The sequence below is a fragment of the Lissotriton helveticus genome, chromosome 2_1 (assembly GCF_964261635.1).
Source record: "Lissotriton helveticus chromosome 2_1, aLisHel1.1, whole genome shotgun sequence".
Classification (NCBI taxonomy): domain Eukaryota; kingdom Metazoa; phylum Chordata; class Amphibia; order Caudata; family Salamandridae; genus Lissotriton; species Lissotriton helveticus.
In genome coordinates this window covers 1,243,405,268-1,243,477,356 of record NC_136059.1, presented here as the reverse complement: position 1 = coordinate 1,243,477,356, position 72,089 = coordinate 1,243,405,268, and positions in this window count along the sequence as shown.

Here is a 72,089-nt window from a genome sequence, read left to right as displayed (position 1 = left end):
GCAAGATTTAAAAGGGCCCTTAACTTTTAGATTGATTGCACCAGGGAACATTGTGTGGACGATCTGCTTTTTGTGGCATTCACGCGAGTGAAGAAGGGCAAGGCAGTGTAGAGGAGGACCATTTCACTGTGGATCAAGCTCAGCATTAAAATCTGCTACGTATACGAAGCACTACTGTTGGAACAGCTGGGTCTGTCAAGAACTACTTGGTTTGAACCAGTTCATAGATCCACCACTCTGTACTTACTGCTTTGGTATCTATTCATAAGGTTAAGAACCTGCGGTTGGAAGTATCTATCAAAACAACGTTACTGATTTTATGCAATGCTTTTTCTGGTAGATCAACTCTATCTAACTGCAGATTCCTCACAACCATACTATCCTCTCATTTGTGCACCCTGGCTGTTTTCCACCTAAAAATATACCAATTATAGAGAGCTGCACCCTGGTCAAAGCCAATTTGCTGTTGAGTTCTGCATCTGGGAGTGCGGACAGCCTAGAAGGAAACTCATCAGTGCGTGTGAGTGGCCCCTATGTGCTGTTCTGCGTATCACTTCTGAAGCTTAACGATATTAATGTGGAGTTGCACAACGCCACCTACGAGCACACAAAGGGTACTGCTTAAAAGTTTCCTAATACAATCTTACACCTTTGGAATATTCAGTAGGTAAGGACACTTTGGTTAAATAGAGTATCACCCAGAAGGAGAGTTACCAAAAATAAGTAACTTGTTCTTCAAGGTTATGCAGATCCATAGCTAGGAAAGATAGGTTTCGTAAAGCATGCTGGGGCAGTTGAGTAGCCCATGACCAGATTCAGTAGATAATTGCAATGTGACAAATGCATCAGAACAGCATATGTAATATATCAAGTAAACTCTACAGTATATATAACATCAAAGGAGCAGTATCTTTGGCAGAAAAATGGGTGACATAAGGATAGGAGGGGCATGACTCAAGAGGTTAGACTGAATGTAAACAGGTAGTTTTCAAATGGGAATCTGATTTACATTATTGCTAGTGAGTAGTGGATTTGCCCTGAGCAGGTTGATCCAGAGGTGAGGTTCTGTCACTGAAAATTGCCAGAAGCATCTTTGCTTGTTTGGTTATCAGGTGTGAGGTCCAGTTCACAGGGCCCAAGAGCAGTCAGATGTTACTGGACTTCAGTTGTAACATTTGGAGTAATTTACAACTGGTGTTCTGTGGCCAGAGAAGCTATTGGACCCTAAACGATATCCCTCCTTAGCACCCGACTCTCTCAATAGCAAGGTAGAGCAGTCCAAGGCTTACTCAAGGAAGTGTCGTAGGTTTAGACACTCAGAATACAGTATGGCACTTCAAAAATACTCCTCAGAAATCAATTGTACAGTCTGTGTAATATGTTTTAAAGAAATAGTACTTCGATACAACTATTTATTTTTACTACACATGAAATGATGATTCTGTAGTAGGGGATCTCTGTGTATAGTCATAATCTAGTGAATAGTCCCGCCCATGTGCGTGGACCCCGGAGCAATCAAAAATAATCTCTTACAGTGTCGAAAAATGCAGAACTGCACAGACACTTAAGAGAGAATTTAAAGACAGGTAATGCAGCCTAAAAGGCTACACTGTCCAGTACTTCAACTAGAAATTCCACCACAAAAATCCACAAAACAGCAAAGCCTGTACAGATTTCCCTTGCTTTAACAGCAAAATCCCTCAGGAATGATAGAGAGAAGAACCTGGACAGACAAGCCCCATAGGCTGCCATTATGTGGCTCAGAACAGGATACTGTGCCTTTAAGAGAACTTTCCAGAACGTCACAGTATCCCAGAATGCCCTGCAGGTCCCAGTTATTTTCAGTTCTTTTTTCCCGCTCCTGCAAGCAGGACCCTGGAGCATTGAGCTCTCCCTTTTCAAGGGTTTATTTGTGTTTTTTCACTGTAAAATCGATTTGAGTACTTTCTAAGTACTTTTAGGCTTTTCTTCTTGGTTGTTTGCACTCTTTTGATGTCAAATATGCCTGCATTATTTGACAAATGCCCGGAGTGCTCCAGGAAGAAGGCAAAGTCAGACCCTCATGAGGTGTGTATCCTCTGCCTGCCCTCTTCCCATATTCCAGATGAGTGTGAGATCTGTCAAGGCTTCTCTGGCAGGACCCTGAAGGACAGAATGAAGATCAGACTTCAGGGCCTCGAGGAAAGGAGGCTGAAGGCGCAAGGTGGGTCTGGAGGGGCTTCGTCTGCCCATGCTGAGGCCTCTGGGGGGCTCCCCAGGGGCAGGAAGTCCAGCAAACATCCACATTCTCCGTCTGGGTCAGTTGCGCTGACCACGGCATCGAGAGGGAGGTCCACGGCCAGCTCCCAGTCTCCCCAGGGCTCTGGGTCGAGAAAACGTCGCCCGTCGAGGGACTTACACAGGCCGCCGTCGAACCCAGTGACGATTTCATCGTCGTCTTCAGTGTCGACGTCGAGTGATCGGCGTCGACGGGCCCGGCGTCGGCGCTCGCCTTCGAGGCGACACCGCCGATCGCCGTTGACGGACAGGACATCGTCGTCGTCGAGGGGATCCTCGTCGTCGAGGCTGCCGTCGAAACGGAAGAAGTCGCCGTCGAGGCGGTCGAGGTCGCCGTCGAGGCGTTCGAAGAGGTCGCCGTCTAGGACGTCGAGGGACCTACGTTCGACGCCTGGTCACCGTTCTTCAGCGTCGAGGGGTCGTGCTGACAGGCCTAGGACCGTGGGGGGCTCCCCTCAGTCCGGACAGGATGGCGGGTCACCGGGATCGGTGTACTCGGCGGTGTATACCCCGAAGAAGGCACCAACCCCTCCTGCGTTGCCTCCTCTGCCTCCACTTCCAACAGGACCCAGGACCCCTGTGCCAGACAAGCCGCCACCGGTTCCACCGCGGTCGGTCTCGTTGCCCAGGCTTCCGACCCCTCCCAAGAAGACTCCTAAGTCTAAGGAACCGCCCAAACCCAAGACGTCCGCCCCGGGGAAACCGGCGGAACGTCCCAGACCTAGGCGGTCCAGGTCGCGCTCCAGACGGAGAGACAGATCGAGGAGCAGACACAGGTCTTCCACCAGATCTAGACATCGCCACAGGAGGCATAGGTCCAGGTCCCGTACGACATCATCTAGGACCCGTTCCTATTCGCCTACTCTATCGGATTCTCCGGAGACTAGGGTGTCCCCGGTCGACGACATTGGCACGTTCCAGGAGGTGCTCCTGAGGGGGGCTGCGAAGTTGGGTATCACGGTGACGGCTCCTACACCTACGACGTCAGTGATATTTGAGACGCTTCACAAGAAGCATCTGTCTCGCCCTCTTCTGCCGTTGGTCCCAGGACTGGTCGAACCGGCGGAAGTGCTGTTCCTTACACCGGCGGTGGTGAAGGCTGCTCCCTCAAGACTCCTGAAAAAGTACCGAGCTCCTGACTCGGACCCGGCCTTCCTACGTGTGGACCCGGTGCCCGACTCGGTGATAGTGACGGCGGCCAGGAAGTTGCATTCTACCTCCCCGTCCTCCACAGTGCCACCGGATAAAGAGAGCCGCTGGATTGATTCGGCTGGTAGGAAAGCCTGTGGGACTTCTTCCACCACTATGAAAGCCTCCAGCGATTCGGCTTTGCTGGGGCGGTACAACCGTGCGCTATGGGACTCCGTGGAACAGTTTGCAGACCTTGTACCACGCGACAGGAAGGAGGATTTCCTGGAAATTGTCTCGGAAGGGATGCTGGTTTCCAACCAGGCCATCAGTGCCGCTGCGGACATAGCGCTGTTGCCCGCGCATGGCTACTGTCACGGGGTCAACCAGCGCCGCCATGCTTGGCTCAGGCTTACGTCACTCAAGCCTGAGGCGCAACAGCGGGTGGCCAATCTGCCGTTTTCCGGTGAAACACTCTTCGGGAAACATGCCGACGACGAAATGGCCCGGATGAAGGCCGAGGCTGAAACCCTGACGGCTGTGGGTCTGGAGAAACCCAAGGACAAGAAGCCTTACCGCCAGTTCCAACGGCGGTTCGGCTTGCAGGGGAAAGGAAGAGGACAGTCTTCTGGACAACAGCAGCAGCAACAACAGCAGCAGTTCCGAAGACCCTTCCAAAAACGTCAGAGGGGTAGAGGTGGACAGCAGTCCTCTACCGTGTCCAAAGGCCCGGCCGGGTCTCGCCCCTGAGCGGTTACTTCCCCTTCATCCGTTACCCGCTCCGGTGGGGGGAAGCGTTTTTCTGGCAGAGTGGAGAAAAATTACTCAGGACAAGTGGGTGCTGAATATTGTTTGCAATGGATACAGTCTTCGGTTCATCGGCTCTCCTCCATCGATTCCTCCGGTCAGCTCGCAGTTCCAGCTGCGCGAGCTCCAGGCGGAGGCCGACATCCTGTTAAGGAAAAGGGCGATAGAGGACGTACCTCTGTCTCAAAGAGGAAGAGGTCTGTACTCCTGGTTCTTTCTGGTTCGCAAGAAGGACAAGAACGAGTTCAGGCTTATTCTGGACTTGCGACAGGCAAACAAGTGGATTCGCAGAGAAAGGTTTTGCATGCTGTCGTTGCAGCAGATTTATCCTCAGCTGCAACAGGGGGACTGGCTTTGCGCCATAGACCTACAGGATGCATACTTCCATGTGCCCATTGCACACAAACACAGGAAGTTCCTGCGATTTCAAGTCGGCGCCAATCACTATCAGTACACGGTACTTCCGTTCGGGCTGAAGTCTGCGCCCAGGACGTTCTCGAAGTGCATGGCAGTGGTAGCGGCACACCTGAGGAAGAACAAGGTGTTTGTCTACCCGTACCTGGACGATTGGTTGATCAAGGCCTCCTCCATCTCGGAAGCTCAAGCACACTTCCAGAAGACGTGCGTTCTGTTGAACAAGCTGGGGTTGCACATCAACATGTCCAAGTCTGTCCCGACTCCGGTCCAGTGCATCCAGTACTTGGGAGCCTCCATCGATACGCTGTCAGCAAGCGTGTCTCCTTCGGAGGGGCGACGATTATCACTCCTTCGGAAGGCTCAGGCTCTCATGGCCACTCCATCTACGACAGTAAGGACGGTGTCTTCTCTACTGGGATCGATGGCCTCTTGTATCTTCCTGACGCCACATGCGCGGCTGCACATGAGACCGCTCCAGGAGTGCTTAGAAGATCAGTGGGACCAGAGGAGAGGATCTTGGGACGACAAGATACGACTGTCTCTACATGCTCTACAGTCTCTGAAGTGGTGGTGTTCAGCGGAGAATCTCCTCAGAGGGGTTCCGTTCCACAAGGACATTCCCACACAGACTATCGTGACGGATGCTTCTCTCCAGGGATGGGGAGCGCACTCCGGAGACTTACAGATTCAAGGGACGTGGTCCCCGACGGAGTCCACGTACCACATCAATTTCCTGGAACTCAGAGCTGTTCACTTAGCGCTGAAGGCTTTTCACCCGTCCTTCCGGACCAACTCTCTGCTTGTACAGACGGACAATACGACTACGATGTATTACCTCAACAAGCAGGGTGGCTCGAGATCCCGCACTCTGTCGCAGGAGGCGCAGGCGATCTGGCACTGGCTTCTGGCCCAAGGACTGTCGATAACGGCCACTCATCTGCCAGGTGTGCAGAATGTTCAGGCAGACGAGCTGAGCAGACTGATTCAGGAAAACCACGAATGGGTCATAAACGACGAAGTACTAGGAGAAGTCTTCGCAAGGTGGGGAACTCCAGACGTAGATCTGTTCGCCACCGCAGAAAACAGCAAATGCCGAGACTTCGCCTCCAGGTACTACCAGCCAGGGACGCTGGGGAACGCGTTATGGATCGACTGGTCGAACAGCTTTCTGTACGCTTTTCCACCCATTCCCCTGATCCCGACGGTTCTCATCAAGCTGTCCCAATCCGGGGCGAGGATGATTCTGATTGCCCCGGAATGGCCCAGACAGTGGTGGTTCACGGACCTGCTTCACCGGTCTCTCCTTCCTCACATGAAGCTGCCGTGCAGGCCGGACCTTCTCACGAAGTTCGGGGGGCAGATGTTGCACCCCAACCTCTCGTCTTTGAGTTTGGCGGCATGGCTCCTGAAATAGTGCAATATGGCCATCTGAATCTCCCAGAGGATTGTATGGACATACTGAAGGAGGCTAAGCGACCTTCCACTAGGACTTCTTATGCTTACAAGTGGAAGAGATTTTGCATCTGGTGCAAGACTAAGAACTATGACCCTACGGCATGCAAGGAGGATGTCATCCTTCCATATCTGCTACATCTGGCGCCGTCTGGCCTTAATGTCCATTCCATTAAGGTTCATCTGGCTGCTTTGACTGCCTACAGGAAATGCCCTTCACAGACTTCCTTCTTCCAGATCCCTGTGATCAAAGATTTTCTGGAAGGCTTGAAGAAAGTATTCCCTCCTGTCAGGCTTCCTTCGCCTTCATGGGACTTGAATGTGGTGCTGTCCAGGTTGATGAAGGAGCCTTTTGAACCTATTCATAAGGCTTCGTTGCAGTACCTGTCCTGGAAGGCGGCGTTCCTCGTGGCCATTACATCGGCCAGCAGGGTGAGTGAAATTCAGGCGTTGTGTTGCCAAGAACCTTATACTGTATTTCATGCTGCTAAGGTTGTTATGCGTACTCACCCTAAGTTTCTTCCCAAGGTTATTTCTGATTTTCATATCAACCAGACTATAACTTTACCTACGTTCTTTCAGAATCCTTCATCTCCAGCGGAAAGGTCCTTGCATTCCCTGGATGTTAGGAGGGTGCTGAAATTTTATCTGGATAAAACCAAAGATATTCGTAGGTCAGACCAATTGTTCATCAACTATGGATCAGTCAGGACGGGTCTTGCTACCTCTAAACAGTCCATCTCTAGGTGGATTGTGTCCTGCATACAATTGTGTTACCAAAAAGCTAATAAGACCTTAGGGGTCAAACCTAAGGCTCATTCCACCAGGGGTAAAGCTGCCACGACAGCTTTGCTTCGTAACGTGCCTATTGCTGAAATCTGCAAGGCAGCTACTTGGAAGTCAGTTCATACCTTTGCTAAGCATTACTGCCTGGACTCTGATGCCAGGGCAGACGCCCAGGTTGGGCAGGCTTCGCTGCGAAATCTGTTCGCACAATAGTGGTGTTATTTCTCGTTTCTCCACCGCCGCTTTGGTGTGGGGATGGGCTTGCCATTCTATTCACTAGATTATGACTATACACGGAGATCCCCTACTACAGAAGGAGTAGTTTCTGTCCTGTAACTCCAGTTCTGTAGTAGGAGTATCTCTGTTATAGTCATAAGCGCCCGCCCTCCTCCCCGGTGGAGGGAGATATTCATGTACGGAATGCTACAGGTCTGGCGTGTTACGCCTTCAAAAAGAACTGAAAGTAACTGGGACCTGCAGGGCATTCTGGGATACTGTGAAGTTCTGGAAAGTTCTCTTAAAGGCACAGTATCCTGTTCTGAGCCACATAATGGCAGCCTATGGGGCTTGTCTGTCCAGGTTCTTCTCTCTATCATTCCTGAGGGATTTTGCTGTTAAAGCAAGGGAAATCTCTACAGGCTTTGCTGTTTTGTGGATTTTTGTGGTGGAATTTCTAGTTGAAGTACTGGACAGTGTAGCCTTTTAGGCTGCATTATCTGTCTTTAAATTCTCTCTTAAGTGTCTGTGCAGTTCTGCATTTTTCGACACTGTAAGAGATTATTTTTGATTGCTCCGGGGTCCACGCACATGGGCGGGACTATTCACTAGATTATGACTATAACAGAGATACCCCTACTACAGAACTGGAGTTACAGGACAGAAACTACTCCTTAGCACACAGCACACCCCTCTTGCTCCACATTGTATACAACTCTGCTTGGATGTCAAGCAAATTCTGGAATGATATGCTGGTCACTAGACCTGGTATTTAGCATCAATGTTGCCCAGTCTGCTGTTCTGCAACCTTTGGAGTTTAGGGGATCCTCCATTCCCAGACAGTCATGGACACTGCATTCATGGATAATGAACTATATATATATATATATATATATAAATAAATCCAACCATAGCAGAGTCCAAATTGAGAAACAAGCCTCGTGAAGGTAAATTTCAACCCGCTTTATTGATAATGAACAGCCTGCCAGCAGGCTCGTTCCAGGAAGCCATGGTGTCCCAAGTTCAAACGCCAGACGCGTTTCAGGCGAACTGCCTTTCTTCAGTGGCGTTAAGTGGCAAATGCAGGCTGCAGGCGCTTACAAGAGAACACTCCGTTTTTCATCCCCTGCTGCGGTAGGCGTGGCCTCATATGAGGCATGCTGGGTGATGTAGTCTTCTCATATTAATCCACAGTGGGCGCGCCTCCATGCCTGCATGAAGGATCTGCCTAGTAAAGGTGAGTCTTCCAGGGCAGCACCTGCCCCGCTTTGTGTGCTGTTCATTGGGGTAACGGAGCTTGCCTCCTCTGCTGATTACAGCTCCGCCTTCACTCCTTCATAGACAGCACATACCGTCCAGGATCCGCTGTGGCGACAGGTTTGTTCTCGCGACCTGGGGGGCCGCTATATATCCAACCATAGCAGAGTCCAAATTGAGAAACAAGCCTCGTGAAGGTAAATTTCAACCCGCTTTATTGATAATGAACAGCCTGCCAGCAGGCTCGTTCCAGGAAGCCATGGTGTCCCAAGTTCAAACGCCAGACGCGTTTCAGGCGAACTGCCTTTCTTCAGTGGCGTTAAGTGGCAAATGCAGGCTGCAGGCGCTTACAAGAGAACACTCCGTTTTTCATCCCCTGCTGCGGTAGGCGTGGCCTCATATGAGGCATGCTGGGTGATGTAGTCTTCTCATATTAATCCACAGTGGGCGCGCCTCCATGCCTGCATGAAGGATCTGCCTAGTAAAGGTGAGTCTTCCAGGGCAGCACCTGCCCCGCTTTGTGTGCTGTTCATTGGGGTAACGGAGCTTGCCTCCTCTGCTGATTACAGCTCCGCCTTCACTCCTTCATAGACAGCACATACCGTCCAGGATCCGCTGTGGCGACAGGTTTGTTCTCGCGACCTGGGGGGCCGCTATATATCCAACCATAGCAGAGTCCAAATTGAGAAACAAGCCTCGTGAAGGTAAATTTCAACCCGCTTTATTGATAATGAACAGCCTGCCAGCAGGCTCGTTCCAGGAAGCCATGGTGTCCCAAGTTCAAACGCCAGACGCGTTTCAGGCGAACTGCCTTTCTTCAGTGGCGTTAAGTGGCAAATGCAGGCTGCAGGCGCTTACAAGAGAACACTCCGTTTTTCATCCCCTGCTGCGGTAGGCGTGGCCTCATATGAGGCATGCTGGGTGATGTAGTCTTCTCATATTAATCCACAGTGGGCGCGCCTCCATGCCTGCATGAAGGATCTGCCTAGTAAAGGTGAGTCTTCCAGGCCACGCCTACCGCAGCAGGGGATGAAAAACGGAGTGTTCTCTTGTAAGCGCCTGCAGCCTGCATTTGCCACTTAACGCCACTGAAGAAAGGCAGTTCGCCTGAAACGCGTCTGGCGTTTGAACTTGGGACACCATGGCTTCCTGGAACGAGCCTGCTGGCAGGCTGTTCATTATCAATAAAGCGGGTTGAAATTTACCTTCACGAGGCTTGTTTCTCAATTTGGACTCTGCTATGGTTGGATTTATAGCGGCCCCCCAGGTCGCGAGAACAAACCTGTCGCCACAGCGGATCCTGGACGGTATGTGCTGTCTATGAAGGAGTGAAGGCGGAGCTGTAATCAGCAGAGGAGGCAAGCTCCGTTACCCCAATGAACAGCACACAAAGCGGGGCAGGTGCTGCCCTGGAAGACTCACCTTTACTAGGCAGATCCTTCATGCAGGCATGGAGGCGCGCCCACTGTGGATTAATATGAGAAGACTACATCACCCAGCATGCCTCATATGAGGCCACGCCTACCGCAGCAGGGGATGAAAAACGGAGTGTTCTCTTGTAAGCGCCTGCAGCCTGCATTTGCCACTTAACGCCACTGAAGAAAGGCAGTTCGCCTGAAACGCGTCTGGCGTTTGAACTTGGGACACCATGGCTTCCTGGAACGAGCCTGCTGGCAGGCTGTTCATTATCAATAAAGCGGGTTGAAATTTACCTTCACGAGGCTTGTTTCTCAATTTGGACTCTGCTATGGTTGGATATATAAATAAATATATATATATATATATATATATATATATATAGTCTTCTCTAGGCTAGACACAGCTGGCCGGCTGGAAGTACTAGAAAAGGGACACATTTCTTTGTACTGGACCTGGACAACTTTTGTACAAAGGCAGCCACCATTTTGAAAGTCACAACCACGTGGACTCGACAATGCACTCAACCAGTTACACTAGCATGTCTCCCAATCACAATTGTGCAGGTACGCGTACCAGCACCTTCCAAACATGTCCCATACTTGATGGAGTCAAGGAACCTTGATTAAGGGTGAATAATTTATATAGGGGAGCCCTGTAAGGATCTTCCGCTTAAAAGAGCAAGTAAAAATACTTCTCCCTTTACTATAATTAGTCTTTCACCATAGCCAGTCTCTCAGAGCCTGGTTAGAAGAGGCCATAGGCACTCCACATCAGGGGGGAGACTTTGTTGCTCCTTTCAGACTTGGAGTATGGGTCTGCGGTATACGTTCAGTTGAACAGGACTAAATTACAGGGAAGCTCATTGAAGTTATACGTCAGTGTCAACAGAAAAGCTGGACATAGGGCAGGGCGGCATGGTTCTCTGGAACCACACACACTACTTTCTGTCCCTACAGATAGCCTTTCCAGATCAGATTGACCTGGCCCTACTCTTGTCTGGAAGAGGTTGGGTCATCTGTGTATACAGCCTTCATTCTCATGCATCAGCCTTGCCTTTTATTCGACAGCCACATCCGGTCGCTGATGAAAAATGGACTGCCGAAGCAACTTCAGGTTCTCGCCACTGATAGCTATCAACCATTTTTATGATCGATCTGGACCCCAAATGTCCTCCAAAACAAGTTGGACAGGAATTTTCTGAAGGCTATAGGATGGCTTAGCAGCTTGTTACAATTGCACCATAGTTATGCTCCAGAGAGAGACGTTTGCGACTGGTTAAAGCCACTCTAAGCTCTTTTCCTTTCTCATTGAGCTGGGCAGGAAATGCCACAACTCTTTTTTTTTTTAAGTATCCATATGGATGAAGGCAGCTGACCACAGTGATGAGTCTTTAGAGCATAACCGTGTGGTTCAGGATATTGAATGTCTTCTGACTCCAATTAGTGCAAATGACTTTCTTAGGTGTCATGGCTGTCGAAGCGGAAACAGTGGTCCCATAGGTGACCACTAAAGTCTGGTAATGGTTGGTGAGGCCCAGTCTGGGTAGGGGCAATCTCAGGTTCAACGCTGGTTCGACATTCACCCTTTAGACTTGAATCTTCCCACTGCAGACTTAGTTTCGGGTAGGAAAGGCATTTGTCATCACCATGGTGTTAATTCCCAGTTAGTCCAAACAGAATCACAGATCTATCAACTCTCGGTTGGCTAGCCATACACTGGACTGGCCAGTTGGCTCTGAGAGCGCTCTGTGCACCACCTGCATCTTGGCCACCGAAGCATTGGTGCCCTACCAGACTTTTTATGATGAAGCTGCATTTCTTCTTCACAGGCAGGATGTTCTGTGTGTCATGGACACATAAGTTAACTTGGGATGAGTGAGTAAATGAACACAGGGCAGCTTACCACTTTCTCTCACTCCTGTGAAGATGTCAGATTAGAGGTGAGCACTGAAAGAATAGCCTATGTATGCTCACTTTGGAGGTACTGTTTAAACTTAGTAACATGGAAGGCAAAATAGTACTCCCAGGTGGTACCTATGTCAACCAGATAGCTGACATTGGAAATTTGTTTGTACGGGCCTTCACCATTTGTCATCCGTAGCACAAGGGCAAATAGGCTTCGGGATCCAACTTTCCTGACTCTCTTCTTAGCCAGTAAGGGTTATCGTCTGGTCGGGCCATTCCTATATCAGTGCTCGACTGGCTGGATGGTTCTGCTTCACCTTGAGCTTTAACTGGGCCATCTTTTATTTTTTAATAAGATCGCCACACATAATACACCATATCATGAATTGGAGCTCTAAAGTTGCCCTTTAAAGAAGCAAGTAGTTCCTAGATAGGATACCCCAAAAAAGATCAAAGCGTTTGAAACCTACTCCTTTTGCACAATGTGGATGTAGGTGAAGAGAATTCGTGGCAAGATGCTGTCCCACTTCCTCTTGAGGGTCTTCAGAGTCCTCACCATGCTCTTCAGTGGGCCCATTACCATGGATAAGTGGTGAACCATACCAAAATTATCTCACATGGCTCTCAGTCAAGATGAGATGCATTTGGTCTCTGTCAGAAACCAACATCTGGTGAAATCCACCCCTGTAAAAGATGCTATGGAGAGCCCGAGCTACAACAGGTGCACTGCCGCAGGGTCACTTGTGGTATGATCCCCAACTAGACGTATGTCCTTTTTTAATTGTAGTTGAGGACTGAATCAAAGGCACCAACAACGTGGATTCCTACCTGCTTAAATAGTTCTCCCTGCACTGGTGAAAGTCACAAGGTTGCTCTAGCCTATGGATTTTCTGCTGCTTTGACAAGCCAGGCAGATCTGACCGAATTTCTCTACTTTCTGACCCCTTCTGAGAAGAGAGGTGTAAGCCAGTCTGTAATCTACTTGATGGACAGGCTTCCTACTAAGGGTACCTCATGGCCAAGCTGCATAAGGGGATTTTGTGTGCCTGTGGCACCTCTAGCCTCTTGCTGGCCGCGCTCTTGTTGGCTGGCTCAGTTAACTTTCAGACCACTCCTGTAGATGGCTGGTCCGGTGCCATCTTCCTCCAAAAGGTGCTGACACTCTGCCTTGGCCGTGCAGAATTTCTTCCAGAACCAGCATCCAGGAGCTAGCAGATTGGGTAGCACGTGTAGAAAACCAGACTCCAGCCCACGGTCTGCGTACGCATGCTTCCTCTCATCTACGTTTGGAGCAGGGGTCATGGTGCCTGGACTGGAGCCTTCCTAGAGTTGGCCTTATTTTTAGGTCTCTGCCTGCCAATGCGCTTGCACATTGCTGGCTGAGATTATAGTAAGGGCAAAAGAACAGTCTACCAACGGCGGATTAGCCACAGTTCATGTGACCTATGCGCGTGCACAAATCAGCCACGTCACAAACCACCATTTGTCTGTGCCTCCCGTCACACTTCAAAGCTGCCGCTCCCCAGCCCGCCGCATCAGACTTCAAAGCAATGCACTCCCCCCCCCCCCCCACAGCAATGCCGAGAGTTTGTTAATCATCCTTGTGATAAAACCAGCTGCTGCCACTCCCCGGGAAAGTTTGCTTGAGCTGTCTCCTTCACTAAACCCCACCTCTCTGTCTTGTTCGTCTTCACGTCTCATCCTTTCTTCTCAGCGCCTCTCTCGTTCACCCTCCGTCTTCTTCATTTCTCTCCATTCCCTTGTCATATTTTTTATTTAACTCCTTTCTCGCATTGTATTCTCTTCTCGTTTCCCTTCTCTGCGTTCCTCTCACCTCGCATCTCACCACCACCCGTACTTCTGTTCTCTTTTGCTTTCTCCTCCGTTTTCTCTTCTTACCTCACCTCATCACTAGTTCTTCCTCTTAGTCTCTTTCTTTCATGTATTACCTTGTTCTTTATCTTTCCATTGGTGGCAACAACCTGTGTAGAATTGTGGTTTCTGAGAGGCCGCACGGTGTCCTCATTCAGGATCACATGCAGTTAGGATGTGTGTGTAGTTGATAGTGTCAATTCACGTGGACAGTTGGGTTGTCTCATGATTATGGTAGCTAAGAATCTTTTGTGCTTTGCGCATGACTATAATTCACAGTTTATTGTTTTGTTTTTATTTCTACACACGCCTACAATCCTCGAGTTGGACTGATATTCATGTTTTCCACGAAACATGCCTACAGGGGTTCGAGGTTTGCTGTGGGATCCCCAACATGCTCTCCCATGCAGCATCAACTCTCTCTCTCTTTCACACACACACACACACGGGCACGCACACATACACACTCTCTCTCACTGACACACATGCATACTCACACATGCAGGTTCTCTGCTCTCTTTCTCTCGCCCCCTCACACACATGCACGCTCTCTCTCTCACAAGCACACATGCACATTCTCTCACTTACACACACGCACAAACACATGCATACTCTCTCTCTTTCTCTCACACACACCCACGAACACATGCGCGCCCTCGCTCTCTCACATGCATGAACGCACACATGCACGCTCTCGCTCCCTCTCACACACACCCATACACACGCCCACGCTCTTTCTCTCTCTCCCCATCGCGCGCACACACAGGCACTCACGCACACATGCATTCTCTCTCTTTCTTTGGTGTGCAGTGCCAAAGCACCATTGACTCCTGCTGTTTACAGTACGACCTTCACTGGTGCTTTTAGCTTGTTATCTTTGAAATCTGTGTGATGGAGTCCTGCTGACAGCTATCGCCTTGAAACTATGCACAATGATCGGATCTTATGGCACAGGCATTTTCTAACCTCTTATACTTGAAGGTGCCCAATTATGCATTGAGGACTATAGGCCAGGTGGTCTAAGTATTTCAACGAAAGTGTGACTTCTCCCCAGATACTCCGCGTTGTGGTAGCTCTTCATCAGCAGAGGGACAGCAGTACACAATTCACAATGTGACCTTTTACAATGTGCCACCTCGTTTCTTCTGCCACTTTATTACTCAGTATTCCAGCGTCTTCAACTGCTGATTTTTGCACCTTAAACTAAATGCTTTACATGTTCAGAGGAAGCGGATTTCTTTCGACATTACAGATGCGGTACACTAAACAAAGCCACACTGTCATGTCTACAAGGCTCTTCCTGTGCTTCCATCCTAGCCCTTGCTCCTTCCCTGCCAAATCTCTTCACCTCCCCCACCAAATCTCTCCTCCTTCCCCTTGTATAAATGTAAATAACTTCTTGCACAGAGCCTAAGGATGGAATCAATAAAAGGCCTGGTGATCTTGCAAAACAAAAAATGGCAATAGCGCTTGCTGAACAAAACGTTCAGTTCCTCGACACATTTTTTGTAACCATAACATGCTGTTCCTTGACACATTTTCAGTAAACTGTTCGAAGCGCTATCCGTGCATTAAACATATCTTGTTTCTCCTCCTACCCTCTCTCTACGTCTCTTTCTCGCTCTTGCACCCATGTTCTTTCTGTTACTCCTTGCTCTCCCTCCACCCTCCAACTCCGCCCTCCAACTCCACCCTCCAACTTGGGGACACCACCACACCACTCGGGGACACCACCACACCACTCGGGGACACCACCACATCACTCGGGGACACCACCACATCACTCGGGGACACCACCACATCACTCGGGGACACCACCACATCACTCGGGGACACCACCACATCACTCTGGGACACCACCACATCACTCAGAAACACCACCACATCACTCAGGAACACCACCACATCACTCAGGGACACCACCATATCAATAAGGGACACTTCCACATCAATAAGGGACACTACCACATCACTCCGGAACACCACCACATCACTCAGGGACACCCCCACATCACTCAGGAACACCCCCACATCACTCAGGAACACCCCCACATCACTCAGGGACACCCCCACATCACTCAGGGACACCCCCACATCACTCGGGGACACCACCACATCACTCGGGGACACCACCACATCACTCGGGGGCACCACCACATCACTCGGGGACACCACCACATCACTCGGGGACACCACCACATCACTCGGGGACACCCACATCACTCTGGGACACCCCCACATCACTCTGGGACACCCACATCACTCTGGGACACCCACATCACTCTGGGACACCCACATCACTCAGGGGCACCACCACCTCACTCTGGGACACCACCAACTCACTCTGGGACACCACCACATCACTCTGGGACACCACCACATCACTCTGGGACACCACCACATCACTCTGGGACACCACCACATCACTCTAATACACCACTACATCACTCAGCCCAACCACATCATCACTCAGGGACACCACCACATCACTCTGGGACACTACCACATCACTCAGAAACACCACCACATCACTCAGAAACACCACCACATCACTCGGGAACACCACCACATCACTCAGGGACACCACCACATCAATAAGGGACACTACCACATCACTCAGGAACACCACCACATCACTCAGGGACACCCCCACATCACTCAGGAACACCCCCACATCACTCAGGGACACCCCCACATCACTCAGGAACACCACCACATCACTCGGGGAAACCACCACATCACTCGGGGGCACCACCACATCACTCGGGGGCACCACCACATCACTCGGGGACACCACCACATCACTCGGGGACACCACCACATCACTCGGGGACACCACCACATCACTCGGGGACACCACCACATAACTCTGGGACACCCACATCACTCTGGGACACCCACATCACTCTGGGACACCCCCACATCACTCTGGGACACCCACATCACTCTGGGACACCCACATCACTCTGGGACACCCACATCACTCAGGGGCACCACCACCTCACTCTGGGACACCACCACCTCACTCTGGGACACCACCACCTCACTCTGGGACACCACCACATCACTCTGGGACACCACCACATCACTCTGGGACACCACCACATCACTCTGGGACACCACCACATCACTCTAATACACCACTACATCACTCAGCCCAACCACATCATCACTCAGGGACACCACCACATCACTCTGGGACACTACCACATCACTCAGAAACACCACCACATCACTCAGAAACACCACCACATCACTCGGGAACACCACCACATCACTCAGGGACACCACCACATCAATAAGGGACACTACCACATCACTCAGGAACACCACCACATCACTCTGGGACACCACCACATCACTCTGGGATACCCCCCACATCACTCTGGGATACCCCCCACATCACTCTGGGACACCCACATCACTCTGGGACACCACCATATCAATAAGGGACACCCCCACATCACTCAGGGACACCCCCACATCACTCAGGGACACCCCCACATCACTCGGGGACACCCCCACATCACTCGGGGACACCACCACATCACTCGGGGACACCACCACATCACTCGGGGGCACCACCACATCACTCGGGGGCACCACCACATCACTCGGGGACACCACCACATCACTCGGGGACACCACCACATCACTCGGGGACACCACCACATCACTCGGGGACACCCCCCACATCACTCTGGGACACCCCCCACATCACTCTGGGACACCCCCCACATCACTCTGGGACACCCCCCACATCACTCTGGGACACCCCCCACATCACTCTGGCACATCCACCTCACTCTGGGACACCCACCTCACTCAGGGACACCACCACCTCACTCAGGGACACCACCACATCACTCGGGACACCACCACATCACTCGGGGACACCACCACATCACTCGGGGACACCACCACATCACTCGGGGACACCACCACATCACTCGGGGACACCACCACATCACTCTAATACACCACCACATCACTCTAATACACCACTACATCACTCAGCCCAACCACATCATCACTCAGGGACACCACCACATCACTCTGGGACACTACAACATCACTCAGAAACACCACCACATCACTCAGGAACACCACCACATCACTCAGGGACACCACCACATCACTCAGGGACACCACCACATCAAAAAGGGATACTACCACATCACTCGGGAACACCACCACATCACTCTGGGACACCACCACATCACTCTGGGACACCACCACATCACTCTGGGACACCACCACATCACTCTGGGACACAACCACATCACTCTAATACACCACCACATCACTCAGCCCAACCACATCATCACTCAGGGACACCACCACATCACTCTAATACACCACCACATCACTCAGCCCAACCACATCATCACTCAGGGACACCACCACATCACTCGGGGACACCACCACATCACTCGGGGACACCACCACATCACTCGGGGACACCACCACATCACTCGGGGACACCACCACATCTCTCGGGGACACCACCACATCACTCTGGGACACCACCACATCACTCTGGGACACCACCACATCACTCTGGGACACCACCACATCACTCTGGGTCACCACCACATCACTCTGGGATACCACCATATCAATAAGGGACACTTCCACATCAATAAGGGACACTACCACATCACTCCGGAACACCACCACATCACTCAGGGACACCCCCACATCACTCAGGGACACCCCCACATCACTCGGGGACACCCCCACATCACTCGGGGACACCCCCACATCACTCGGGGACACCCCCACATCACTCGGGGACACCCCCACATCACTCGGGGACACCCCCACATCACTCGGGGACACCACCACATCACTCGGGGACACCACCACATCTCTCGGGGACACCACCACATCACTCGGGGACACCACCACATCACTCGGGGGCACCACCACATCACTCGGGGACACCACCACATCACTCGGGGACACCACCACATCACTCGGGGACACCACCACATCACTCGGGGACACCACCACATCACTCGGGGACACCACCACATCACTCGGGGACACCACCACATCACTCGGGGACACCACCACATCACTCTGGGACACCACCACATCACTCTGGGACACCACATCACTCTGGGACACCCACATCACTCAGGGGCACCACCACCTCACTCAGGGGCACCACCACCTCACTCAGGGGCACCACCACCTCACTCTGGGACACCACAACATCACTCTGGGACACCACCACATCACTCTTGGACACCACCACATCACTCTGGGACACCACCACATCACTCTGGGACACCACCACATCACTCGGGGACACCACCACATCACTCGGGGACACCACCACATAACTCTGGGACACCCACATCACTCTGGGACACCCACATCACTCTGGGACACCCACATCACTCTGGGACACCCCCACATCACTCTGGGACACCCACATCACTCTGGGACACCCACATCACTCAGGGGCACCACCACCTCACTCTGGGACACCACCACCTCACTCTGGGACACCACCACCTCACTCTGGGACACCACCACCTCACTCTGGGACACCACCACCTCACTCTGGGACACCACCACCTCACTCTGGGACACCACCACATCACTCTGGGACACCACCACATCACTCAGCCCAACCACATCATCACTCAGGGACACCACCACATCACTCTGGGACACTACCACATCACTCAGGAACACCACCACATCACTCAGGGACACCACCACATCAATAAGGGACACTACCACATCACTCAGGAACACCACCACATCACTCTGGGACACCACCACATCACTCTGGGACACCCCCCACATCACTCTGGGACACCCACATCACTCGGGAACACCACCACATCACTCAGGGACACCACCACATCACTCAGGGACACCACCACATCAATAAGGGACACCCCCACATCACTCGGGGACACCACCACATCACTCGGGGACACCACCACATCACTCGGGGACACCACCACATCACTCGGGGACACCACCACATCACTCGGGGACACCACCACATCACTCGGGGACACCACCACATCACTCGGGGGCACCACCACATCACTCGGGGGCACCACCACATCACTCGGGGGCACCACCACATCACTCGGGGACACCACCACATCACTCGGGGACACCACCACATCACTCGGGGACACCACCACATCACTCTGGGACACCCCCCACATCACTCTGGGACACAACCACATCACTCTAATACACCACCACATCACTCAGCCCAACCACATCATCACTCAGGGACACCACCACATCACTCTAATACACCACCACATCACTCAGCCCAACCACATCATCACTCAGGGACACCACCACATCACTCTGGGACACCACCACATCACTCTGGGACACCACCACATCACTCTGGGACACCACCACATCACTCGGGGACACCACCACATCACTCGGGGACACCACCACATCACTCGGGGACACCACAACATCACTCGGGGACACCACCACATCACTCTGGGACACCACCACATCACTCGGGGACACCACCACATCACTCTGGGACACCACCACATCACTCGGGGACACCACAACATCACTCGGGGACACCACCACATCACTCTAATACACCACCACATCACTCAGCCCAACCACATCATCACTCAGCCCAACCACATCATCACTCAGGGACACCACCACATCACTCGGGGACACCACCACATCACTCGGGGACACCACCACATCACTCGGGGACACCACCACATCTCTCGGGGACACCACCACATCACTCTGGGACACCACCACATCACTCTGGCACACCCACCTCACTCTGGCACACCCACCTCTCTCTGGGACACCCACCTCACTCAGGGACACCACCACATCACTCTGGGACACCACCACCTCACTCTGGGACACCACCACATCACTCGGGGACACCACAACATCACTCGGGGACACCACCACATCACTCTGGGACACCACCACATCACTCGGGGACACCACCACATCACTCGGGGACACCACCACATCACTCTGGGACACCCCCCACATCACTCTGGGACACCCCCCACATCACTCTGGGACACCCCCCACACTCTGGGACACCCCCCACATCACTCAGGGACACCACCACATCAATAAGGGACACCACCACATCACTCAGGAACACCACCACATCACTCTGGGACACCACCACATCACTCTGGGACACCACCACATCACTCAGGAACACCACCACATCACTCTGGGACACCACCACATCACTCTGGGACACCCCCCACATCACTCTGGGACACCCACATCACTCTGGGACACCACCATATCAATAAGGGACACCCCCACATCACTCGGGGACACCCCCACATCACTCGGGGACACCCCCACATCACTCGGGACACCACTACATCACTCGGGGACACCACCACATCACTCGGGGACACCACCACATCACTCGGGGACACCACCACATCACTCGGGGACACCACCACATCACTCGGGGACACCACCACATCACTCGGGGGCACCACCACATCACTCGGGGGCACCACCACATCACTCGGGGGCACCACCACATCACTCGGGGGCACCACCACATCACTCGGGGGCACCACCACATCACTCGGGGACACCACCACATCACTCTGGGACACCCCCCACATCACTCTGGGACACTCCCCACATCACTCTGGGACACCCCCCACATCACTCTGGGACACCCCCCACATCACTCTGGGACACCCCCCACATCACTCTGGCACACCCACCTCACTCTGGGACACCCACCTCACTCAGGGACACCACCACATCACTCGGGGACACCACCACATCACTCGGGGACACCACCACATCACTCTGGGACACCACCACATCACTCTGGGACACCACCACATCACTCGGGGACACCACCACATCACTCTAATACACCACTACATCACTCAGCCCAACCACATCATCACTCAGGGACACCACCACATCACTCTGGGACACTACAACATCACTCAGAAACACCACCACATCACTCAGAAACACCAACACATCACTCTGGGACACCACAACATCACTCTGGGACACCACCACATCACTCTGGGACACCACCACATCACTCTGGGACACCACCACATCACTCTGGGACACCACCACATCACTCTGGGACACCACCACATCACTCTGGGACACCACCACATCACTCGGGGACACCACCACATCACTCTGGGACACCACCACATCACTCGGGGACACCACCACATCACTCTGGGACACTACAACATCACTCAGAAACACCACCACATCACTCAGAAACACCACCACATCACTCGGGAACACCACCACATCACTCAGGGACACCACCACATCACTCAGGGACACCACCACATCAATAAGGGATACTACCACATCACTCAGGAACACCACCACATCACTCTGGGACACCACCACATCACTCTGGGACACCACCACATCACTCTGGGACACCACCACATCACTCTGGGACACCACCACATCACTCTGGGACACAACCACATCACTCTAATACACCACCACATCACTCAGCCCAACCACATCATCACTCAGGGACACCACCACATCACTCTATTACACCACCACATCACTCAGCCCAACCACATCATAACTCAGGGACACCACCACATCACTCGGGGACACCACCACATCACTCGGGGACACCACCACATCTCTCGGGGACACCACCACATCACTCTGGGACACCACCACATCACTCTGGGACACCACCACATCACTCTGGGACACCACCACATCACTCTGGGACACCACCACATCACTCTGGGACACCACCACATCACTCTGGGTCACCACCACATCACTCTGGGACACCCACATCACTCTGGGACACCACCATATCAATAAGGGACACTTCCACATCAATAAGGGACACTACCACATCACTCCGGAACACCACCACATCACTCAGGGACACCCCCACATCACTCAGGGACACCCCCACATCACTCAGGGACACCACCACATCACTCTAATACACCACCACATCACTCAGCCCAACCACATCATCACTCAGCCCAACCACATCATCACTCAGGGACACCACCACATCACTCGGGGACACCACCACATCACTCGGGGACACCACCACATCACTCGGGGACACCACCACATCTCTCGGGGACACCACCACATCACTCTGGGACACCACCACATCACTCTGGGACACCACCACATCACTCTGGGACACCACCACATCACTCTGGGACACCACCACATCACTCTGGGTCACCACCACATCACTCTGGGACACCCACATCACTCTGGGACACCACCATATCAATAAGGGACACTTCCACATCAATAAGGGACACTACCACATCACTCCGGAACACCACCACATCACTCAGGGACACCCCCACATCACTCAGGGACACCCCCACATCACTCAGGGACACCCCCACATCACTCGGGGACACCACCACATCACTCGGGGACACCACCACATCACTCGGGGGCACCACCACATCACTCGGGGGCACCACCACATCACTCGGGGACACCACCACATCACTCGGGGACACCACCACATCACTCGGGGACACCCCCACATCACTCGGGGACACCCCCACATCACTCAGGGACACCCCCACATCACTCAGGGACACCACCACATCACTCTAATACACCACCACATCACTCAGCCCAACCACATCATCACTCAGGGACACCACCACATCACTCGGGGACACCACCACATCACTCGGGGACACCACCACATCACTCGGGGACACCACCACATCTCTCGGGGACACCACCACATCTCTCGAGGACACCACCACATCACTCTGGGACACCACCACATCACTCTGGGACACCACCACATCACTCTGGGACACCACCACATCACTCTGGGACACCACCACATCTCTCTGGGTCACCACCACATCACTCTGGGACACCCACATCACTCTGGGACACCACCATATCAATAAGGGACACTTCCACATCAATAAGGGACACTACCACATCACTCCGGAACACCACCACATCACTCAGGGACACCCCCACATCACTCGGGGACACCCCCACATCACTCGGGGACACCCCCACATCACTCGGGGACACCACCACATCACTCGGGGACACCACCACATCACTCGGGGACACCACCACATCACTCGGGGGCACCACCACATCACTCGGGGGCACCACCACATCACTCGGGGACACCACCACATCACTCGGGGACACCACCACATCACTCGGGGACACCACCACATCACTCGGGGACACCACCACATCACTCGGGGACACCACCACATCACTCGGGGACACCACCACATCACTCGGGGACACCACCACATCACTCTGGGACACCACCACATCACTCTGGGACACCCACATCACTCTGGGCCACCCCCACAACACTCTGGGACACCCCCCACATCACTCTGGGACACCCACCTCACTCAGGGGCACCACCACCTCACTCAGGGGCACCACCACCTCACTCTGGGACACCACCACATCACTCGGGGACACCACAACATCACTCGGGGACACCACCACATCACTCTGGGACACCACCACATCACTCGGGGACACCACCACATCACTCGGGGACACCACCACATCACTCGGGGACACCCACATCACTCTGGGACACCCACATCACTCTGGGACACCCCCACATCACTCTGGGACACCCACATCACTCTGGGACACCACCATATCAATAAGGGACACCCCCACATCACTCAGGGACACCCCCACATCAATCAGGGACACCCCCACATCACTCAGGGACACCACCACATCACTCTGGGACACCCACATCACTCTGGGACACCACCATATCAATAAGGGACACCCCCACATCACTCAGGGACACCCCCACATCACTCGGGGACACCACCACATCACTCGGGGACACCACCACATCACTCGGGGACACCACCACATCACTCGGGGGCACCACCACATCACTCGGGGGCACCACCACATCACTCGGGGGCACCACCACATCACTCGGGGGCACCACCACATCACTCGGGGGCACCACCACATCACTCGGGGACACCACCACATCACTCGGGGACACCACCACATCACTCGGGGACACCACCACATCACTCTGGGACACCCCCCACATCACTCAGGGACACCACCATATCACTCAGGAACACCACGACATCACTCTGGGACACCACCACATCACTCTGGGACACCCCCCACATCACTCTGGGACACCACCATATCAATAAGGGACACCCCCACATCACTCAGGGACACCCCCACATCACTCAGGGACACCCCCACATCACTCAGGGACACCCCCACATCACTCGGGGACACCCCCACATCACTCTGGGACACCCCCACATCACTCTGGGACACCCCCACATCACTCGGGGACACCACCACATCACTCGGGGCACCACCACATCACTCGGGGGCACCACCACATCACTCGGGGGCACCACCACATCACTCGGGGACACCACCACATCACTCTGGGACACCCACATCACTCTGGGACACCACCATATCAATAAGGGACACCCCCACATCACTCAGGGACACCCCCACATCACTCAGGGACACCCCCACATCACTCGGGGACACCCCCACATCACTCGGGGACACCCCCACATCACTCGGGGACACCCCCACATCACTCGGGGACACCACCACATCACTCGGGGGCACCACCACATCACTCGGGGACACCACCACATCACTCTGGGACACCACCACATCACTCTGGGACACCACCACATCACTCTGGGACACCACCACATCACTCTGGGACACCACCACATCACTCTGGGACACCACCACATCACTCTGGGACACCACCACATCACTCTGGGACACCACCACATCACTCGGGGACACCACCACATCACTCTGGGACACCACCACATCACTCGGGGACACCACCACATCACTCTGGGACACTACAACATCACTCAGAAACACCACCACATCACTCAGAAACACCACCACATCACTCGGGAACACCACCACATCACTCAGGGACACCACCACATCACTCAGGGACACCACCACATCAATAAGGGATACTACCACATCACTCAGGAACACCACCACATCACTCTGGGACACCACCACATCACTCTGGGACACCACCACATCACTCTGGGACACCACCACATCACTCTGGGACACCACCACATCACTCTGGGACACAACCACATCACTCTAATACACCACCACATCACTCAGCCCAACCACATCATCACTCAGGGACACCACCACATCACTCTATTACACCACCACATCACTCAGCCCAACCACATCATAACTCAGGGACACCACCACATCACTCGGGGACACCACCACATCACTCGGGGACACCACCACATCTCTCGGGGACACCACCACATCACTCTGGGACACCACCACATCACTCTGGGACACCACCACATCACTCTGGGACACCACCACATCACTCTGGGACACCACCACATCACTCTGGGACACCACCACATCACTCTGGGTCACCACCACATCACTCTGGGACACCCACATCACTCTGGGACACCACCATATCAATAAGGGACACTTCCACATCAATAAGGGACACTACCACATCACTCCGGAACACCACCACATCACTCAGGGACACCCCCACATCACTCAGGGACACCCCCACATCACTCAGGGACACCACCACATCACTCTAATACACCACCACATCACTCAGCCCAACCACATCATCACTCAGCCCAACCACATCATCACTCAGGGACACCACCACATCACTCGGGGACACCACCACATCACTCGGGGACACCACCACATCACTCGGGGACACCACCACATCTCTCGGGGACACCACCACATCACTCTGGGACACCACCACATCACTCTGGGACACCACCACATCACTCTGGGACACCACCACATCACTCTGGGACACCACCACATCACTCTGGGTCACCACCACATCACTCTGGGACACCCACATCACTCTGGGACACCACCATATCAATAAGGGACACTTCCACATCAATAAGGGACACTACCACATCACTCCGGAACACCACCACATCACTCAGGGACACCCCCACATCACTCAGGGACACCCCCACATCACTCAGGGACACCCCCACATCACTCGGGGACACCACCACATCACTCGGGGACACCACCACATCACTCGGGGGCACCACCACATCACTCGGGGGCACCACCACATCACTCGGGGACACCACCACATCACTCGGGGACACCACCACATCACTCGGGGACACCCCCACATCACTCGGGGACACCCCCACATCACTCAGGGACACCCCCACATCACTCAGGGACACCACCACATCACTCTAATACACCACCACATCACTCAGCCCAACCACATCATCACTCAGGGACACCACCACATCACTCGGGGACACCACCACATCACTCGGGGACACCACCACATCACTCGGGGACACCACCACATCTCTCGGGGACACCACCACATCTCTCGAGGACACCACCACATCACTCTGGGACACCACCACATCACTCTGGGACACCACCACATCACTCTGGGACACCACCACATCACTCTGGGACACCACCACATCTCTCTGGGTCACCACCACATCACTCTGGGACACCCACATCACTCTGGGACACCACCATATCAATAAGGGACACTTCCACATCAATAAGGGACACTACCACATCACTCCGGAACACCACCACATCACTCAGGGACACCCCCACATCACTCGGGGACACCCCCACATCACTCGGGGACACCCCCACATCACTCGGGGACACCACCACATCACTCGGGGACACCACCACATCACTCGGGGACACCACCACATCACTCGGGGGCACCACCACATCACTCGGGGGCACCACCACATCACTCGGGGACACCACCACATCACTCGGGGACACCACCACATCACTCGGGGACACCACCACATCACTCGGGGACACCACCACATCACTCGGGGACACCACCACATCACTCGGGGACACCACCACATCACTCGGGGACACCACCACATCACTCTGGGACACCACCACATCACTCTGGGACACCCACATCACTCTGGGCCACCCCCACAACACTCTGGGACACCCCCCACATCACTCTGGGACACCCACCTCACTCAGGGGCACCACCACCTCACTCAGGGGCACCACCACCTCACTCTGGGACACCACCACATCACTCGGGGACACCACAACATCACTCGGGGACACCACCACATCACTCTGGGACACCACCACATCACTCGGGGACACCACCACATCACTCGGGGACACCACCACATCACTCGGGGACACCCACATCACTCTGGGACACCCACATCACTCTGGGACACCCCCACATCACTCTGGGACACCCACATCACTCTGGGACACCACCATATCAATAAGGGACACCCCCACATCACTCAGGGACACCCCCACATCAATCAGGGACACCCCCACATCACTCAGGGACACCACCACATCACTCTGGGACACCCACATCACTCTGGGACACCACCATATCAATAAGGGACACCCCCACATCACTCAGGGACACCCCCACATCACTCGGGGACACCACCACATCACTCGGGGACACCACCACATCACTCGGGGACACCACCACATCACTCGGGGGCACCACCACATCACTCGGGGGCACCACCACATCACTCGGGGGCACCACCACATCACTCGGGGGCACCACCACATCACTCGGGGGCACCACCACATCACTCGGGGACACCACCACATCACTCGGGGACACCACCACATCACTCGGGGACACCACCACATCACTCTGGGACACCCCCCACATCACTCAGGGACACCACCATATCACTCAGGAACACCACGACATCACTCTGGGACACCACCACATCACTCTGGGACACCCCCCACATCACTCTGGGACACCACCATATCAATAAGGGACACCCCCACATCACTCAGGGACACCCCCACATCACTCAGGGACACCCCCACATCACTCAGGGACACCCCCACATCACTCGGGGACACCCCCACATCACTCTGGGACACCCCCACATCACTCTGGGACACCCCCACATCACTCGGGGACACCACCACATCACTCGGGGCACCACCACATCACTCGGGGGCACCACCACATCACTCGGGGGCACCACCACATCACTCGGGGACACCACCACATCACTCTGGGACACCCACATCACTCTGGGACACCACCATATCAATAAGGGACACCCCCACATCACTCAGGGACACCCCCACATCACTCAGGGACACCCCCACATCACTCGGGGACACCCCCACATCACTCGGGGACACCCCCACATCACTCGGGGACACCCCCACATCACTCGGGGACACCACCACATCACTCGGGGGCACCACCACATCACTCGGGGACACCACCACATCACTCTGGGACACCACCACATCACTCTGGGACACCCCCCACATCACTCTGGGACACCCCCCACATCACTCTGGGACACCCCCCACATCACTCTGGGACACCCCCCACATCACTCTGGGACACCCACCTCACTCTGGGACACCCACCTCACTCAGGGACACCACCACATCACTCGGGGACACCACCACATCACTCGGGGACACCACCACATCACTCGGGGACACCACCACATCACTCGGGGACACCACCACATCACTCGGGGACACCACCACATCACTCGGGGACACCACCACATCACTCTGGGACACCACCACATCACTCTGGGACACCACCACATCACTCGGGGACACCACCACATAACTCTAATACACCACTACATCACTCAGCCCAACCACATCATCACTCAGGGACACCACCACATCACTCTGGGACACTACAACATCACTCAGAAACACCACCACATCACTCAGAAACACCACCACATCACTCGGGAACACCACCACATCACTCAGGGACACCACCACATCACTCAGGGACACCACCACATCAATAAGGGATACTACCACATCACTCAGGAACACCACCACATCACTCTGGGACACCACCACATCACTCTGGGACACCACCACATCACTCTGGGACACCACCACATCACTCTGGGTCACCACCACATCACTCTGGGACACAACCACATCACTCTAATACACCACTACATCACTCAGCCCAACCACATCATCACTCAGGGACACCACCACATCACTCTGGGACACTACCACATCACTCGGGAACACCACCACATCACTCAGGGACACCACCACATCAATAAGGGACACTACCACATCAATAAGGGACACTACCACATCACTCAGGAACACCACCACATCACTCTGGGACACCACCACATCACTCTGGGACACCCCCCACATCACTCTGGGACACCCACATCACTCTGGGACACCACCATATCAATAAGGGACACCCCCACATCACTCAGGGACACCCCCACATCACTCAGGGACACCCCCACATCACTCGGGGACACCCCCACATCACTCGGGGACACCACCACATCACTCGGGGACACCACCACATCACTCAGCCCAACCACATCATCACTCAGCCCAACCACATCATCACTCAGGGACACCACCACATCACTCGGGGACACCACCACATCACTCGGGGACACCACCACATCAATAAGGGACACTTCCACATCAATAAGGGACACTACCACATCACTCCGGAACACCACCACATCACTCAGGGACACCCCCACATCACTCAGGGACACCCCCACATCACTCGGGGACACCCCCACATCACTCGGGGACACCCCCACATCACTCGGGGACACCACCACATCACTCGGGGACACCACCACATCACTCGGGGACACCACCACATCACTCGGGGACACCACCACATCACTCTGGGACACCACCACATCATTCTGGGACACCACCACATCACTCTGGGACACCCACATCACTCTGGGCCACCCCCACAACACTCTGGGACACCCCCCACATCACTCTGGGACACCCACCTCACTCAGGGGCACCACCACCTCACTCAGGGGCACCACCACCTCACTCTGGGACACCACCACCTCACTCTGGGACACCACCACCTCACTCTGGGACACCACCACCTCACTCAGGGACACCACAACATCACTCTGGGACACCACCACATCACTCGGGGACACCACCACATCACTCGGGGACACCACCACATCACTCGGGGACACCACCACATCACTCGGGGACACCACCACATCACTCGGGGACACCACCACATCACTCGGGGACACCACCACATCACTCGGGGACACCACCACATAACTCTGGGACACCCACATCACTCTGGGACACCCACATCACACTGGGACACCCACATCACTCAGGGGCACCACCACCTCACTCTGGGACACCACCACCTCACTCTGGGACACCACCACCTCACTCTGGGACACCACCACCTCACTCTGGGACACCACCACATCAATAAGGGACACCACCACATCAATAAGGGACACTACCACATCAATAAGGGACACTACCACATCACTCAGGAACACCACCACATCACTCTGGGACACCACCACATCACTCTGGGACACCCCCCACATCACTCTGGGACACCCCCCACATCACTCTGGGACACCACCATATCAATAAGGGACACCCCCACATCACTCAGGGACACCCCCACATCACTCAGGGACACCCCCACATCACTCGGGGACACCCCCACATCACTCGGGGACACCCCCACATCACTCGGGGACACCCCCACATCACTCGGGGACACCCCCACATCACTCGGGGACACCCCCACATCACTCGGGGACACCACCACATCACTCGGGGACACCACCACATCACTCGGGGGCACCACCACATCACTCGGGGGCACCACCACATCACTCGGGGGCACCACCACATCACTCGGGGGCACCACCACATCACTTGGGGACACCACCACATCACTTGGGGACACCACCACATCACTCGGGGACACCACCACATCACTCTGGGACACCCCCCACATCACTCAGGGACACCACCACATCAATAAGGGACACTACCACATCACTCAGGAACACCACCACATCACTCTGGGACACCACCACATCACTCTGGGACACCCCCCCACATCACTCTGGGACACCCACATCACTCTGGGACACCCACATCACTCTGGGACACCACCACATCACTCTGGGACACCCCCCACATCACTCAGGGACACCACCACATCAATAAGGGACACTACCACATCACTCAGGAACACCACCACATCACTCTGGGACACCACCACATCACTCTGGGACACCCCCCACATCACTCTGGGACACCCACATCACTCTGGGACACCACCATATCAATAAGGGACACCCCCACATCACTCAGGGACACCCCCACATCACTCAGGGACACCCCCACATCACTCGGGGACACCCCCACATCACTCGGGGACACCCCCACATCACTCGGGGACACCACCACATCACTCGGGGACACCACCACATCACTCGGGGACACCACCACATCACTCGGGGGCACCACCACATCACTCGGGGACACCACCACATCACTCGGGGACACCACCACATCACTCGGGGACACCACCACATCACTCGGGGACACCACCACATCACTCGGGGACACCACCACATCACTCGGGGACACCACCACATCACTCGGGGACACCCCCACATCACTCAGGGACACCCCCACATCACTCAGGGACACCCCCACATCACTCAGGGACACCCCCACATCACTCAGGGACACCACCACATCACTCTAATACACCACCACATCACTCAGCCCAACCACATCATCACTCAGGGACACCACCACATCACTCGGGGACACCACCACATCACTTGGGGACACCACCACATCACTCGGGGACACCACCACATCTCTCGGGGACACCACCACATCTCTCGGGGACACCACCACATCACTCTGGGACACCACCACATCACTCTGGGACACCACCACATCACTCTGGGACACCACCACATCTCTCTGGGTCACCACCACATCACTCTGGGACACCCACATCACTCTGGGACACCACCATATCAATAAGGGACACTTCCACATCAATAAGGGACACTACCACATCACTCCGGAACACCACCACATCACTCAGGGACACCCCCACATCACTCGGGGACACCCCCACATCACTCGGGGACACCCCCACATCACTCGGGGACACCACCACATCACTCGGGGACACCACCACATCACTCGGGGACACCACCACATCACTCGGGGACACCACCACATCACTCGGGGACACCACCACATCACTCGGGGACACCACCACATCACTCGGGGACACCACCACATCACTCGGGGACACCACCACATCACTCTGGGACACCACCACATAACTCTGGGACACCACCACATCACTCTGGGACACCCACATCACTCTGGGCCACCCCCACAACACTCTGGGACACCCCCCACATCACTCTGGGACACCCACCTCACTCAGGGGCACCACCACCTCACTCAGGGGCACCACCACCTCACTCTGGGACACCACCACATCACTCGGGGACACCACAACATCACTCGGGGACACCACCACATCACTCTGGGACACCACCACATCACTCGGGGACACCCCCACATCACTCGGGGACACCCCCACATCACTCGGGGACACCACCACATCACTCGGGGACACCCCCACATCACTCGGGGACACCCCCACATCACTCGGGGACACCACCACATCACTCGGGGACACCACCACATCACTCGGGGACACCACCACATCACTCGGGGACACCACCACATCACTCTGGGACACCCCCACATCACTCGGGGACACCACCACATCACTCGGGGACACCCCCACATCACTCGGGGACACCCCCACATCACTCGGGGACACCACCACATCACTCGGGGGCACCACCACATCACTCGGGGGCACCACCACATCACTCGGGGGCACCACCACATCACTCGGGGACACCACCACATCACTCTGGGACACCCACATCACTCTGGGACACCACCATATCAATAAGGGACACCCCCACATCACTCAGGGACACCCCCACATCACTCGGGGACACCCCCACATCACTCGGGGACACCCCCACATCACTCGGGGACACCCCCACATCACTCGGGGACACCCCCACATCACTCGGGGACACCCCCACATCACTCGGGGACACCACCACATCACTCGGGGGCACCACCACATCACTCGGGGACACCACCACATCACTCTGGGACACCACCACATCACTCTGGGACACCCCCCACATCACTCTGGGACACCCCCCACATCACTCTGGGACACCCCCCACATCACTCTGGGACACCCCCCACATCACTCTGGGACACCCCCCACATCACTCTGGGACACCCACCTCACTCAGGGACACCACCACATCACTCGGGGACACCACCACATCACTCGGGGACACCACCACATCACTCGGGGACACCACCACATCACTCGGGGACACCACCACATCACTCGGGGACACCACCACATCACTCGGGGACACCACCAAATCACTCTGGGACACCACCACATCACTCTGGGACACCACCACATCACTCGGGGACACCACCACATCACTCTAATACACCACTACATCACTCAGCCCAACCACATCATCACTCAGGGACACCACCACATCACTCTGGGACACTACAACATCACTCAGAAACACCACCACATCACTCAGAAACACCACCACATCACTCGGGAACACCACCACATCACTCGGGAACACCACCACATCACTCAGGGACACCACCACATCACTCAGGGACACCACCACATCAATAAGGGATACTACCACATCACTCTGGGACACCACCACATCACTCAGGGACACCACCACATCACTCTGGGACACCACCACATCACTCTGGGACACCACCACATCACTCTGGGACACCACCACATCACTCTGGGTCACCACCACATCACTCTGGGACACAACCACATCACTCTAATACACCACTACATCACTCAGCCCAACCACATCATCACTCAGGGACACCACCACATCACTCTGGGACACTACCACATCACTCGGGAACACCACCACATCACTCAGGGACACCACCACATCAATAAGGGACACTACCACATCAATAAGGGACACTACCACATCACTCAGGAACACCACCACATCACTCTGGGACACCACCACATCACTCTGGGACACCCCCCACATCACTCTGGGACACCCACATCACTCTGGGACACCACCACATCAATAAGGGACACTTCCACATCAATAAGGGACACTACCACATCACTCCGGAACACCACCACATCACTCAGGGACACCCCCACATCACTCAGGGACACCCCCACATCACTCGGGGACACCCCCACATCACTCGGGGACACCACCACATCACTCGGGGACACCGCCACATCACTCGGGGACACCACCACATCACTCGGGGACACCACCACATCACTCTGGGACACCACCACATCATTCTGGGACACCACCACATCACTCTGGGACACCCACATCACTCTGGGCCACCCCCACAACACTCTGGGACACCCCCCACATCACTCTGGGACACCCACCTCACTCAGGGGCACCACCACCTCACTCAGGGGCACCACCACCTCACTCTGGGACACCACCACCTCACTCTGGGACACCACCACCTCACTCTGGGACACCACAACATCACTCTGGGACACCACCACATCACTCGGGGACACCACCACATCACTCGGGGACACCACCACATCACTCGGGGACACCACCACATCACTCGGGGACACCACCACATCACTCGGGGACACCACCACATCACTCGGGGACACCACCACATCACTCGGGGACACCACCACATAACTCTGGGACACCCACATCACTCTGGGACACCCCCACATCACTCTGGGACACCCACATCACACTGGGACACCCACATCACTCAGGGGCACCACCACCTCACTCTGGGACACCACCACCTCACTCTGGGACACCACCACCTCACTCTGGGACACCACCACATCACTCTGGGACACCACCACCTCACTCTGGGACACCACCACATCACTCTGGGACACTACCACATCACTCGGGAACACCACCACATCACTCAGGGACACCACCACATCAATAAGGGACACTACCACATCAATAAGGGACACTACCACATCACTCAGGAACACCACCACATCACTCTGGGACACCACCACATCACTCTGGGACACCCCCCACATCACTCTGGGACACCCCCCACATCACTCTGGGACACCACCATATCAATAAGGGACACCCCCACATCACTCAGGGACACCCCCACATCACTCGGGGACACCACCACATCACTCGGGGACACCACCACATCACTCGGGGACACCACCACATCACTCGGGGACACCACCACATAACTCTGGGACACCCACATCACTCTGGGACACCCCCACATCACTCTGGGACACCCACATCACACTGGGACACCCACATCACTCAGGGGCACCACCACCTCACTCTGGGACACCACCACCTCACTCTGGGACACCACCACCTCACTCTGGGACACCACCACATCACTCTGGGACACCACCACCTCACTCTGGGACACCACCACATCACTCTGGGACACTACCACATCACTCGGGAACACCACCACATCACTCAGGGACACCACCACATCAATAAGGGACACTACCACATCAATAAGGGACACTACCTCATCACTCAGGAACACCACCACATCACTCTGGGACACCACCACATCACTCTGGGACACCCCCCACATCACTCTGGGACACCCACATCACTCTGGGACACCACCATATCAATAAGGGACACCCCCACATCACTCAGGGACACCCCCACATCACTCAGGGACACCCCCACATCACTCGGGGACACCCCCACATCACTCGGGGACACCCCCACATCACTCGGGGACACCACCACATCACTCGGGGACACCACCACATCACTCGGGGACACCACCACATCACTCGGGGACACCCCCCACATCACTCGGGGACACCCCCCACATCACTCTGGGACACCCCCCACATCACTCTGGGACACCCCCCACATCACTCTGGGACACCCCCCACATCACTCTGGCACACCCACCTCACTCTGGGACACCCACCTCACTCTGGGACACCCACCTCACTCTGGGACACCCACCTCACTCTGGGACACCCACCTCATCACTCGGGGACACCACCACATCACTCGGGGACACCACCACATCACTCGGGGACACCACCACATCACTCGGGGACACCACCACATCACTCGGGGACACCACCACATCACTCTGGGACACCACCACATCACTCGGGGACACCACCACATCACTCTAATACACCACTACATCACTCAGCCCAACCACATCATCACTCAGGGACACCACCACATCACTCTGGGACACTACAACATCACTCAGAAACACCACCACATCACTCAGAAACACCACCACATCACTCGGGAACACCACCACATCACTCAGGGACACCACCACATCACTCAGGGACACCACCACATCAATAAGGGATACTACCACATCACTCAGGAACACCACCACATCACTCTGGGACACCACCACATCACTCTGGGACACCACCACATCACTCTGGGACACCACCACATCACTCTGGGACACCACCACATCACTCTGGGACACCACCACATCACTCGGGGACACCACCACATCACTCGGGGACACCACCACATCACTCGGGGACACCACCACATCACTCTGGGACACCACCACATCACTCTGGGACACCACCACATCACTCTGGGACACCACCACATCACTCTGGGACACCACCACATCACTCTGGGTCACCACCACATCACTCTGGGTCACCACCACATCACTCTGGGACACCCACATCACTCTGGGACACCACCATATCAATAAGGGACACTTCCACATCAATAAGGGACACTACCACATCACTCCGGAACACCACCACATCACTCAGGGACACCCCCACATCACTCGGGGACACCCCCACATCACTCGGGGACACCCCCACATCACTCGGGGACACCCCCACATCACTCGGGGACACCACCACATCACTCGGGGACACCACCACATCACTCGGGGGCACCACCACATCACTCGGGGGCACCACCACATCACTCGGGGACACCACCACATCACTCGGGGACACCACCACATCACTCGGGGACACCACCACATCACTCGGGGACACCACCACATCACTCGGGGACACCACCACATCACTCGGGGACACCACCACATCACTCGGGGACACCACCACATCACTCTGGGACACCACCACATCACTCTGGGACACCACCACATCACTCTGGGACACCACCACATCACTCTGGGACACCACCACATCACTCTGGGACACCCACATCACTCTGGGCCACCCCCACAACACTCTGGGACACCCCCCACATCACTCAGGGGCACCACCACATCACTCTAATACACCACTAAATCACTCAGCCCAACCACATCATCACTCAGGGACACCACCACATCACTCAGGAACACCACCACATCACTCGGGAACACCACCACATCACTCAGGGACACCACCACATCAATAAGGGACACTACCACATCACTCAGGAACACCACCACATCACTCTGGGACACCACCACATCACTCTGGGACACCACCACATCACTCTGGGACACCACCACACCACTCTGGGACACCACCACATCACTCGGGGACACCACCACATCACTCGGGGACACCACCACATCACTCGGGGACACCACCACATCACTCGGGGACACCACCACATCACTCTAATACACCACCACATCACTCGGCCCAACCACATCATCACTCAGGGACACCACCACATCACTCGGGGACACCACCACATCACTCGGGGACACCACCACATCACTCGGGGACACCACCACATCACTCTGGGACACCACCACATCACTCTGGGACACCACCACATCACTCTGGGACACCACCACATCACTCTGGGACACCACCACATCACTCAGCCCAACCACATCATCACTCAGGGACACCACCACATCACTCTAATACACCACCACATCACTCAGCCCAGCCACATCATCACTCAGCACCACAACAGCAACACAACAGCACTGTCCTTGCTTGCTACCAACAAGCATTGCCATAGCCAATAGGACTCGCATTAGGAAAGTGTAAGCTATTGGCTTTGTGAATCAAAATGCTATTAATTTATATATTTTCAAAGCCAACACATATTAAAAAAAATGGTCATTTACAATACCAATAGCTCACACTTTCCTAATGCCAGACCTATTGCATTGCAAGGGACTCACGTCTGAGCATACCCTGCCACACTTATGGCGGCCAAAAGCAGTACAAAAGGGGGTGGTGATGGACGAAGCATCTGAACCAATCAAACACTCACACCCAGTCAAAAGATCTGGGTTAGACCCATCACCGTTCTTTAGCCCACTCTGCCACCCCAGTTCAGACATGGCTATATGCAAATCAGTCTGACCCTGACCCTGGGCCTTATGGGACCAGTCCAGCCCGAACTGCCATGGCTTCCCTGGACTGGAAACAAGCTTCCGAGGACCGGTTTCTGGCATTACAGCCGTCTTCAGCCTGGCTTGCTTGAATCCAGTGGCAAAGTGAGCAAGGGACTCACGTCTGAGCATACCGCTTTTGGCCGCCATAAGTGTGGCAGGGTATGCTTAGACGTGAGTCCCTTGCTCACTTTGCCACTGGATTCAAGCAAGCCAGGCTGAAGACGGCTGTAATGCCAGAAACCGGTCCTCGGAAGCTTGTTTCCGGTCCAGAGAAGGCATGGCTTGGCAGTTCGGGCTGGACTGTTCCCATGAGGAACAGGGTCAGACTGATTTGCATATAGCCATGTCTGAACTGGGGTGGCAGAGTGGGCTAAAGAACGGGGATGGATCAAACCCAGATCTTTTGACTGGGTGTGAGTGTTTGATTGGTTCAGATGCTCCGTCCATCACCACCCCCTTTTGTACCGCTTTTGGCCGCCATATGTGTGGCAGGGTATGCTCAGATGTGAGTCCCTTGCTCACTTTGCCACTGGATTCAAGCAAGCCGGGCTGAAGACGGCTGGAATGCCAGCAACAGGTCCTCGGAAGCTTGTTTCCGGTCCAGGGAAGGCATGGCTTGGCAGTTCGGGCTGGACTGTTCCCATGAGGCACAGGGTCAGACTGATTTGCATATAGCCATGTCTGAACTGGGGTGGTAGAGTGGGCTAAAGAACGGTGATGGATCAAACCCAGATCTTTTGACTGGGTGTGAGTGTTTGATTGGTTCAGATGCTCCGTCCATCACCACCCCCTTTTGTACCGCAGTCACCATAGCAGTCTAGTCTTTCACCTCCACTTCTGCACTGGCTAAGGGATTGTTGAGGCATGTTCCTGCCGCTGCAAGGCCAGGGCCTTGGGAATGGGTAATGATTCTCAGGAGACAACATGCACTAATCTTTATGGTGCTGTTGTTGGTCCTGCAGGAGCGGTGTGGATCCAACACTCCGTAAGACACTTGCAAATACTGCTTCGAAGCAGCATGGGATGATCAGTGCAGGAGCATGGGAGAGTGTAATGTGAGAGACAGAGGGAATACACAGCGTGTGCTGCTCAGTCCATCTCTGTTGTGTTGATATGCATCTGCAGTCTGGGGTCGGCCTGTATTCTCGATGACATGTTTTGGTCATGAGACTGCCATAGTGGAAAAGCAAATTTCTAAACCTACTATAAGTACAATAGAATCAGTTAACGTTTACACAATTAACCATGAAATGACTTCGCTGGATGTATTCCTACTAAAGAAACTTTTACTGTTCACTTTGGAAAACACTCTGTGTGGTACTACTAGTCTGCAGATACTTGGTTGTCCTGCAAACCTTACACCAGCAATGTTAACACAGGTCTGTTAAAGCTGCTATTGAAATATAATATTATGATATTATACATAAATATTTACCTGTGCTAGTACTCGCAGTGGAAGGTTTGGGAATTTCCTTTATATTTATGCATCATGCAATGCATTGAGGCATAAACAAAGAGCGCTTGAGTTCTAAAGATAGTAATCAAAATAATTGCCTCTAAGACCTAGTCACCAGGCAAACTGCACAGAACCAAGTGAGCGTTGAATGCTGCCCCACAAGAACAGGTGTGTAGTGCTCTAACACTTGCTAAAGGTCTGCACTTGGATTGTAATTTTCAGCAGGTGCTTGAACTGTAACACTCATGTTGAAGAGTTGTAGAGACTCTTCATTGGAGAGCGATTTGAAGTTCTTGAGACGCAAGAGAATCGCTGGAGCCATCTCGCCTGGAGCCGAAGAGATGCTGCTGCCTCCTGTTCAGAAGTCTCAAAGGCAAACCAAGAGGTCCAGACCAGGTGTGGCTTTTATAATAAGTTACACCCAAGAGCTGGAGCCGCACCTAAAGCCACCAAGGACAATCGCATGATGGTGGTCTCCTCAGGCTGAAGAAACACCAGTGTTACCATTGACCAATGTACTATGGGGCCTACTAGGGCAGGGAATATCCCGCCATCCTCCTGCATAAATCCCATCAAATTAGAATGAATGTGTTTGAGGGCTTGTGGAGTATATCCCATACTCCCATGGCCTCTATTTTCACCTCCTAGTAATTCAAACACTGTTAGGCCATGTTGCTGGGAACCTGTGTCCTTTTGTGGCTTTGAGCTATGCCTTGTCCTTTAACTGTATTTTCAAACCAATTGTCTGCCGAGTCAGCAAGTAGTTTGGGATCAGTCTCTGTCAACTCAAACTCGTACAGGCAGATGGTTGCTGGACACTCCTAACGGAGTTTCTCAGCAATCATAAGAAGGCCAACCTTTCAAAAGTGTTGCCTCCATCTGTCTGCCCCTTTCCACTTTCTCAGTACGTCCGAAATCTAGATTTCATAAGACACCTCATTTGCTTCCTTAAAAATCTGTTGATACTGGGCTGGTATCACCCTAAACCACCTGATCACGGCATCTCTCATTCAAAATTCAGTTGCTCAGTTTCATGTAATTGCATAATGCCACCCCCTTCCTTACACACACAGTGTGCTGACAACTTGATCGTACATCATCTCCAAAAGAGGATAAGAAAGGCGTGTCCAATGTACACCAGGAAGGGGCATAATCTAATGGAGTCCTGCCAGTCCAAGAATGGCATGTTTTGGGATAATGGATGGTTCCGGCGCACCACTAAGTTGACAAAAAGTCAAGGTCCTATATCTCTGATACTGCTGGCACAGTCATTAAATCTTGCTATGTTGCCCATAGGCCTGGTGGCACAGGAGCTGTCGCCAAGTGAGAAAGGAGGAAGATGAAGACAAACTACTTTCAGGAGTTCTGACCAAGGTTCACTCAGGAGTTCTGACCAAGGTTCACATGTGGATAGCTCCAGAACTGACTGATGTGCACAGATATGCTCTGCAGGTCCGGACTTTGGCTACCTTCCCAAACTAATTCCGAATTCCCAGACCAGAGGGTGGAGTTTAGAGAAACTTTAAGAACTCTGGAGGAAGTTGTAAGGCATGCAAAATCTTTCCTGCAAGTGATTGTGGTCATGGACAAAGGAGGGTCACCTTCTTCAGTCGCTAAAGGTAATGGCTCTTCCCTTGAAATCGATGGTATTAAGAAGAATGCCAGCAGCTGACTAGATGGGGCTTTCATGGCCTGGATCTGGTTTAGTTCTACAGCAGCTTCCACAAGACCCCAGAGTTCAGAGGGCCTCTGGACCTCACTGGTCGGTGGCTGCTCTTCCTTAAAGGTGTGGTGCAGCATTCTGACACCAGCCCTTCTGAAAGATGTAGATATGCATTAAAAACCCGAAGAGTGATCAATGCAACTACAGTTAAGAGGGAGACGTTTCATGTAAGTATCTAGACCTGGGATCCTGTTTCTACCATATTTCCACCTTAGTGTGCTACTCCTCCTTCGCAGGGCCGCCATTTCTAGAGTCCCACACATGTGATGTTGCACACTGTAGCTTCCCCCTCACTCAAAACACTGCAAGTACACATACAGGCACCAGCCAAGCATGTCCCAAACTCCCATGTGATCATGCTGCCACCACTGTGAGTCTCTCAAAGCACAGACATAGAGGGTATGGTCCACACTGTGAAAGAGGGGAGCACTTTGGATGCCCTAGCGATTTCGGCGCACACCTTTGGGTCTCGGAACAGTTACGGAAGAACCGTCTGTGGCATGATTATCGAGCTCACTCGTGGAAACCTCAGTCAACAGAAAAAATGGACACGGGTCAGGGCTGCAGGGCTTTTGAGCCATGGATGGGACTCTGTCAAAAAGGGTGACCAGGAGATGCTCTTCATTGTGAGTGTAAGTTGTGTGTAATGGCGTCTGGTACATTTATTCTTTTTAAGTATTTGGAGGCTGTGTTTTCAGTGCATTTGTGAGACTGAGAATGCTGAATGTTATTCTTTTACTGGGAGCCAGTGTAAGTCCTTGAGGTGAGCTGCGACCAGTCCATGTGTTTTTTCAGACCATAAATCAGTTTCCCAACTGTGATTTACACCTTCTGGGGATGTTTGCTTTGGTAGGTTGCTTGGCCTAGGTTTACGGTGTGCCCTAGTCAAGTCATGAGTTGACCAGTGCTCCCACTCACCTGGAGCAGTATGAAGGGAAATGAAAGGAAAGGTTTTTTAAGGTCTTGCCTGTGACAGCATATGTGCAGTTTGCATATGTGTTCTACCTTGCAAGAGGTATTGTTTTTGTAAGGTCTCACCTGTGATAGCTGCTCAGACGCAGCTTGCACATGTGCAGATTGCGCATGTGCAGCTTGCGAGATGTATTGTGTACAACAAGGGGCTTGCAACCAGCCCTTTACTTATCATTCGTTGGCTTCTTTGTCACTCTTATTTGCTGCATAGTAATTGGGCAGTGTGCTCCGGCATCAGGGCCTTTTCTTCAGCTGGAGCATGGACCAAGCACAGATTGCTTTAGCTTAATTGCTGTTCTTCTGCTGTTGTTTTTTTTAAAATTTGGTCTTCGTGTTGCTTCTTCCGCTCTCCAGCCCCCATCCTCCCCACGGCAAGACCTAAAAAGTGCTTGGACCCGGCCAGTGCTAGGGTTCTTCACGTTGGTTCTTCCACTCCCCAGACCCTCCCCCACCCTTTCCCCAAGCGAGACCTAAAAAGCACTATGACCCGGCCAGAGCTGGGTGGAATAGCATAGAGTTGAGCAGAGTGTTTGGACATGGCGCAGAGTAGTGTAGTGTAGTGTAGTGTAGAGGAGTGGAGGGGAGTGGAGTATAGGGGTGGAATGTGGAGTAGAGTGGATTGGTGTAAAATGGAGTAGTGTCCTAGAGTGGATTGTCATGGAGTGGGTAGTGTGGAGCAGAGTAGCATAGAGTGGAGAAGAGTGTCGCAGAGAGTGGAGTGGTGTAGAGGAGTGGAGTGGTGTGTGGTGGCCTAGAGTGTAGTGGAGTGGGGTAGGGTGTCGCAGAGTGTCTTTTAAGTAAAGTGGAGTGTCTTAGAGTGAAGGGGACTTGAGTGTCTGGATTAAAGGGCTGTAGAGTGGAATGGCAAAGAGTGGTGTACAGAGAAGTAGTGTGTCGTAGAGTGGATTGGTGTTGCGATTTATTTTGATCATATTAAAATATTTGTTTCCACGACACTTCAGAATTACAAAAAGAAATTAGCTTTATTTGTGCTTTTCTAATTTTTATATATTTTGAAATGTTTGTTCAGTTCATTTACAGGCATTTACATTTTGTGTGCTAGAAAGAAATAACCTCCTACAGCCTTTACTTTTAACCCCCAGTACGATTGTCACATAAATCCTCTCACCTTGCAGTCAGAGTAATTAAATTAAACACCAGCCTCCCTAGGAAGACTGAACCTAACATTTGAGCTCTTTGAATGCACAAGAAATGTGGCAAGGTAAAAACATAATGTAAAGGCCAGTTTATTGCTCATTTCACTTCTAAACTCAAACATGGGTACATTGAGGGTGCTTCAGCTACCACAATTCCCCTGCTTCCAGAGTCTGCATAGGTGTGAAATTTAGGAAGAGGATGGTTTCATTTATGCTATTAGAAAGAGCACTGATGAAAAATAAACAAGCTCGCAGATAGAACATTGTTCCACGCAGGTATAAGAGATTGACAAACTGGTAGTGGCAGAGATAAGTAGAATAGGTAAAGCATAAAGGAGGCAGGAAATATTTTTAAAGAAATACAGCATGTTTACAACTTCCTGAACTAGCACACAGGGGAGACAACTGAAAAGACATGTACTTTTGTGAAGTGACTCACAAAAAATTTAAAAAGTATTCCTAGAATGTGAGCGCTCATGGAAGAATACAAGGAGACAGTCAGACAGGTGGTAAACTGGCAATGCTCCGCAGGAGGGACAGAGACATGCTGGGCAGCCTAAAACAAAGCCAGCAAGTACAGAACAAGCAAATGTAAGTTACAAAATAGAAAGCCAGTGGTGAGGAATGGATAGAATGCATTCCTAGGGAAGGTTTCATCATGTCCCCAATATGTTTTTATAACCACACAGCTGAGCTGTCTAGTAGGCTTCGACCTAAGAAATTGCTGTGATGCAGAGCACTGCTGCATCATAGCGCTTTTTAAAAAAAATAACTTTCAGTCATGGTGCACAGCTGCTGCTAAACATCATGGCTGAAAGTTTAGGGAAAAAAAGGCAAACACTCGGCCAGCATTGACCACATCATAGCTCTTTTATTTTCTTTACTTTCAGTCATGCGGCACAGCAGTGACAAATTCAATAAATCTCTTATAGGCGAGACCTATTGGCGTTGCCAATGTTTGTCTTATAAAATGATTTGATAGAAAGAGGTTTTTACTATCCCCCTTTCAAATTCCTGCTAAGGTCCACATCCCACAACACTTCCAGGTTTTGTGCTTTTGTATTGATGGGAACTCATTGCCTATTCAGTGTTGACCCTAACCCAATCTGCATTCACCAATACACTACTAGTATCTAAGTCGACCTCCTCAGACTTGTGTTCTTGCACGCACACCCCCTTGCTACCCATTCTTTCATCCCTCTCATCTGCTCAAAGGGCGATTTACCTGTGGCCTCTTGTTTTGTAGTGCGGTAACCCCATACTAAATCCTCCACAACCTTCTTTATATTGTGTCCCACTACGTCAGCCATTTGGATCACACCGTAAACCATACTGTTGGCTCTCTCCACAGTACAGTTCCCTTGTAGATTGCAAATAGAGGTGGAGTGATACCTAATACCATGCCGTTGGAGAAACACCCCTCATATCATGAGATACTGTGTGCCACTGTCCGTTATGAGGTTAGATGGTACCCCCTCCTCTTAGAACATTTTCCTTAAAGTTGCAATAGTAACTTCCGGGGTGATTTCTTTCATGGAAAATAGACTCAATCACCTGGAAAATGCACCCACAGCCACCAAAGCATACCTACAACTCCTATTCAAGTCAGACATAGGACCAATTGAATCAATAATACACTATGCCAAGCATTTCCAGAATTGGTCATGCACCCCATGACCTATTGTTTACCCACTGTACGTCTCTTCTCCCCTTCTTTGCATACACTGCATTTCACCACCCATGGTGCAACCTGATCATCAATGCCAGGCCACCAGAACTGCGCTTTGAGACAACCTTGTGGTAAATTCTGTCCCAAATGTCCCTCATGCGCCTTGTTTATGAGCTTACTTCTCAAACCCATTGCGGGTACAATCCTGTCACCCCTCATCAAAACCTGATCACCACACATGGTCATTTCTTCAAGAGTTTTCACAAAAGGATACGCTGACACTGCAACACAACTCTCGCATGCTCCCAGAAACCACCATCTGCATGACTTACTTAAAGGTGCCATCACTATCCATTTCTTGGCACCACTCTTCCATAGTAAGAGCACCAGCCCCTTCAAACACTGCATCTTGCACAGAGGCTGCAGGTTCCTCATGTTTGCTCCTCCAATCATTTGATCCATCCATCCATCACCTCACAATCAACTGCCAACTGAGACAATCAGCTTGTGTGTTTCGCCAGCCCTGTATGTGCTGTAGTACATATCGATATTCTTGAAGTCTGGCAGCCAGTCTATCCACCCTGGCAGAACATTTGCAAACCCCAACAGGAAGAAGAACTTTAACCAGAGGCTTATGATCTGATCTTAACACAAACTCTGTTCACCATGTGTATGTTCAGTAATACTCTACACCCCACGTCGCAGCCAGGGCCCCTCTCTCTCTCTCTCTCTCTCTCTCTCTCTCTCTCTCTCAATCACAGAGTAGTTTCTTTCAGCAACTGTTAATGTCCTTCATGCAAATGCAACCATTTTTTCCCCACTACTATGTTTTTGTGATCGAATGGCACCTACATCTGTTGCCTGCGCATCCATTGGTATGATAGACTTGCGGCCAAAGCCAAATGACACAAGAATTCCTGCCTCACAAATTTCTTTCTAGATCAAATTAAAACATTCCTCTTGTTTCTTCTCCTAAATAAATGCTTGACCCTTCCTTAAAAACAATCTTAACACTTCTGTCTCATCAGCAACCCTTTGCACAAACTTTGTGTAGTATTCTATGAGGGCCATAAAATATGTCAATTGTTCTTTGTGGCAAGTTCAGTAACTTTCAACAGATTCTTCTTTGGCTTAACTGCGTCAGCCGACAGTGTTTATCCCAAGTATTCCACTTATTCTGACCAGAAACAATACTTGTCCTTACGCAAAGTAAAACCCACATCCACAATCCACTGTAAGGTGTATTTCAAAATTGTGTTTTGCTCTTCAATGATTTTACCAAAAATCCGTATGTCATCTTGAAAATAGAGAATGGTGTCCATTCCCTGAAAAACGTCTGAAATCAAGTGTTGAAAAATGCTTGCCACTGATGACATCTCGAAAGGCATGCGTGTGAAGTGAAAAGTCCTTCCATTGTTAAAAACTCAGTAAGTGGGTTTGAATCTTTTACTCTTATTGTACACATTTCTTAAATCAATTTAGAAAAATACCTTCCCCCCCTTCAGCATAAGGACCAGTTTGTTTATACTGGGTAGCGGTAAGTAACAGCCACAGTGTTCTGATTCAAAGATCTCAAGTCCACGCAGAACCTCAAATGTCTATCGGCTTTCCATGTAATGACCACTGGGGACACCCAGTTGGAAGCCTCCACAGGTTCAATGATTCGCTCTTGTAACATCTCCTTTATCACCTCTTTTACCCCTTCTGCCGGGCCTGGTGGTTCAGTGCACTAAAGCAGCCACTGCAGGGTCCTGTGTTCGACCTCATGGTCACAGGTTCAAATCCCGGCGTGTCCACTCAGCCTTTCATCCATCTGAGGTCGATAAAATGAGTACCATTGAGTTGGGTAATAATAAACATCTGTTATTCAGCGCCAGGACACCTACGGGTATTCGTGCACTTTACAAAATACACATGTTATGTTCTCTGACAATTACTGGGGCTCTCCTGAGCTTGTGCGGAACTGGCCCAGCAATTTCTTTTAGTACTGTTATGTACAGATCCCTTCAACATTCCCAGTTTGCTGTCAAACACTTGTCCCATTGAGTTCAAGATGTCATATATTGATTCTTCATCAACTACTATCCCCTGGGAAGGTGCCTTGGGATCCACAATGATGTCTAAATCATATTGATGTACCCACCTCAAAATTAGGGGACATTGCTCCGCTATGTACACTTTTCCTCATATGTTTCTAACTCCAAGTACTATGTCACCATTCATACAGCCCACAATATCCTCTCCTTGATATCCCGCTGACAAAATATCTTTGGGTTGTAATGTTGTACCTCCTCACAGTTGTTCAGATATGGCTTTAGGAACCATGGTGTACATTGAACCTGTGTCCACCATAGGTTACACCTCATGCTCCTTTATTCTGAACATTGCTTAAGGTTTATTACTCCTCAGGTTCTCGTCTTACCCTTCAGCTTCACACTATACACTTAAGATCCTTTCAGTCATCTCAGCTGGTTGAGTGGATATATCAGAGACACAGGTCACCCTTTCACGACCTACTCCTCTACACATTCTTGCAAAGTGCCCAAGACAGCCACATCTTCTGCACTCTCTATTATTAGCAAAACAAAACTTGCAGTCGGAGTCATGACTAGCATTCCCATACTGATTGCAACCCTTATTTGAATGGTGTGTAATTAGTCCCCTTTGCTTTGATGGGCTTCACTGTAGTAAAGGACTCGCCTTCTGATCTCCAATTTCATAAATTTCACTTCCCTGATTCTTCTTTTCCAGTTCTCTCATGCACAAATATGACCGCCTAGCACTTTGGCTATGCTTATGGCATCCCTTAATGGGTGGTTTGTCGCCCCCCCATAACGTCTCTTGAATCCTTTTGTTCTTACATTGTACAATAAGTTGGTCCCTAATGAATTTGTGTGTCATAACCTGTGTGCACCGTGCGTGAACTTTGCACCAAAGGAGGTGTTGGGAACTTGGACATTGCTGCCTGTGGGGTGTGTAGTGCTGCAGCAGGGCTGCGAGCGGTAGAACCAGGGACTCCATCTCCCAGGAGTCCCTGTGAGTATAAACCCAGACACCTGGGCCGCTCTCCCTACTTGCCCCGCCCCCACCAACCAAATCTCTAATATCAATAGGACACCCTTCCCGCTGCGCGGGAGAAGCCCGGGACAAGGGCGGGGCCGTCTGTGGCCGTCAGAGGCCGGAAGAGACTGGACTGGGCCTCAGCTCTTGGTTGTCCACCCGAGATTGTGGTGTACTGATTTGTATTGTAAGTCTACCCCGTCTGCCTTTGTTCTTATGTTAGTTGTTGTGGCACTTTTAGCTGATCAGCTGTCACTCATCTGTACACCCTATGAGAGTCTAGTGTTCGCGGTTTTCTCTATTCCATCTCTCTGTTCCCGGTGAGGACGATGGAGTGCCGCGAAACTAGAAGCGTGGCGGCGGCGGGTGGTAAAAAGCTGACCGGAACATTAGACGATTTTATTGTTCGTACCAATTCCCTGATCGATCACGGTATTGTTCTTATGGAAATAAGGGTTTCCCAGGAACTCGCATTAGCCAAAAGATCGTCTTTGGGTCTCATTGGTTCTGCACGCACCCCTGATACTTCGTTACGTATACCTAACTCTGTGCAAACTCTTGTCGATGTTCACAATGTTAACTGCGTCCAGCATGGCTTACGAGACTCACCACCCCTTAACCCCCAGGCTCAGGCTCACAACCTTACAGGGACTAGTTTGGAGTCTAACTTGGTAGATCTTCAGGCAGACTCTCAGGTAGCGACCCCACACGACCAGAAGAGGGGGAAGCGAGAGGGGGCCATTCCCAAACGTAAGCATCCAAACACCAACCTCCCTGGTGCTAAGAAAGTCAGTGCTATAATAGCCGGGAACACTAGTATTGATGCTATTGAGAGGGGTAGAATAGCAGAGTTGAGGTAACCCGGTAGGGAATCTGTTGGGCAGAAATTCGGGGCGGAAGTAGTTCAATCTGAGACCGCAAGATTACCCTTGAATATCCTTGACGATACTATGCTGGATAACCCTTTGGCCGATATCCTTGAAGACAGCATTATAATCGACAGGTCGGGAGTCGACAGAATAGAAGTTACAGATGGGGAGGAGGAACCCATAGGCTGTATCATAACAAAAATTATTAAGACACTACTCGCTCCCTTAGAAGCTAGGCTTCATGGTATTGAAAAACTGCTTCATGATATACACAAGGATATAAGGTTTCAGGATAGCCTTTATGCCAACAGGGCAACTCATGCTACCGCTCTAGCTAGTAAACCCCGGTCTGCAGGTAAAAGTTCAGTAGCGGTTAATAACAAGACACCCAAGAACCCGGTGTTGAATCGCCCTAACCCTGTGAGTAACAAAGAGAGTACTCAACCCCCTACATTAAATAAGCCCACTGACCAAGGTAATCCAAAAGGCCCTGTTACCTTTACCCCAAAATCCGATTCAGCCCCCCCTGATAAAATCATGACTCGGCGAAACATTCACCTACCACCGGATGCTTGTCCCTATGTGATCATTTTGACAGGGTTACGGAACTAACCCCTCCAAATTCAGAAACTTTCCAGGCGCTTAAAAATAAGGCATGCCACTGGTTAGCCAATAATTACCCCCTACCTTCAAACCTCTGTGGCAATATTCTAATGGTTGAGAGAACGCCTTGGGTGGGACATAATAGGAAAAGATTACAGGGGGACTGTATAGTAGTGACTTTTGAAGATTCCCGCATTGTGGAATACATTTGCCGAGGGAATCCTCGTAACAACGGTACCCTAGTCACGGCCAGGCCTTTGTCCTATTTTTATTTGCCTATCGAGCAACGGGACAATAGATGGAGTTTGCTAAAAGACCCCAATGATCACAGAAGAGTGAGGAGGCAAGAGGCGCCCAGGGACATGAATCCCTACAGTTGAGGTCGGGGTGGGGGGGAGGGGTGGAATCTAGTTCCGAGAAGAGGAGGAAGGCATAACTATGGCAATATACACCATGCAGATAGTTTTAGGGGTAATGGTATGATTGTTGGTCACCCAAATAACCATACTCAAGCTCCCCATGCACTAGATTACCTCTGTATCATCCCAATGACGAACCAGTATGACTGCCTGTCCAACTTAGGTTGGGTGGATTGACAACAGGTGAGCACAGTGTCGGGAAATGATAAAGGAAACAGGATTACACCCTTTTCACCTGCAAAAGTGGCCCGGGAGACTGGGGTCCGGAGTGTGGATACTAGGGTATCAGCTCCGGTCGCCCAGGAGCTTGGCAAGGGCAGGGATTTAGTAATTAGTGCAAATAGTAGGTAGGGAAGCCATCAGAGGCAACAGAGACATAAAGGTGGTAACCTGGAATATTGCTGGGCTAAGGAACAAAGTTGACGATCCTATTTGGAGGGAATTTATAGGTACAGCAGACATCATTGGCCTACAGGAGACCTGGGACACAAAGAACATACTTACCCTGGATGGCTATATCACCTATTCTCTCCCAGCAGTTACTACCACTAGAGGAAGAGCCAGGGGCGGGTTGGTAACCCTAGTGGCGGCTAACATTCTTGGTACACACACGGTGATTGCCTCAGGTTCCTCCTACTGTTTGGCAGTCCAAATCGCTTGTAAAGGGGCATATAATGTTTTAATTGTAAATTTGTATAACTCTTTTGATAGAGCCACCTCAACCAGCAACCTGACAGCGTTAAATTCCTGTTTAGCAGAATACAAGGAGCTGACGGAGTCTCAATGCTTTATAATATTACTGGGGGACTTCAATATTCATGGTTGTCCAGATAAATGTCTGTCCAATGATCTATTTGCCCCCATTGAACAAGGTGATATTCATTTTGAGCATACGGATCAGGGGATCCTATTAGAAAATACCCTGGCTGAAAATGGTTTGATGTTACCCACGGGGGATGAGGTGGATATACCCACTTTTAAGGGAAATGGCAGTGGATCAACTATAGATTTTATTTTTATAAGTTTAACCCTGGGGAGTAACATAGTAGGCTATTTTCCTGTTTGGTCTCATTTTAGCGATCACAACCCTGTCTTTCTATGTGTTAGAGGCGTCCTTAGTACATCTGAGAGCTCATTGAACAGGGTTGATAAACAAGATATCCGGGCAACAGACCAGGCACGAAGGATTAAATGGTGTAAAATTATACCTGAGGATTTCTCAAGTAACCTCTCCAATATTAGAGGGGAGGAGTTGCGGATATGTATGGATGAGGAAGCTGGGGACATAGAGGTAGTGGAGGCATATCAAAAGGTCTGTCACCAGGTTATATCTGATTTAATGTGTTCTGGCAAGGTTAATGACTCGGGGACAGTCGGCTGGTTTGATCATAACCGTTCAGTAGCCAATCGTAAACTGAAGGAGGCTTTAAAAAGCAAGCCAGCCGACAGACAACGTGTGGCCCTCTTAAGGAAAGCATATAAAGCAGCAGTAGAACAGAGGAGACGGGAGATCAGGGAAGATGCCTGGGCAGAATTGACTTCCATAGACGTGATAAAAAACAGTGGCAAATTCTGGGCAGTGGTCAACCAACCTTACTTTTCTGACTCAAGTAACAATGTTTTAGACTGTGGCATCCAGGAAGACAAGTGGCTCACCCATTTTAAGTCAGTTTATGAACAGGTGACTATAGGGGTTGATGGTCCAACCTCATTGACTAGTCATCCATATACTTTAGTGGTGAATGAGGGTGAGGTGGCTGAAGCCATCAGAAAAATGACAAGCAATAAGGCCCCCGGCCCTGATGGCGTACCAGCCGATCTTTTTAAATCCAACATAGCAATATGGTCTAAAGTTTTATCTAATGTATTCAATAGAATTTGTAAATTCGGTATCCCAACAACCTGGTCGCAATCGGTCATCGTACCTATCTTTAAACAAGCATTGAAAATGCAATAGGTCTCGCAATAGAAGAGTTTGACATTTTTCGTTTTGCAAATGGATGAGTGGCGTTGCGTGGATGAGTGGCGTTGCGTGGATGAGTGGCGTTGCGTGGATGAGTGGCGTTGTGTGGATGAGTGGCGTTGCATGGATGAGTGGCGTTGCGTGGATGAGTGGCGTGTGTGAGTGGCGTTGCGTGTGTGAGTGGTGTTGCGTGTGTGAGTGGCGTTGCGTGTGTGAGTGGCGTTGCGTGTGTGAGTGGCGTTGCGTGTGTGAGGGCGTTGCGTGTGTGAGTGGCGTTGCGTGGATGAGTGGGGTTGGAATGCAATAGGTCTCGCATTAGAAAACCACCAACTGGAATAAACTTTTTTTTGGTGTTGCATTATTTAGCAATGGCAGCTGTTTTAGATGTTGCTAATTTCTTGTAGTAAATAAGTATGCAAAACAATGTATAATTTGTATATTAAATTTTAATGTTTAATACAGCATTTTTGAAAAAGTTGTTCTTTGTATGTAATAAAGTATTGTGAGAGTACTTGGTGCTTGGTGATGTGAGAGTGCTTAAAGGGTGGTGAACTGAGAGTGCTTGGAACATGAGTATGTGACAGTGCTTGAAGGCTGGTAATGTGAGAGTGCTACGAGAGGGCAAAAAGTGTTTTTTTTATTGGGGGTTGTGCGCCTCTCGAAAGAGGTGCAGTAACCCTATGTTTCTGCAAAGTTATTTTGGTGAATGCTCCTTTTAAAGCGTTGTTGTTTTAAATGTAATGCATGAGAAGTAAAGGGGGTAGCAAGTACATGAGCTACAGCTTCATTATAGTGGTATGCTTTTCCACGTTAAATGGGATGTACTTAAAAGTTGAAGTTTTTTTTCATATTTTTCTTTTGTATTTTTTGGCAGTAGGGAATGTGAGAATGCGTGGACGCTGTGAATGTGAGACTAATTTAATATTGGTGATGTCAGAGTGCTTGTAGCCTGGTGATGTGAAAGTGGAAAAAGTGTGGAAGCGGACAGTGGTTAGAGTAAGGCGATATGATAGTGCATGAAGCATGGTGATGTGGCATTGTTTGGAGGCTGGTGATGTGAGACTGGTTGGAGCCTGTTGATGTAAGAGTGCTGTCCGCATATTTGCTATTTGGAAAAGCATGTTGCAAAACGCAAGGGGTGTTAGGCGCCTGTCGACAAAGACGGGTTTCAGGAATTTTTTTACCGATTTCATTGAAGTAAAAAGCAATTTCTGGGGCCGGCGAGATGCCACTTTACATCAGCTTGGAGCAAACGTATTTGGCATGCACCTCTTATTGAAAAAAGCGATTACATTCACTCCGCATGCACGCCCTTGAATTGTTTAAACGTAGAGTGCAAAAAACGACACGGGAGGCCTAAAAGTCTTTGTTGTATTGGGGAATGTGGCCCTCTGGAGAAAGAGGTGCAGTAAACCGGGCAAAAGCGAGACGGCAGTTTACCGACAGTCAGACGCCACTTCATTGCAGGTCACGGCGGGAGTGCTAAGGGAGACTGATTACTTTGAAAAATAAAGACGTGTGCACGGCCTGGGCCTACTTGTGACTATCTTTGCGTTTCAGGGTTTCAGGAATTTTTTTACCAATTTCATTGAAGTTAAAAGCTATTTCTGGTGCCGGCGAGACGCCACTTCACATCACCTTGTAGCAAACGTATTTAGCATGCAAAAGGCGATTACATTCACTCGCATGCACGCTTTAGAAATGTTTAAACGTCTTATTGTAACAAGCTTCTGTGATCTGCGACACGGCGGGCAGGGGAGGGGGCGGAGCGGGGAGAGGGGAGAGGTGCGACACGGCAGGCAGGGGAGGAGAGTAGGAGGAGGAGGGGGGAGGAGAGTAGGGGAGGCACGGCCTAGCGGCCGTGCGCTTGAAAGTAGATAAACAAGCTTCTGTGATCTGCGACACGGCGGGGAGGGGGCGGAGCGGGGAGAGGGTGTGAAAACAGCAGGGGCCTGGAGTGCGGCTGAGGGAACTGATGTGCACGCGCTTTTAAGCTCAATGCACATGCGCATTGAGCTTAAAAGTCACGGGCACTGCAAGGAATCGCCACGATTCCTTGCAAGTTAGTTAAAGAGTGGTTAAGCCCCAATAGTCTCGCAAGCTCGATGCGCATGCGCATCGACAGGCGAGACCTAAAAAGGTAATAGAGGAGACCCGGGTAATTACCGACCAATTTCCCTTATAGATTCTGCAGTGAAGGTCTTAGGCAGAGTGGTTCTGTGTAAATTAACTGATTGGCTTGAGGAAACGAATTCTTTGTCAGCATTACAGTATGGGTTCAGAAAGGGGCGCAGTACGATAGATCAGAGCCTCAACCTCCAATTGCTGATTGGAAAGTATACCATAGCGAAGCAAGGTTGCTTATATATTGCATTTATGGACCTGTCCTCGGCCTTTGACCGAGTGAACAAGTCCAAGCTATGGGGTTTGCTCTTAAAGATGGGCATTGATGAAAACATAGTATACTTTTTAGCCGATCTCCATAGGGACCTCACAGCCACAGTGAGATATGATCGTAAGGGGAATTGTACGGGCAAGATAGGTATAACCAATGAGGTCAGGCAAGGCTGTATCTTAGCCCCCCTATTATTTACCTTATACATCAATGGGCTGGCCAGTGTGCTAGGAGCAGCTTGTAAGGATCTTCAGAGGGCAGGCAAGTTTCCCCTCCCCGCATTATTATATGCGGATGATGCCGCTCTTTTAGCGCGCACGTCAGTAGGGCTACAAAGTCTTTTAAATTCCTTTTATGAGTTCATGTCCTCCTTGGATCTTAGCGTTAATTACACCAAATCTCATGTCATGGCTGTGGGTACAAAGGGCAGGCGCAGGAAGCCGATGACACTCCACTGTAATGGGAATAAGTTATTGAGGGTAACTAGATTCCCATATCTGGGGGTGGTTTTTGATGAAAGTTCCACCTGGCTTCCACAACTGTCTGAGAAAAGAAATGCTTTTGTCCGATCCATTTTTGCAGTTCTGGGCTTTTCCCGTAAACTGGGAGTATAACCGCTACAGGCAGTGCTAAAGGTCTATGCCGCCAAATGTGTTTCCATAGCCATGTATGGCGCAGACCTATGGGGATTTAAGAACGCTAAGTTGTTACAGGTGGCAGAGGATACGTTTTTGAAGTCCATTTTATCAGTACCACAATCAACCTCAGGGTTCACAGTGCATCAAGAATGTGGGGTGGAATACCTAGAAGACCGGATTGCCATCGCACCCCTATTAAAGTGGATTGCGGTTTGGATAAATCCGGAATTGGAGGTGAACCACGAGATCCTGAGGGACTGTCTCACTTTAGAACATTGGGAATCCATCCCATGGCTAAAATACATAAAAAAACTTGCAGTCTCATTAGGCCGCCCAGAACTATTTGATGAGCCGTCTAAACTGGTTAAGGGAGACATGAAATGGGTCAAGACCACATATAGGCTGCACAAAGGGATGGATAGAGAAGGCCATGAGTTGACTAAGCCTACTGTGAGAGCTCATCAGTTAGTTGTAACAACAGACCATGATTTAGAACCATATCTGAAGGTTGTTAATAATGCTAATCACAGATATCTACTAACCAAGTTTAGGTTGAACAAATTTCATCTCCTTCTCTCTGGGCGCCCATGTTGGACTAAGATATCAGAATTAGAATTGTGCACTTGCAATGGATTTTCGATAATGGACACTGCTCACTTTGTTTTTTTGTGGTTCTTTTACGGATAACCGGAAAAAATTAATTGTACCCCTACTAAAGGATAAAGGGTTTAGACAAGTGAAACCGGCTCTATTATATCTTCAACTGCTGTCTAATACGTGGGAAATCGTTAATGTTGCTACATTTTTAACCATAGCCATGAGACTAAGGAAAAAACTAGTTAGTCTGAGATAACATCTTTGCATGGTCTACTTTTAGAAGTTTGTTAATAATGAATTTATAATTGGATGATCAGTGTATGTTTTTATTTACATATGAATTTGGTATCTATTTTGTACAGTTTTTATCTTTTTTATATATGTTTTGCTGTCTGTTAACCATATTGCAATTTGGTACCTCAGTCCCTCTTTTCTTGGTACTTCTGTATACTTTTGTGGTTTTTGTTATGAACCGAATAAAGTATTTCTGACTGACTGACTGTGTCATAACCTCAAAACAACACTTGGTAGACGACTCACTTAAAGTAGCTACAAATTCATCTTTAGTCTCCTCCTCTTTTTGATGTGTGTAGAACCTATACCTTGTCATAACAATATTCTCTCTTTTCACATAATGAATTTCCAACCTGCGCCTGGCTTCTTTAAAAACCTCTTGAATGGACTGACCATTTGCCTCAGCAGCTAGAGAGAAGTATCTAAACACATGGTGGTCCTCCATGCCTAGAGTACTCAACAGCAATGCCTTTTGCCTTGTTGGACACAACCCCACTCCATTGAATGCTTCTATGTAGTTGTCAAACATTCAGACCCAATGTTCCCAAGGCATTGGTGGAGAACCCTGTCGCATCAAGAAGCATGGCGGTGGAATTACAGAAATGTGTGAAGAGGCGGCTACTGGTTAGAACTCACTGTGATTGCTCTTGGAGGCTTCCAGGCCTTTCCCCCAAAAAAATAAACTATCCTCTAACCGCCCCCAAAGATAACTATTACCAGAGACAATCGGTGTCTTAACACACAGTAATCTGTTAAAATCAAAATGCAACAGTCATGAAATTTCCAGAATAGTGTGCGTATTACTGAGAAGCGCACTGAAGAAACCCTCTGCAGAGAAGGCTTCATGGAACCATGAAATCTCCAGAAAGAGTGTGCATAACACAGTATTTTTTGAAATGTACCTCGTATCATCAGGCGCTATGATTATCTATCTGTAGATCAAGTCGTGCAGATCACCACTGTGCGTGCTGAACCGAAGTGCAGTAAAAAGGTGTGCACATCTCCTGTCCCAAGTATGCACCACACCAAGATTTCTTCGGTCACTCAAGATGGCTGCAATGTCATTTTACCGTATTATGGCACCGTGCCACTAAACCGCAGTGCATCCTCTTGGTTTGGGACTTCAAGACGGCCACTGCATGCGTATCTGGCATCAAACGGCATGTTTACATAGTGAGGTGCTCCAAAAGTACTAGATTGCATACTCTGTTGATGTAGCAGATCTACAATATGGCCCTTGTCTGTGTAGTTAGCGTACTACGTTACACTACCCCGTAACACTGAAGTCAAGTGGGCCCTCTGATACGCCCCTGTGTCGCTCACTTTCATATGAGACTGTGCTAGTGTACACGCTATATTCCTTCACCAGTGTGCAGTTTTATGGAACCTTTTGCAGTTCTCGTAGCTTATCCTCTCCTTTGCTCTGCCGTTGTCGTTTGAACACAGTGGAACTCCTCTCAAAATACTCTTGATCCTTTTCAGCACTGGCCACCTGATCACCGCCAGAACTGTCATGAAGGAACGTAGGCACAAACCGCAATGAAGGAGGTAAGTGACTTTATTGAAACAACAGCTCAGAGCGGCGTCTCCCTTGCTGGCCAGTGTTCAACTGCCTTCAAATGAACACTCGCTCTTAAAACCTAATATGGAATCCAGCCACTGCAGGATTCGAACACAACGAAGGCACAGGATAAGAATAAGACAAGTGCTATATGAATGGCAGTAATGTAACATATTAAACTGTGGTGCAAACTTAACGCAACACAACAAGGGAAATGAACCCCTCTGTGACCTCTGGGGAATGAAGGGTAAATGACAAGGCACAAAAAAACTGCGGTATGTCATCTGGGACTGGGCAAACCTGTTCTCACTGCCTTCTGGAAGACTATGCCAGTCTAAATGCGGCCACACAGTTTACTCTGACACATTAGAGCGCAAACCGGTTTCCTCCTTTTTGTCTATACACTAGGCATGGACATGACGCTATATTTTGAAAACAGGCGAGTGTTTTTCACTTACTCACTCTGAAGCAAGCACCTGAATCATGTTCACACTGCAGCTCTATGGTGTAAGTTGGGACTTAATTACCAAGGTCTCTATGACCAGGTAACACTGGTACCTTTTGTGTGGGCCATCCTGGTGACCCCCCAGAGTTTCTATCTCTTTTACATTAAAGGTCTCCACTTCACTTAGCTTTCGTTTTGGAAAGAGCAAAGGCGTCCTCTTATTTTACTGATATTCTCACAAAACAATGTTCACAATGTTCACACTGGACATGCGCAGACACTATTTCACATGTTTATTTTATTTAACAATATTTACATAGACCAGGTGGGATCTCGCCTTTCCAGCAGCTTCCAGTGTAAGAATTGTTCTCAGTGTCTTCAATGTCTTAACATTGGAGAATGATTGGGACATCCCGAACGGTAACATAGATTTTGACCGATCTGGTCCTAAGACGCATTATATTAAGTGGCTTTCCACTTGTGGACACTCACTTGTAAAAGGTCCCAGAAGATCTCGAAATACTAAGCAATAGAACAAGATATTTCTTGCTTATTACGTCAATCAGAAGAACTTCCTTTAGGACAAACGTGTTGGCTACATTTGAATTAAAGTAGTTGGGTTTTAAAACATAAAGATGAAGAATATGTATGAAGAAATCTCTTCTTATGAAAAATACGAATGGAGTCTGTGCGTTATGCTAAACTACTTAATCAAAATGTTTTGAGTGAATTCTCGACTGTTACTACTAGTGCCCAGGCTTATTTAAATCCTTTTGTGAGGTCCCTCCTTGACAGGCAACTGCGTTTGTTGGATTTACGGCGGCCTGCCTGAGCCGCAGAGGAGCCCCAGTGCTGGCAGAAACAGTAATCCAGCAGTGACGGCGACGCGCCACTGCTTATGGGAAAGGAGCCGGACTTTGGGGGACTATTGGTGCAAGCGGGGACTCAAGCTGTGCCTCACCACCCACTGGGGTGATTTATTTCGACAAATGGTGGGTCAACGCACAGCCTCTCACTTGAGCAAGGCTGGGCACTACAAAGACCATGAAGCAATGGGAGTGGCCACGCCCATCGGGGCGGAGGTTTTCCCCCAAATGGTGGTGCTTATAAACAGCTGTGCTGCTGCCCCTGGTGTTCGTTTGCCTCTGATGAAGTGGAGCAACCACGAAACGCGTTAGGCAGAACTTTATTGAGTTGGTGACATAGCTGCTGTTTCCTCGCTGTGAATCCCTCCATTAAAGACACCTTGGCTTACTTAAATCCTTTTGTGAGGTCCCTCCTTGACAGGCAACTGTGTTTGTTGGATTTACGGCGGCCTGCCTGAGCCGCGGAGGAGCCCCAGTGCTGGCAGAAACAGTACTCCAGCAGTGACGGCGACGCGCCACTGCTTATGGGAAAGGAGCCGGACTTTGGGGGACTATTGGTGCAAGCGGGGACTCAAGCTGTGCCCCACCACCCACTGGGGTGATTTATTTCGACAAATGGTGGGTCAACGCACAGCCTCTCACTTGAGCAAGGCTGGGCACTACAAAGACCATGAAGCAACGGGAGTGGCCACGCCCATCGGGGCGGAGGTTTTCCCCCAAATGGTGGTGCTTATAAACAGCTGTGCTGCTGCCCCTGGTGTTCGTTTGCCTCTGATGAAGTGGAGCAACCACGAAACGCGTTAGGCAGAACTTTATTGAGTTGGTGACATAGCTGCTGTTTCCTCGCTGTGAACCCCTCCATTAAAGACACCTTGGCTTACTTAAATCCTTTTGTGAGGTCCCTCCTTGACAGGCAACTGTGTTTGTTGGATTTACGGCGGCCTGCCTGAGCCGCGGAGGAGCCCCAGTGCTGGCAGAAACAGTACTCCAGCAGTGACGGCGACGCGCCACTGCTTATGGGAAAGGAGCCGGACTTTGGGGGACTATTGGTGCAAGCGGGGACTCAAGCTGTGCCCCACCACCCACTGGGGTGATTTATTTCGACAAATGGTGGGTCAACGCACAGCCTCTCACTTGAGCAAGACTGGGCACTACAAAGACCATGAAGCAACGGGAGTGGCCACGCCCATCGGGGCGGAGGTTTTTCCCCAAAGGGTGGTGCTTATAAACAGCTGTGCTGCTGCCCCTGGTGTTCATTTGCCTCTGATGAAGTGGAGCAACCACGAAACGCGTTAGGCAGAACTTTATTGAGTTGGTGACATAGCTGCTGTTTCCTCGCTGTGAACCCCTCCATTAAAGAAACCTTGGCTTAATTAAATCCTTTTGTGAGGTCCCTCCTTGACAGGCAACTGTGTTTGTTGGATTTACGGCGGCCTGCCTGAGCCGCGGAGGAGCCCCAGTGCTGGCAGAAACAGTACTCCAGCAGTGACGGCGACGCGCCACTGCTTATGGGAAAGGAGCCGGACTTTGGGGGACTATTGGTGCAAGCGGGGACTCAAGCTGTGCCCCACCACCCACTGGTGTGATTTATTTCGACAAATGGTGGGTCAACGCACAACCTCTCACTTGAGCAAGACTGGGCACTACAAAGACCATGAAGCAACGGGAATGGCCACGCCCATCGGGTCGGAGGTTTTTCCCCAAATGGTGGTGCTTATAAACAGCTGTGCTGCTGTCCCTGGTGTTCGTTTGCCTCTGATGAAGTGGAGCAACCACGAAACGCGTTAGGCAGAACTATATTGAGTTGGTGACATAGCTGCTGTTTCCTCGCTGTGAACCCCTCCATTAAAGAAACCTTGGCTTACTTAAATCCTTTTGTGAGGTCCCTCCTTGACAGGCAACTGTGTTTGTTGGATATATATATATATATATATATATATATATATCTATCAAAGCATCCCCGGAAAGAAAGTGCACTCGAAACCAGCTTCTCATTTTCACAGGCAGAACAGCATTTATTCAAGCACAGAGTTAATTTCTTTGCCTTACGCGTTTTGGTGCTTCACAGGCATCGACATGTAATGGGATAGCAAGAAGGCACTTCACAGTATGTGACTTTTAAACCCTCCAATGAGAAGCTGATTTAGAGTGCACTTTCATTCCGGGGATGCTTTGTTTCTAAAATTTATGTCGGCAGTCCAGCCGCGAAAGTGCATCATCCCTGAAGTCTGGGGGCCATGGAGACAGATGAACTATTGAGAGTTTCCCTTTTTGGATTATCAGCTGGCTTTTAAAAGGAACAGATTTCATGCTGGAGGCTCAACGGAGGGTTTATAAAATTGACGAAATTATGTAATGGGACAGAGCCTACCAAGGAAATAATTGTGCAGGAAGGTATTGAAATGTTACTAAAACAGAAAACAATTACGGACTTCCTTCTCCAGCATGCAACACTATGTTGTACTTACTTGTTGCCCATTGGAGGGTTTAAAAGTCACATGCTGTGAAGTGCCTTCTTGCTATCCCATTACATGTCGATGCCTGTGAAGCCCCGAAACGCGTAAGGCAAAGAAATTAACTCTGCGCTTGAATAAATGCTGTTCTGCCTGTGAAAATGAGAAGCTGGTTTCGAGTGCACTTTCATTCCGGGGATGCTTTGTTTCATATATATATATATATATATATATATATATATATCTCTCTCAAAGCTCCCATATTTACACCACAGTCCGTGCACTTGCGGACGGGTGCATCATCGTATGGGGTGTGTCCACTCCGTGCTACAAACAAACGCTTTGTTCTCCTCGTGTCCAATACGCACAAAGTGATGTACTCGCGGGGGTGAATTCAAGAGAATTTTATTTAGAACTCCGCAGCAAACAAGACGTGTTTCGACAGTCGCCTTCGTATGGCGTGCGCTCAACCACCTCCTTTACTGGTGTATCTAGGAAAAGCTCATATGTGATGGAGACAATGTTTAAGATTATTTGAAAACTATCTAGTTGCCATAGATGTAATTCACTATATTCCTGCACGCAAATTTACAATTGTTATTTGCCAGCCTGGGAGAAGCTGCTCAGGAAGTTTTTAACAATTCAGCCATCATGCCTGCACCACATGGAGAGACAAGTGACGTAGCATAGAATGTATACAGTGGAGCCATTGAACGGCTGAGTAAGAAATATTCAGGTGAACCAAGTATTATGCTTCAAAGTCACAATTTCTTTAAGTGTAAACAGCATACGGAAGAGTGGAAGAATATGTATCAGCACTAAGAGTTTTGGCTGCAACTTGTGATTTTGGTATGAATGTTGACACTTAAATCCGTGATCAATGTTTTCAATTGTTACTCAAGGAAGATTCAAGAGAGATTGCTTAGTTGTAGGAACCCAACATTATTGGAAATCCCTCATCTAGCCTAAAGCATAGAGAGATCAATGGCCTCCTCTAAAGCTTTAAATCCTGAGACTCCATCAGTCGAGTATCCACACCCGAGTGTGAATAAGTAGGTGAGACGTGTTAAGTTAATGCATGAGGAAAAGACAACACAGAAAAAAATAAATCTCTGCTAAGAGGCCCACATATGCCTGTTTTAGATGTGGATCTAAGTCTCACCTTAGTAACAACATAATGTGTCCAGCTATAGGAAAACGTTGACTTTTATGCAGAAAAAAGTGACCATTTTCAAATAGTATGTAAAAGTAACAAGAACTCAGTTAAAATGAACAGTGTTGATGTTCAAGAAAACATGTACACTGAAAGACTCAGTAATGTTGTGTTAACCATTGAATGTAATGTCCTATTGAGTCCTGATTTAGTCAAAGGGCCTTTATGTGAGGATGACATTGATGATATTCCTTTACAGGTCATGGCTGATTCAGAATCTTATGCCACTAAACTTATAGACACCACGTTTTATGATAAGTTGGGTAACACTGCAACAACTCAAACACTTTAGGCGAAAAGGACATTGACCTGTTAGGAGATTTTGTTTCAAGTTTCGAGTGTCTTGAAAGAGTAACGACAATTAAGATTTATGTTGCAATTAAAGGCAAAGACATCACTGGGTGGCGGGATTCAGCAAAGGTGGGTTTATACCTCATACCAGGTGCGAAAAATCCTCTAAGTGTTGGGGAAATGCAATTAGCATACGTTTCTAGTAATGCTGATGACACTAACGTTGAGAGTATACCCATATTATTCAGCCTTCGAACACCACAGAGCCTGGGAGAATAGTCAGGTTAAAAACCTACCGCATACCAGAAGCTCAGAGGAAGGTGATAGAGGAAGTGTAGAATATGTTGAAAATGGGGATAATCGAACCATCTGTGAGTAAATGTAACTCCCCAGTGGTTCTAGTTCCAAAACTGGATGTACGAAACACTTTTTTATACATTTTAGAGAGGTATATAAAATATATAAGAACTGTTATATGCGACTACGAAATAGTCATTAAAAGCCATGATAAGTAAATGCAGATAAGTCTCCTAAGCCGTATTTCTGTAGTAGGGGATCTCTGTGTATAGTCATAATCTAGTGAATAGTCCCGCCCATGTGCGTGGACCGCGGAGCAATCAAAAATAATCTCTTAGAGTGTCGAAAAATGCAGAAATGCACAGACACTTAAGAGAGAATTTAAAGACAGATAATGCAGCCTAAAAAGGCTACACTGTCCAGTACTTCAACTAGAAATTCCACCCAAAAAAATCCACAAAACAGCAAAGCCTGTACAGATTTCCCTTGCTTAAACAGCAAAAACCCTCTGGAATGATAGAGAGGAGGACCTGGACAGACAAGCCCCATAGGCTGCCATTATGTGGCTCAGAACAGGATACTGTGCCTTTAAGAGAACTTTCCAGAACTTAACAGTATCCCAGAATGCACTGCAGATCCCAGTTACTTTCAGTTCTTTTTTCCGGCTCCTGCAAGCAGGACCCTGGAGCATTGAGCTCTCCCTTTTCAAGGGTTTTGTTGGTGTTTTTTCACTAAATCCGATTTTGTGTACTTTTAAAGTACTTTGGTGACTTTCTTCTTGGTTTTCTGCACCCTTTTGTTGTCCATAATGCCTGCATTATTTGACAAATGCCCGGAGTGCTCCAGGAAGAAGGCCAAGTCAGATCCCCATGAGGTGTGTATCCTCTGCCTTCCCTCTTCCCACATCCCAGAGGAGTGTGAGATCTGTAAAGGCTTCTCTGGCAGGACCCTGAAGGACAGGAAGAAGATCACACTTCAGGGCCTCGAAGATAGAAGACTGAAGGCTCAAGGTGGGTCTGGAGGGGCTTCATCTGCCCATGCTGAGGCCTCTGGGGGGCTCCCCAGGGGCAGGAAGTCCAGCAAACGTCCACTGTCTCCGTCTGGGTCAGTTGCTCTGACCACGACGTCGAGAGGAAGGTCCACGGCCGGTTCCCGGTCTCCCCAGGGCTCTGGGTCGAGAAAACATCGCCCGTCGACGTCGAGGGACTTACACAGGCCGCCGTCGAACCCGGTAACGATTTCTTCGTCGTCGACGTCGAATGGACGGGGTCGACGGGCCCGGCGTCGGCGCTCGCCGTCGAGGCGACACCGCCGATCGCCGTCGACGAACAGGACATCATCGTCGTCGAGGGGATCCTCGTCGTCGAGGCTGCCGTCGAAGCGGATGAGGTCGCCGTCGAGGCAGAAGAGGTCTCCGGCGAAGAAGAGGTCGACGTGGAGGCGGTCGAAGAGGTCGCCGTCGAGGCGCAAGAGATCGCCGTCGAGACATAAAGGATCGTCGTCGAGATGGTCGGGATCGACGTGGAGGCATCGAAGCCGTTCGACGCCGAAGCATGGAGGACGGTCGACGCCGAAGGGGCGCTCGACATCGAGGGACATGCGCTCGACGTCTGGACATCATTCTTCGACGTCAAGGGGCCGTACTGGCAGGCCTAGGACTGTGGGGGGCTCCCCTAAGTCCAGGAAGGATGGCGGGTCGCCGGGATCGGTGTACTCGGAGGTGTATACTCCGAAGAAGTCGGTTACACCTCCTCCTCCATTGCCAAGAGGCCCACCTCCGAGGGCTCCAACCCCATCCCCATTGCCTCCTCTACCTCCGCTTCCAACGGGACCGCAGACGCCGGTACCTGTCAAGCCTCCACCGGTTCCGCCGAGGTCGGTCTCGTTACCCAGGCTTCCGACCCCTCCCAAGAAGACTCCTAAGTCTAAGGAACCGCCTAAGCCCAAGACGTCCGCCCCGAAACCGGCTGAACGTCCCAGGCCCAGGAGATCGAGGTCTCGCTCCAGGAAGAGAGAGAGAGAGAGAGATCTAGGAGCAGACACAGGTCCTCCACGAGATCCAGGCATCGCCATAGGAGGCATAGGTCCAGGTCCCGTTCAACCTCTAGGACCCGTTCCTATTCGCCTACTCTGTCAGACTCCCCGGAGACTAGGGTGCCTCCTATCGATGACATCGGTACGTTCCAGGAGGTTCTCCTGAGGGGTGCTGCGAAGCTGGGTATCACGGTGACGGCTCCCACACCTACTACGTCCGTGATATTCGAGACTTTGCACAAGAAGCACCTGTCTCGCCCTCTACTGCCTTTGGTGCCAGGGCTGGTTGAACCTGCTGAACAGCTTTTTCTTACGCCAGCAGTGGTGAAGGCCGCTCCATCCAGACTTCTAAAGAAGTACAGGGCCCCTGACTTGGACCCGGCCTTCCTACGGATGGATCCTGTACCCGACTCAGTGATAGTGACGGCGGCCAGGAAGCTGCATTCTACCTCCCGGTCTTCCACCGTGCCTCCAGATAAGGAGAGCCGCTGGATTGATTCGGCTGGAAGGAAGGCGTGTGGGACGTCTTCCACGACGATGAAGGCTTCCAGCGACTCGGCGTTACTGGGGCGGTACGACCGTGCGCTGTGGGATTCCATGGAACAGTTTGCGGACCTTGTCCCGCGTGACAGGAAAGAGGACTTCATGGAAATCGTCCAGGAAGGGATGCTGGTCTCGAACCAGGCCATCAGCGCTGCGGCGGACATTTCCCTGTTGGCTGCACATGGATACTGCCACGGTATTAATCAGCGACGCCATGCTTGGCTCCGGCTTACGTCGCTCAAGCCTGAGGCGCAACAGCGAGTGGCTAATCTGCCGTTTTCCGGCGAGACCCTATTCGGTAAACATGCAGATGACGAAATGGCCCAGATGAAGGCCGAAGCTGAAACCCTGACGGCTGTGGGCTTGGAGAAGCCCAAGGACAAGAAACCCTACCGCCAGTTCCAACGACGGTTCGGCTCGCAGGGTAGAGGAAGAGGGCAGTCTTCTGGGCAACAGCAGCAGCAGCAACAACAGCAGCAATTCAGAAGACCCTTCCAAAAACGTCAGAGGGGTAGAGGTGGACAGCAGTCCTCTACCGCGAACAAGGGCCCGGCCGGGTCTCGACGCTGAGCGGTTACTTCCACTTCATCCGTTACCCGCTCCGGTGGGGGGAAGCGTTCAATTTTTTCTGGCAGAGCGGAGAAAAATTACTCAGGACAAGTGGGTGCTGAATATTGTTTGCAATGGATACAGTCTTCGGTTCACCAGCCCACCTCCATCGATTCCTCCGGTCAGCTCACAGTATCAGCTGCGCGAGCTCCAGGCAGAGGCCGATATCCTGTTAAGGAAAAGGGCGATAGAAGATGTACCTCTGTCTCAAAGAGGAAGAGGTCTGTATTCCCGGTTCTTTCTGGTCCGCAAGAAGGACAAGAACGAGTTCAGGCCCATTCTGGACTTGCGACAGGCAAACAAGTGGATTCACAGAGAAAAGTTTTGCATGCTGTCGTTGCATCAGATTTATCCTCAGCTGCAACAGGGGGACTGGCTTTGTGCCATAGACCTACAGGATGCATACTTCCATGTGCCCATTGCACACAAACACAGGAAGTTCCTGCGATTTCAAGTCGGCGCCAACCACTATCAGTACACGGTACTTCCGTTCGGGCTGAAGTCTGCGCCCAGGACGTTCTCAAAGTGCATGGCAGTGGTAGCGGCACACCTACGGAAGAACAAGGTGTTTGTCTATCCATACCTGGACGATTGGTTGATCAAGGCCTCCTCCTTCTCGGAAGCTCAGGCACATTTCCAGAAGACGTGCGTTCTTTTGAACAAGCTGGGGTTGCACATCAACATGTCCAAGTCTATTCCGACTCCGGCCCAGTGCATTCAGTACCTGGGAGCCTCCATCAATACGCTATCAGCAAGCGTGTCTCCTTCGGAGGAACGACGATTATCACTCCTTCGAAAGGCTCAGGCTCTCATGTCCACTCCATCGACGACAGTGAGGACGGTGTCTTCTCTGCTGGGGTCGATGGCCTCTTGTATCTTCCTGACGCCACATGCGCGGCTGCACATGAGACCGCTGCAGGAGTGCTTGGAGGATCAGTGGGACCAGAGGAGAGGATCTTGGGACGACAAGATACGACTGTCTCTACATGCTCTTCAGTCTCTGAAGTGGTGGTGCTCGAAGGAGAATCTCCTCAGAGGGGTTCCCTTCCACAAGGACATTCCCACACAGACTATCGTGACGGATGCTTCTCTCCAGGGATGGGGAGCGCACTCCGGAGACTTACAGATTCAAGGGACGTGGTCCCCGACGGAGTCCACGTACCACATCAATTTCCTGGAACTCAGAGCTGTTCACTTGGCGCTGAAGGCTTTTCATCCGTCCTTCCGGACCAACTCTCTGCTTGTACAGACGGACAATACGACCATGATGTATTACCTCAACAAGCAGGGGGGTTCGAGATCGCGCACTCTGTCGCAGGAGGCGCAGGCGATCTGGCACTGGCTCCTGGCCAGAGGACTGACGATAACGGCCACCCATCTGCCAGGTGTGCAGAATGTTCAGGCAGACAAACTGAGCAGACTGATTCAGGAAAACCACGAATGGGTCATAAACGACAAAGTACTAGGAGAAGTCTTCGCAAGGTGGGGAACTCCAGACGTAGATCTGTTCGCCACCGCCGAAAACAGCAAATGCCGAGGCTTCGCCTCCAGGTACTACCAGCCGGGGACGCTGGGGAACGCGTTATGGATCAACTGGTCGAACAGCTTTCTGTACACTTTTCCACCCATTCCCCTGATTCCGACGGTTCTCATCAAGCTGTCCCAGTCCAGGGCGCGGATGATTCTGATTGCCCCGGAATGGCCCAGACAGTGGTGGTTCACGGACCTACTTCACCGGTCTCTCCTTCCTCACATGAAGCTGCCGTGCAGGCCGGACCTTCTCACGAAGTTCGGGGGGCGGATGTTGCACCCCAACCTCTCGTCTTTGAGTTTGGCTGCATGGCTCCTGAAATAGTGCAATATGGCCATCTGAATCTCCCAGAGGATGGTATGGACATACTGAAGGAGTCTAAGCGACCTTCCACTAGGACTTCATATGCTTACAAGTGGAAGAGGTTTTGCATCTGGTGCAAGTCTAAGACCTATGACCCTACGACATGCAAGGAGGATGTCATTCTTCCATATCTACTACATCTGGCGCAGTCTGGACTTAATGTTCATTCCATTAAGGTTCATCTGGCTGCTTTGACTGCCTACAGGAAATGCCCTTCACAGACTTCCTTCTTCCAGATCCCTGTGATCAAAGATTCTCTGGAAGGCTTGAAGAAAGTATTCCCTCCTTTCAGGCTTCCTTCGCCTTCGTGGGACTTGAATGTGGTGCTGTCCAGATTGATGAAGGAGCCTTTTGAACCCATTCACAAGGCTTCGTTGCAGCACCTGTCCTGGAAGGCGGCGTTCCTTGTGGTCATTACATCGGCCCGCAGGGTGAGTGAAATTCAGGCGTTGTGTTGCCAAGAACCTTATACTGTATTTCATGCTGCTAAGGTTGTTATGCGTACTCACCCTAAGTTTCTTCCCAAGGTTATTTCTGATTTTCATATCAACCAGACTATAACTTTACCTACGTTCTTTCAGAATCCTTCATCTCCAGCGGAAAGGTCTTAACATTCCCTGGATGTGAGGAGGGTACTGAAGTGTTATCTGGATAAGACCAAAGATATTCGTAGGTCAGACCAATTGTTCATCAATTATGGATCAGTCAGGACAGGTCTTGCTACCTCTAAACAGTCCATTTCTAGGTGGATTGTGTCCTGCATACAATTGTGTTACTACAAAGCTAATAAGACCTTAGGGGGCAAACCTATGGCTCATTCCACCAGGGGCAAAGCTGCCACGACAGCTATGCTTCGTAATGTTCCCATTGCAGAGATCTGCAAGGCGGCCACTTGGAAGTCGGTCCATACCTTTGCTAAGCATTACTGCCTGGACGCTGATGCCAGGGCAGACGCTCAGGTTGGGCAGGCTTCTCTGCGGAATCTGTTTGCACGATAGTGGCGTTATTTTTTCTTTCTCCACCGCCGTTGTTGTGGGGATGGGCTTGCCATTCTATTCACTAGATTATGACTATACACAGAGATCCCCTACTACAGAAGGAGTAGTTTCTGTCCTGTAACTCCAGTTCTGTAGTAGGGGTATCTCTGTTATAGTCATAAGCGCCCGCCCTCCTCCCCGGTGGAGAGAGATATTCATGTACGGAATGCTACAGGTCTGGCGTGTTACGCCTTCAAAAAGAACTGAAAGTAACTGGGACCTGCAGTGCATTCTGGGATACTGTGAAGTTCTGGAAAGTTCTCTTAAAGGCACAGTATCCTGTTCTGAGCCACATAATGGCAGCCTATGGGGCTTGTCTGTCCAGGTCCTCCTCTCTATCATTCCAGAGGGTTTTTGCTGTTTAAGCAAGGGAAATCTGTACAGGCTTTGCTGTTTTGTGGATTTTTTTGTGGAATTTCTAGTTGAAGTACTGGACAGTGTAGCCTTTTTAGGCTGCATTATCTGTCTTTAAATTCTCTCTTAAGTGTCTGTGCATTTCTGCATTTTTCGACACTCTAAGAGATTATTTTTGATTGCTCCGGGGTCCACGCACATGGGCGGGACTATTCACTAGATTATGACTATAACAGAGATACCCCTACTACAGAACTGGAGTTACAGGACAGAAACTACTCCTTCCGCCAAATCCTCCACATGATTAAGGCATACAGGAATTATGGTGTACGGGGTCCACAAAGAACGGCACATGGGCAGTTTGCCCAAAGTTGGCTGTCTCGACGTGTTCCAGAATCTCACACTCTGCATCAAGGATCCACTTGACAGGATCCTCATGGATGTCTCTCCCTCCAAGAATTCGCCTCCTCCTCACAGGGTCTTCTGGTCTTGGCAGGCAGATGCTGGTGCTCTACGCTCCAGGGCAAGTGTGTTCATCCTCCTGGGTGATGTCCCCTCACCTGGGATACCAGCAGACCTTGGTCCCCATGTCTGGTCGCAACAGGCAGCAGTCAGTCCTGCTGAGCCTATCCATTGATGATGTACAGCTACTGTGTGACAATTTGGGGCGGTTCAAATTCCCATTTTTATAATGTGTTTCCATACACAGATGTGATTTAGTGTCTCACTCTTTGAAGTTTGTGATGTGGGGTATGCCCACTCCTCTGCCCTGTCCTTTGTCCAGGAAGCAGTTTATAATAGCATGAGCAACTCTAAATTGATAGCGTCACAACACAGACAATGGGAATGACTACTGGATCATACCTGAAATGTCATCCTCCCAGAAATATGCCTATCAAAAGGATACAAAGACCCCCAGCCCTACTCTTTATGATTTCCTCATCAGCCCCATCTCCTCCTTGGAGTGTGCCCAGGTTCCACTGACCAGTGACCTTTTCAGAATCAAAGAAGCTTTTTGACATGCACAACAGAACCTGTCTCTCCAGTGTGTGTGTCTGTCTGTCTGCCCGCCTGCCTGCCTGCCTGCCTGCCTGCCTGCCTGTCCCACCCACTTCTCAAGAATACATACAATCCACAGATCTGTCTGGGATGGCTCCTCCATCTACATATGCCTTAACAAGGCCCTGGTCTTCCACTATGGAACCCACAGACACTGTACCACACACATACGTTGCATCATGCACACAACATCACATGTGCAGTTCACAGTGCTAAATAGTAGCAGGATCTAGGCCAACGGCGAGTTAGTTGCACAGCAGCAGAAACTTTACATGAGTTGGTAGGTAGGTCTTGTTCCATTAACCTCTACTGCGCTACCGCGTTTTCCCCCTGTGCACTGGAATTTCAAAAATGCGCGGTTTGTGACAAAGCCAGCTCGTCATCCGCGTAGCGCAGGTAACGCCCATGACGAGCTGGCTTTGTCATCAGCGCTGAAGGGGTTAACAGGTGAAAAGGCCTGTTCAATTCTACTGATCACTATTTAGGGTTACCACCTGATCAGCTTTATACCGGCATGACCAGTATTTTAATGTACCTGCCAGTACAAAAATTAGTAAAATAACCTGAAGTGGTATTTTTTCTCCTTACGAGTACCTACTTTACCCAATAACTGATATAAGAAAACACATTTTAAATTGTGTTCTACTGCTGC